Source organism: Oenanthe melanoleuca, unplaced genomic scaffold (assembly GCF_029582105.1).
Source record: "Oenanthe melanoleuca isolate GR-GAL-2019-014 unplaced genomic scaffold, OMel1.0 S033, whole genome shotgun sequence".
Lineage (NCBI taxonomy): Eukaryota > Metazoa > Chordata > Aves > Passeriformes > Muscicapidae > Oenanthe > Oenanthe melanoleuca.
The window spans coordinates 2,172-73,528 of NW_026612682.1; the positions used below are offsets into that span (position 1 = coordinate 2,172).

At 45.3% G+C, this 71,357-nt stretch overlaps 2 protein-coding genes across 4 annotated transcripts; both read right to left on the reverse strand.

Annotated features, from left to right (window-relative positions):
• Positions 1-4,769: 4,769 nt before the first annotated feature.
• Positions 4,770-14,916, reverse strand: NYX (nyctalopin). Of its 3 annotated transcripts, none has more exons than XM_056515675.1 (4): positions 14,486-14,916; positions 11,006-11,098; positions 10,749-10,824; positions 4,770-7,308 (listed from the first exon to the last, which is right to left on the reverse strand). In XM_056515675.1, the coding sequence occupies exons 3-4, from the start codon at positions 10,768-10,770 to the stop codon at positions 5,915-5,917; spliced, it is 1,416 nt and encodes a 471-aa protein (XP_056371650.1). In that variant the 5' UTR covers positions 10,771-10,824; positions 11,006-11,098; positions 14,486-14,916; the 3' UTR covers positions 4,770-5,914. The 3 variants fall into 3 exon arrangements, with proteins under 3 accessions (XP_056371650.1, XP_056371648.1, XP_056371649.1); XM_056515673.1 differs by lacking the exon at positions 14,486-14,916 and adding an exon at positions 11,242-12,553; XM_056515674.1 differs by lacking the exon at positions 14,486-14,916 and having other exon boundaries at positions 11,006-12,553.
• Positions 14,917-37,442: 22,526 nt separating this feature from the next.
• Positions 37,443-55,036, reverse strand: LOC130266399 (ATP-dependent RNA helicase DDX3X). The gene is made up of 17 exons (XM_056515672.1): positions 54,522-55,036; positions 52,377-52,434; positions 51,341-51,391; positions 46,652-46,775; positions 45,347-45,487; positions 45,159-45,258; positions 44,480-44,615; positions 44,034-44,119; positions 43,291-43,389; positions 43,055-43,215; positions 42,746-42,890; positions 42,473-42,617; positions 41,974-42,155; positions 41,766-41,883; positions 41,207-41,363; positions 40,273-40,400; positions 37,443-39,967 (listed from the first exon to the last, which is right to left on the reverse strand). The coding sequence occupies exons 1-17, from the start codon at positions 54,564-54,566 to the stop codon at positions 39,885-39,887; spliced, it is 1,959 nt and encodes a 652-aa protein (XP_056371647.1). The 5' UTR covers positions 54,567-55,036; the 3' UTR covers positions 37,443-39,884.
• Positions 55,037-71,357: the final 16,321 nt, after the last annotated feature.

Genomic DNA, 71,357 nt, shown 5'->3' on the forward strand with positions numbered 1-71,357 from the left:
GAAACCCAGCCCTACTCTTAGGAAAATAGAAAAACTCTGTGAATCAAAATTAACTTCACATCCACAGGGGATCCTCAGTGAAGGTCATTGTGGCACAGAGCAGAGATGTCTCACCCATCCCTAGAACTTGTGGTCATTTGTGTCCCACATTGCCCATGATCTGTGCAGCACTGGATATCTGGCTTGCTCACAGATGCTGTCAATGGAGACAAAAGGATCTTTGTAGCTCCCACAGGGCTTACCACCATCCAGGTCTCCCCTAAACAAAACCATCTTTTCATTTCTGGTTAATGAGGAATCTTAGTTCCATGACTCATTTATTTCTAGCACCAGCTTCATCACTGATATGCTTTCTGATGTGGCAAGACATAAGCTGGACATTTTCCAGGTCAGGATGTACTGGTAAAAGTGTATTAACCTATTACATTATATACTGGTTTTCCAATTCCAGCCCTTGTTACTTACAGTAATTTTTTTTGTTGTTTATGCCAGTTGATCTGCTGGCTCTTCACAGCAATTCTCAGTTCTTCCTTTCCCTGAAAGACTCAGCTGTGCCTGTGAACAGTTCAGGTTGTGTCTTCCTGTATGTATAACCTTGCATATGCTAACATCTATTTTATCAAACCTCTTGCTCCAAATTACTTGACTTTCAAGTAATTTGGAATACACCAACACCTCCTTTAAGCTTTGCTGGCCTAAAAATCCCTGCATCTGCAGATTGACTGCTACTTTTTGACTACTGAAATAATCAACCATCCGTTTCAGCACAGATATTTACAAGCAGCTTTTTCTGATTGCAAGTTTATCATTTATTTCTGTGCTTTGCCCTCTGGCTCTTTACCAGACTCATGCATCAGGAAAGTGCCTGTCCACTTAGAGTCTGATGTATTTCTTATTGCCACAGCACATTGAGACATAATCATTCAGCATTGTGAGGAATTGCTGCTGCCAGTTCCATTTCAATTTACATGTGCACAGCTGGTTGTCCTTTTGTTACTGATTTATCACATTTGCCCACCCTTCACTGTGCACTCAGCCTTGTTCTCATCATCAAGAGCCCACAAGTAAAACCATGTGTATTTTTACACATATTTTTACACCTGCCTGCATGGCACAGTTTGTTGTGAGTCCAGCACATCCTCATCTCACCAGGGGCTTGGTGCTTCCTTGCTCGTGCCCTGATCTGCCCCCACAAAGCCCAAGAACTCCCTGGTCCTCTTCCCAATATCCTTGTGCCTCTGAGCCCTCAGCCTAAGCAAACTGAGCAGCAACTGAGCACCATCTTTCCTATTTAGCTTGTTCCCCTTTCAGATATAACAACAGCATTTTATTCCAATTATCCCCAGTTCAACCCCCTTGAGGCCCAAGCTGGCTAACACAATATTAGGGGAAATAATAGGGAACCTAAACATCAAAAAAAGAGGGAAGAGTTGAGTGCTGGTTTCAACCACAGCTGGCCCTGCTGGAGCAGAACAGGCACACGCAAGTCCTGGCTTGGAGCAGAAACAAGCAGGTGAGGAGAGGAGGAGTGGAAAGGAGGGTGTGGAATACAGGGGGAGCCAGAACAAGGATGACTTAAACCTCATTGCAAACCTCCAGCCACGTCAAGAAGCTCCTGACACAGGTCAAAACCCACTGAGCAAGCACAAAGTGAAATCAGCTGTTAATCTAAACAGCAAATACATAGAATATGCATGAAGAATAAACCATCAGGTGTGTACAAAAAACTAATTATAGTTATATTTTTAAATACCTTGGTATTTTTGATTGAGAATACAAGATTTATGATGTGCAAGTCAAGAATTAACTCTAAAACAGTCTTTTAAAAGACAGATGAAGAAGAAAGTACAACAAAAATCAAAGGATGTGGTGAAGGTCAAAGTTAAGAAGAGCTGCAGAAGAAATTATCTTCTCCCATTCAAGGCAAAAATTGACCACAGAGTACAAGATCAGACTGGTTCAACTAACCACAGAGTCAACAAAATCAGGCTTTGGGTGAGAGGCATAGATAATGCCCTGTCCAGAAATATCTATTTTCTGTGTTTATTTTTATATTGGAGTTTAAAATACCAGCTTTTCCTCATGAGAAATGGAACTTTGGTGCTGGTCTTGCACATGTTTAGGTTTAAGTATTAGCTGTATGTTTTTCTTTGAAGTAATACTTTTGATACCTTTATATTTTTTTTTCTAATTGTAATTTTTGATCTTTATTCCATGGTTAGCTTTTTTTTTTTTTTTTACGTTCTTTTAAAACTGCTTTGAAGATCCTTCAGACTCCACCAATCTCTATCAGATTTGGGTGGGGGAAGAGGAAGGACCAGTATTTTTAGTGTTTCTGCAACAACCCCATACCTTGACTCTGCAAAAGCAGGCATTTACAAGCGCTGTTTTGTCACCCAAACTAGCCCTGTCTTCTGAATCTCACTGGAGCAGGAGTGACCATAACAGGCTATTTTCTTGCAAGGCTTAATATTCTCCAGTGCAGGCATACCAGTTTTCTGGAATTTAACTCAGTTGATTTGGTTCCTCTTGAATTTGTGACCACAAAAATTATCAATGGAAAACCCAACAAATTAAAATTTAATTTTTTTTTCAAAGCTATCAGCCAGATGTTGTGAAGACAAGAATTAGCCAAAATAGAATATCCTTGAAAACTGGCCATGAAGTTTCTGAGTCTTGTCCTCAGACAGCAGCTGCTGCCTCTCTAGCAAAGGACAGTGATTTCTCATATCCTGCACCTCATATTTCTTTCCAAAGCAGAAAGATATGATAATCCACAAGAGAAGAAAAACAGCCAATAGCTTCGTTTCACAGGGGGTTACTGGCAATAGCAAATTTAAAGAAAATAGAGGGGACATACTGAGTGTGATCCTAGGAGTGCAACATAGCAACAGAATTCTGAGACTCAGAGGTAATATCCAAAATCAAATTGTTTCTTTCCTCTATTTACATTGACAACTTCTCCCCTCTGCTCCAACAGTAACTCTTGTAAAGCATGAAAAGCAGTTGCACCAGTGAAGAGCAGTGCATGTCACCACGTACCACACATTAAAACAAATTGCCTTCTCCCAGATCTCAGGTGCTTTGGTCTGGGAACAGCCCTCTGAATAAACTTCAGTCAGAAGGTGTATCCTGACTCCAGGCAACTCACAACCATCCCTTCCCACTGCTTTGAACAAAATCTCAGCACCTCGTGCTGAGGGTAAGTCTGGGAGCACAACTTTGCTGAAAAATATTTACAGTTACTCCAAACAGACAAAGGTTTGGCATCTTTGGAGGTGTCCCAGTCCAGAGACAGATTTTGAAAACAGCACTGATTTGTGCAGGGACTCTAAGCTGTGTACCTATAACCAAAGGCTGGTTCAGGTTTACCAGCTGAAGCTTTTGCAGTGAGAGTCTGGTCTAAGAAAATAAAGAAAGAAACCAAACTATTCAGTCAAAAAAATGTAATTATGAGTTGACACATGCCCACGTAATCAGAGAAGCAAGCCATTTGCTAAGGTTTTAGAAACAAGAATCCTGGAGGAATGAAGCAGGCAGTTCTGGTGTCTCCTCAAGGAATGAGCAGCAGAGAGTAGAGGAGCACAGCAAGAGCAATCAGGCTCCCAGACCTTTCCCAACCCACTCAGAGTGCCACGTGCCAGCTGCTCTGTGCCACTGGGAACACACAGTGCTGATCTCAGCTCAGAGGGAAGGGCAGGATTTCAGGGCAGGAGAGTCTGTCCCTGTCCCTGTGGGGAAGCTGAAGGGCTGTTACAAACAGAATGTGCTTTCCTGGCAGCCAGGGCTGTGCTGGAGCAGCACAGGAAAAGCTTTCTGGGCCAGGCAGGAATTTGACCACAAGAGACACTTAAACCATCAACACACAGAGTCAGTGTCCCTCTTGTCACACAGCTGAGTACAAAGTACAGCCCTCTTGTCCATCACCTGACAGCACAATCTCTGCTAAAACCAACACTTTAAGACACTTCATGTTCAGATCTGTACCTTGCACATGAAGCAGGAGCATCTTTGAAGCACTGACTGACTTGAAAGCCACTCAACAATTGCACAGTAAGGCAATGTTCAGCTTTAATGTGCCCCGGAAAATGAATGTGGGTTATAAAAACAATTCACTCATGAGGCACCCGTGCTTATAGGAAGTGAAATACAGCCATTTGTGTCCTACCATCTGTGCCAGGCCTATTGACAAACCTCCCCTGACAGGATGAAATAGGGCTCCTGTAAAGACATCCTTAACCTAATATGCCTCTACAGCACTGGGCTGGACTAGGTTTGAAAAACAGCCTCTTATAATACACAGATGAATTTAGCACTTAAGAAGATTAATGGATTCATAAATAGCCTGGAAATCCAAACTCATTGAATTTAGTTCACGGAACAGGTCAAATAGGCATTTATCAAACCATCTGGCATTTTGATTCCCTGGGGAAACTGTGGTCCAGCTGCAGATAACTGAGAAGCCATTGCAGCAGGGAAGGCTTGGTTTTCCCTGTGCTCAGGTTTCCCCTGGAAATCTCTGGCACTAATTAGAAAGCAGTAGATCTTCTTGGACAGAAGTATATTTCTGTATAGTCACTTATATTTTCAAGTGCTGCTGCTTAACACAAACAGCAGTAAAGCCAGGTTTTAAGTGAAAGTACTTATGTTGTAATAAATAGCTTGCCATTTGCTCTAGGCCATGAAAGGACACTCATGTGCACCTATTTGAGTAGCCTACAAAAAAAAAATCACCAGAGTTGTTCAGGGATATAAAAAAAAACAACTAGTCTTGAGGAGTTAATTTATTTTTATGAGTAAAATATCAAATTATTTCATTAATATGCTTTGATACATAAAACATCATTCTTTCTGGTCATATTAGCAGCTTTCATTGAAGATTTCAAAGATAAAACACTTAAGATGCTGTATAAAAGAAAATTATCAGTATGGCATAATATGACACACTACATGGTATATATTAGTGGTGGAAATACAAAATATTTCATAGGGCCTGGTTGCATTTGTCATCACCATGCTCTGCCCCTGCTGCCACGCCATGAAACAATCTACAAATAATAAAAAAAAAAGGTAATCCTTAAAATAATATATTCACTGAAAAATTAAACACATTGAAATTATGGGAATAAGTAGCTTTGCCTCAGAGAAGAATGTTTGGACAAAAGTGGGTCCATCTCGTTGTCCTGCACCAGTACCTGATAACAGGGGGGAAGAAAGGATCAAAATCCTGCCTTGGTCACAGCCAAAATACTGTGCCCATCCCAAATCTGCCTGGGGCAGATGCTCTCCCCAGGTACTTTCCTGCTTTTCATGAGGCCTAGAGCTGAATCCAGCATTCTAGCATCCCTGGATGAGTCCTAGAGCTGAATCCAGCACTCCAGCATCCCTGGATGCTGCCCAGAACTGCCCTGATCCCTCCTGCACCCACTGGGGGAAATCAGGAGGAGTTTCCCGTTGTTCAGCAGTGCCTGCCATGGGTGTGGGTGTCTGTCAGGACATGAAGAGGGGTCTGGTTTTGCAGCCTCATCTTGCTCTCCTGAAGCTCAGTCACCATGGAACATCTTTCTCTCACGAGTTGGCCCGATGGAACAAACGCCACAGACAGACCCCTCTTCCCTCCACTCCCAGCAGGAACAGCACACACCTCTAGGCAAAACTGAATCTTAGTGCTGCTCATCTCCATGTGAGTATCCTGGAGGCTCTGGAACACCCACAGGGCAGGTTTGTCACCCAGAGTGGGACCCAGATCTCACCAGCTCCCAGGGGAATCTGGAGCCAGATCCAATGAACCCAAACTGGAAGAGTCTGGAGCCCTTTACGTATCAGAGGCCCACAGTAAAACTTTCCTCTGATGACTAAGTAGGTGCAGGGTCTAAATGCTTAAGCAGAACCGCTGCTCCATCCAGCCCTTGGACTATTTGCACAGCAGAACAGTCACTGTACAAAGTGCAGGGAGGTACCAGGAGGAGGAGTCAGCCCCGGTTCTGCCTCCTCCAGAAGAAACCCCTTCGGTCTGTCCGGCCGGCTGCGTGCTGTTGCTGTACACTTCGGTGGCGTTTGCCACCTCCTCGGGAAGGCCCATCTGGAGCAGCAGTTTGGAGATAAGGCTGTTGAACTTGCTCTCTGTGGTAGACCAAGGCTCCTGGCTCGGGGTGGGCCCCTCGGACGTGACGTTGAGCTCCAGCGGGTCGAGGCAGAACCCTTCGGGAGACCTCTCGAACAGCACGTCCGTCAGGTCGGTGCCCGCCACGGAGGAGGGGGAGGCACACGGAATGTCCCTGACCAGCCTGTAGTTCTCCATCCACTCCTTGAGCCACTCCAGGCGGCAGTCGCACTCCCAGGGGTTGCGGAAGAGGTACAGGCGGCCCAGGAAGTACACGGGCTCGAACACCGAGAAGGGCAGCGTCGTCAGGTTGTTGCTGTTCAAGTGCAGGGCCACCAGGCTGGTGAGGTTCTCAAAAGCCCCTTCCTCGATGTAGCTGATCCTGTTGCGGTCCAGGTAGAGGAACTCCAGCTCCCCCAAGTCCCGGAACCAGGTGTTGGAAATGTTCCTGAGAAAATTCCCCCCCAGGTTGAGCATCTTCAGGCGCCTCAGGCCGTCAAAGGAGTTGTCAGGCAGCTCGCTGATCAAGTTGTCGTTGAGGTACAGGTACTCCATCCTCTGACAGCCCTGAAAAGCTCGCTCGTGGATGACATTTATCTTGTTGTCCTGCAGATTCAGGTATTTCAGCTTGCTCAGGCCCTGCAGGGAGTTGTAGGCCACCGCTTCGATCCTGTTCCTCTCCAGGTACACGTGGGTCAAGTTCTCCATGCCCCTGATGGCGCCCGGGATCCTTCGGAAGTTGTTCTGGAAGCAGAAGAGCTCCTGCAGAGCGGGCAGCTCGATGAAGATCCTGTCGGGGATGTTGAAGAGGTTGCAGTCGGCCAGGTCCAGCCTGAGGAGGCGGCGCAGCGCGGTGAAGGTGCGCGTGTGCAGGTAGCGGATGTACTCGTTGTGGGCCATGCGCAGCTCCGTCAGGCCCGGCAGCCCCTTGAACGCGCCCGGCGTGATGAAGGAGATGTTGTTGTGGTTCAGCGACAGGGACTTGAGGGAAGGCAGCGTCCCGAAGGCCCTCTCAGACAGGAACTTGATGCTGTTTTTATCCAGGTTGATGGAGGAGGCTTCGCAGGGGAACTGGCTGGGGATCTGGCCCAGCCCGGCGCGGTCGCAGAGCACGGAGCAGCTCCTCTCCGGGGTGCACACGCAGCTGGGCGGGCAGGAGCGCACGCAGGCCCACACCCCGCGCACCTGGGGGACCCAAAGGATCACTGCCACCCACGGAGGATGCAGAGAAGAATGCATCATTAGCAAATCAGTTAGTCACAGCAGTAAAAAGAAATTACACTCTTTTCCTCCCCTCTAGCCAAGCTAACTGCCACCTGCACACCGGTGCTGACTGAGGAACTCTTGTGTGAAATTCCTAAAAATCTTCTGGGGTTTCTATACCTGCTGAGAATGTCTGTCACTAGAGCATAATCTCTAATTAATTCCTCTTCCCAAGAGGGGGCTCACTTAGAATTCAGTATTTCTCAAGTGTCTCTGCTGCCCCATGGGACATGGTTTGGCTTGCTTGGGAGCAAGCAGAAATGCACTGAAGGCCAGCAGCTGTGGGTGTGGAAAGGGGAGGGCAGTGTATGCTGAGTCTGGCAATAGGCAGGGGAGATCAATTAATTAATTGCCCAAAGTGTGTCAAATTCATACTTTTTGCTTCTTTTTTCTTTTATTCTTTCAACCTCATGTTTCTCCACCAGAGTCATGAGCTGGTGCAGCACTGGAAGGGGAACTCAGCTCTCAAGGAGATGCAATGCAGTGTTTGAAAACACATTCCCACTGTGTACTGGTATGACAGTGTGAGTAAAAACAAACTAAGAGATACTGTTCAATTGCTGGCTTCATGATCTCATCATAGATGATGAGTATGGGATGATGATAAACTCTGCATCTTCAGCACACATTTTGCTGCCTTGCCAGTTCTCAAGACAGTCACCATTGTGCCTTATGTTTGATGGGAGCAGCCACTTTGTTCTTTATCAGCCTCACATGGGAGGTGCAAGGCTATTGTTTCCCCCCAGGTTAGCCCCACACAGGTGAGTGAACTACAAGGAAGAGAAGACAGCTCTTAGGAGAAATTAGAGAAGAACAAAAAGGAACTGGGGCACATCAGCCTCCAAAGACAGGCTTTTTTTTTTTTTTTTTTTTTTCCGGAAAAAACATCCAGTCAAAAAAAATCTGAAAAGTGTTTTTTTTTCTTAATGCAAAATGATATTTCCCTCTGAAAGAGAGGGAGTTTAGATCAGATATATGGAAGAAATTCTTTACTGTGAGGGTGGTGAGGCACTGGCACAGGGTACCCAGAGAAGCTGTGGATGCCTCAATGCTGTCAGTGCTCAAGGCCAGGTTGGATGAAGTTCTGACAAACCTGGTCTAGTGGAAGGTGCCCCAGCTCATGGCAGGGGGATGAGATGATCTTCTAGGTCCCTTCCAGCAAAACCCTTTCTCTGATTCCATGAAAATAAACTCATTAGAGAGGAGGAACTGAAGACAGTTTTTTCAATTGCTCTCTCAGATACATCCTACCTTGTCCTCAACAAAATGAGCAGCCACACCAGTAATCTCCATGTAATCACAAGTATAAAATGGTGCTGTTGCTGCTGACTGGTTTTCTGCTGCAGTTTATCAGCTCCCATGCAAACATAATCCCTTTCTTGTTTTTTCTCAGTGAAACATGAGATACCAACAGCTTTACCAACAGCCACCTCTATTACTACACTGCTGGGATCAGAGGGGTTTCCTCCATACTCCTGCTGAGTGTCCAGAGGGGGAAGCTCCCAGCAGCTGTGGTTTGCAGCACAGTGGTTGCCCACTACAGCTGTATTCCCATGGGTATTTTCAATAAGACAGACTTGTGAGGTGATATGCCCAGAAGCATCAGCTTCAGCAAGCATCAAGTTTTACTTTTTCAGTCCTTAAGGCTTTAATGTACAGGACAAACAACAGTTTAGGCTACAATCGCTCTGACTTTCTAAAGACAATATGCATGGGACTGTATTTAGGAGTTTACACTGCCTGTGTAAAAGAGACTTGCAAAACCAGTTGTTGGGAAAATCCCCCTGAAGGGCATCAACCCTGGATCTGCCCTGGAGCCTGGGTCTGTTCATTCTGGTTATTGCATGTAGGAAAGGTATTTAGATACACAGAGTGAGAATCACAAAAGGATGAGCTGTGGACTCTTCATCAAAATTCAGGTCTCATCATGCCTGGGCACACTATTGTGACTGGAGAATTAGCAAAACATCATCACTTCAAGGATAACTGATAGTGAAGGACTCTGGGAGGTGGAAAGGATTCTATGCAGGTTGTCATTTTGTTTGTCCGCTCATCCCTTTTTTCCCATGCCCTTATCTAACAGCCACAGCTAAAGGAAAATCTCCTTCAGTCCCCCTGACAACATCTGGAGTTTAAGGACAAAAAGGGGAACAACATTCTGGTCTCAGATTGCTCTTTCTTTGTGCAGCCTGCCCAGGGACTGCCTTGTTTGCTCCCCTCTGTCCCAATCCACCCTCTGTGTGCCAACAGGGGCATATGTTGTTTTTGTTAGGCAGTTACATAAACTGAGGGCCAGACAGATTAAGGATTTGCCTGTTCCCAAATGTCTGCCTGGAGGTAGTTGTCTGGAAAATGATGGATGCAAGTGTTGCCGCTGGTAGGGAGCCTTGTGTGGGTTCAGGATGACATCCAGAGGGGTATTTGTGCACAGGCTGTCCTATAGCTGAGGCTGTCCTGAGCAAGCTCCATGTTTAGCCCCAGCTGCCCCTGCTCAGTCACATCCCAGCCTTCAGAGCAGACCTCCACCCACAGCTGTGCACATGTGGGAATGAGTCTGCTGATAACCAAATCCCCTCCTTTCCCCCCCACCCCCAGCTTCTTCTCTAATCACTCAGTAAAGGAAATGTCTGCCCCCAAGCCATACCCAGCCTGTTTTCCTTACACACAAGTGTCAAATCTGGGTCTTCTGCTAGTGGCATTTCATAGCAGACTTCTAAGATCTCTATTTACAAGTGCATCTTTGCAGTGTGCCGGACATGGAAAGCATGAGGACCATCCAAAGAGGAAAATATGCCCCCAGCAATAGGAGCTCAGAGAAACCCTCAGCAATGCAGCCTTTGTAGGCAATTTCCCCTCTTTCTCCTGGAAAGGAAGTTGGAAAAAATCCTCCACCTGAATCCTACCAACCCTTTGGGAGAGCTGTTGCTCAGAGCAAAAGAGATCAGATCTTCTCTGATGGTGAGATCTCCTCTGATCAACATAGCCTGAAACATTCCCATCTTTCCCACCTTACTCTTCTCCTTCCCTAAAAAAGGATGTTCACAGACAGGGCAGCAGCTGGAAGCTTTCAGCGACTCAGTGGAACATCAAATGAGAAGTGAGTTTGAGCAAAAGAGTGAAATAGACCAATAAGGTCAAAAATATTTGTGACATTAAAGAATAAAAAATTTCCTCCCATGGATTATATCTTTTGCTCTTTAAAATACTACAGTAACTCAGTATTTGGAAGAAAGACCAAAGGAAAAGAAACAAAAAACAAAGGTTGCAGAGTATTAAGAAGGGTAAAGAGACAATGATTGCAGTAATTGAATATTTAGCCGCCACTTTTCCAAATAATCTGTCTAATCCACTACTGCATAAAGGAGAATAAGAGTATACTCACCATTTAGAATGATGGCAAACATTACCTTGATTATTCTCTAGTGGCATTTCAGGTCTGGCAAGAAAACTTGAGGGATCTAAAAGCACACAGGAAGAACAGAGATGGGTTTCATCCTCTGACATTTCCCTGCACCATTTTTCCACAAAAAGGTCTATGTTTAGAAAGGAAGATGAAGGAAAACACTCTTCTCTCACACACTTTCAATCTGAAGAAGTCCCCAGCACCTTCCTGGTGAGTATCTTTCTTCCACCACTGACCTTCTCAGGGAATCCTGCAGCTTTGTGCCACTGTTTTTCAGGAGCTCATCCGCATCCTTCCCACAAGCCATGCCACTGGCAGATTCCTGTCATCTGAGGTGGGAAAGGATCACCAACAGTAAATGACTGGATCTATCCCCAGGAAATAGGTGCTGGTACAGAGGAGTTTAACCAGCTCAGTATCAAAGAGTGGAAAACAAAATTCCCAACAGAAATCATCTGGATGTGCTGCTTACCTGGCCAGGCAGTGGCTGTGTCCTCCCTCCTGCTCGTGAGGCTGCCCTTAGCCATACGAGTCAGTCTCTGAAAAGTTGGCATTTTTTTCTCACAAGCTATCATTTAATGGCAGGAAAATCCTCTGTATCAGAGGAGGATTAGCAGAGATGGAAGAATGTGTCTGTCCTCTAAAGCTCCCAGAGCGGAACAGGGATTGCAACGAACCAAACGGATGCTTTCTGCCCTCTGCCAACCTGCTCTCCCCCCACCATTAAAAAAATAAAAATTCAGTCCAGAATTGGACTGCTGCCACTCAAACAGCATTGCTGAAAGTCATTACTCCCCATTATGTAATGGCAGAAGAAGGGAGAGTGCTGCCTAAATGGAATTAAATTTGGGGGCAATCACAGGCTTATGGCTTGCCTGCACTAAGCTCTCCAAACAGACACAGCTTGAGACTCTCAACCCCCATGCACATTTTCCCAGCCCCAGTGTGGCTCACACACTACTAAGAGGGTGCCAGTGTGCTTTGCTTCACTAGGAATTGCTCCTGAAGGACAAGGAGACACCAACAACATCAGGAAAAGGGCCAGCAAACACAAGGAGCTTGTGCTGTGTATATGGCCTTGACAACAATAAATTCTGGCCTCTCTATGAGTGTGTTTTCCTTGTGATGCAGCAACTGGTGCATGGAAATCATAAGGACAGCTTCTGTATGTGGTGATGTTTTAGCATTCAGGATGTGAATTGAAGTTTAAAGCCTTTTCTGACAGAATGATGATGGTTTCTTTGGAGAGTGGGGGCTGAATAAGTGAGTTATCTCAGCCTCCCATGCCTTAGGTAATTACATTCACCATGTCAGAGGGAAAAATAGCTCCACTCTTTATTTCCAAGTGAATTATTCTGCTTTATTTTTTTTTTTCCCAGAAAATGGAATACCTGATGAATTTATGCTTGATACAGCAAGAAAGATTCAGCTGGGAACCAGCCTGCTGCTTCACGGCTCTTCCTGCAAATTAAAGCACCCAGCTACATCAGTTTTCTTTTGGTTTGGCTTTCCCTCTTAAGACATCTGGATGGTACCTCAGGAAATTTTTCTGTCCCAATAGTGTGTAAGCAGGCTGTGCTGGGGGTAGGCTGGAGGGCAAGGGGTGACCCATAGAGCACAGATTTTAGCTGAATTTTAGATCTTAAGCTTTTCCCCACCACTTGCTCTAATAAACCCTCCAGCTTTGCACTTTAGTGCAGTGTTTTGCAGATGAGGAAAGAGATTTGCAAAGCCACAGAAAGGCACATTGCAGCCTCCATCACAGAGCTGAAGCTGCTGGAGACCTTTTGGTGACAGAACCAGCACCAGCTGGGTCCTCAGCATGGCTGGGGCAGCTGATGTTTGCTCTGGAAAGCCCTGGCTCCCATGGGAACACAAGCAAACCACAACTTACTGTCCACAGAAAGCAGATCAGAGAGCTTTCAGCCATGTAGAAACTGAGAGAGAAGGAGGAAGTGCAATTCCCACTTCTTTTTCCCCAGTATCTGCAAAAGCCTTATCAGGGGTACCAGGTACCAGCTGGGGGAAGACTGGCAGGGAACACCTCTGGGAGAGCTGCTGCAGCCTCACCAGAGACAGCAGAGACATCAGCATCCATCCCACACACAGTGACTGCAGCCAGCCCAGCCCCACAGGGATTTCCTCCTGTGGCTGGAGGTGAAAGAGCTGGAAGAGCCCGTGTCCTGCCCATGCTGAGCTCTCCCAGCCCAGCCCCACAGGGATTTCCTCCTGTGGCTGGAGGTAAAACAGCTGGAAGAGCCCGTGTCCTGCCCATGCTGAGCTCTCCCAGCCTGGCCCCACAGGGATTTCCTCCTGTGGCTGGAGATAAAACAGCTGGAAGAGCCCGTGTCCTGCCCATGCTGAGCTCTCCCAGCCTGGCCCCACAGGGATTTCCTCCTGTGGCTGGAGATAAAACAGCTGGAAGAGCCCGTGTCCTGCCCATGCTGAGCTCTCCCAGCCTGGCCCCACAGGGATTTCCTCCTGTGGCTGGAGGTAAAACAGCTGGAAGAGCCCGTGTCCTGCCCATGCTGAGCTCTCCCAGCCCAGCCCCACCAGCCACACTGTGCTGGCACACCCAGAGCTCCTGCCTGCCCAGCAGCACCTCCACAGCTCACAGCACTGAATTTCCCTGCACCACCCATGGGCAGAGCCCTGCACACCTCCACCCCCGGCACAGAGAAGACATTAACATCTGGGAAGAGGCTGGGGAGCTGGGACTGGAATGCAACTGAAGTCCTAATTTCTAGGAAAGTCAGGGAGCATCGCCCTGAGAGTGGCTTCAGCACAGCACTGCAGGTGCACCAAGCAGGGCACCTACTGCCCTCGTGAACTTCTGGTGACTCCTGACTCATTTCCTGATAACCCTCGGCCGAAAGGGCATCACAATGTGAGAAGGAGGCGTGAAAAGGAGAAGTTTCTGTTCATCTAAGGTAGGAAAACTTACATACCAGAGTGTAAATAAAGGAGATCAGCATGTATTCTCTAAAGAAACAAACTTGGGCTCTAAACCACATCTCAGCATTATTTAGAGCATGACTCATGGCTGGTTAATGCTGAGGGTTGAGCACACTAGAGATGCTCAGTGCTGGGAAGCTGCTGTGGTTCCAGGCTGGAGGTAGACTCAGAAGCTACAGACTCTTCTACTGCAGCTCTGTGCTGTTAATTATTTTTTTGCCACCAAGAGTTCCTCTTCATGATCTATCCTTCTCTTTTTAACATCTGGGAACTTGGAGGAGCCAGCAGTCAAGAGAGCAGTGGAGACAAAACTAGAAAGTTGCAGAGATATGCTGCCACTGAAAAAAAAATCAATAGAGATTTATATCTGATCTTCCACCAAAAGAATTTGGAGAATTGAGTCCTGATTGAAGGAGCCTACTCCAGAGGTGTGGGTACATAAAGCTTGGCACAGCTTCACCAGCTGGCAGTGAGGACCAGTCTGCCTTGCAGGGCAATCCTGTCCAGACTCAGTGAAAAGATTGCTTCTAAAAGTCCATTTCTTCATGGCCAGGGGCATTTCATGTGATGGTGACTTAGGGATCTGTAGGTAGCTCCTATCTTTAATATACATTAATGTGATTTTAAATTATCACTGAGGACTGCTTCTTGCAAATTAAAATCTTCCCCTTATTTTCCAAGTTTGTCCAAGAACAGCTGATGAGACTCATTTTACCAAACAGGAGGTGAGAGGTCTCATCTCACCCACTTCAGCCACCTACTTGTGGGTACCACTCAGCAAGGCTCACTTCCTCTGACAGAGGATGGCAAGACAGCCAAGGACATGCAGCTTTGATGACACCAGGGCTGGACTAGCTGGAACCCAAGCATTGCACATCCAGATGCTTCCAGCCAAGTGCTGGTGGCTGAACATCTTCACTCCCCTGGTTTTTCTCTCTGTCAGCTGCTTGCATTGATGGGGCCAGTGCTGGGGGTGATGCCCTCATGCCACAGAGCACCCGAGCCCCTCCGCCTGCCCCAGGCTTTGGTTTCCTGAGCTCCTGTAACAGCAGCCACAGCTCGGTGCACACTTCCCCCTTCTCACAGCCACAGCTGTCTCTCACATCTGAACCTTTGCTGTGCTCATGATCACCAGGGTGACCTTTGAAGGAGCTGCCTCAGCGTTTCTCGGCAGAGCTCCTGCTGTCAGCGCTGCCTGCTGCACACAGGATGGTCACACACAGCCCTGGTGGGTGAGTTTGGGGCAGGGAGGAGGGGTCCTGAGCAGACAGGATACCAGTGTGGCAATGCTGGGGTTTGCAGCTGCAGCACAGCCTGTGCTGCCACCAGAAACAGCACTCGGTACACGCGTGATGTGGCTGCTCACAGGAGATGCAGAGTCAGCTGAGGAGCCAGCCAGGACTTGGAGAGCAAGGAAGTTGAAGAGCTTTGCCTTGGTCAGAAGAGAGGACAGATTTCTGTCTGCAGGCGAGGGTTTCATTTTGGTGTAGACTGAGGCCACCAAACTCTGCTCAGGCATGAAGTTCCAGTGCCTGCTCACAGCAGCCCCAGCCCCCTCAGGCTGCTGTGCCATGTCCTTGTCACTCTGCCTTCTCCTGGCCCCACCTCTGCACATCACCAACACCACTGCAAGACAGCCTTGGACAGAAGAGCTGCTGTGGCTCCCAACGTGGTCCTCCCTGTGTGTCCTCAGCAAGGATGGCCTCAAGCTCACACCAGCCACCCTCCCACCCGAGCCGTGTCCCTACTGCACACACACACCTGGGCTGCCATCAGGGGTGTGAGTGGGGACAGGTTCCTGATGCACACCTGACTGTGGACTCAGAGCATGTCACCATGCCCAAACCCAGCCCAAGGGCACAGCAGCTGGCAGCTGCCTCACAGCAGGAGTGATCCTGCAGGAGGATTCTTCACCACCTGGTCTGTGATGAGACAAGGCAGCCAGCAGCAGCACTTTGCAAGAAATAGCTGCCAAAAAGCCACTTACCCACGTGGAAAGTGATGAATTAAAGCCAATAAAACAGCAGGAAGAGGAGAGGGTCAGGCTGGGAGCAGATCTCAGCCCCAGCCCAGTGCTGCAGCAGCGAGCCCAGGAGCTGCAGCTGCAGCAGGAGCATTTTCTGAAAGGGAACAGCACACTCTAGGGTAGGCAGCCTGAAGCAGATGCAGTGCACAGCAAACCACGGGTGAATGTGCTCATCTGCCAGGCCAAACCTCTGCCAGCAGCCCCTAAGACATCACACAGACCCCATACAAAGAGGACCAGGAGCCCAGGGGGTGGCCTGCAGCTCCATCAAGGTGAAATCCTCCCACTGCTCAGCAAGGGTGGGACAGAGATCCTCTCCAGGTCTGTCCAGGCCACTGGATTTCACATCAACCATGAGATCTCTCCCAGCCCATCCTGCAGATGTGGTTTTATGTCTCTCTCATGCCAATCAAACAGAAACATTTCCAGCAAGAAAGGAGCAGCAAGGGCTGCTCTGCAGTGAGGGGCTGGGCATTTGCCATGGAAGCAAACACCTTGCTTCCCACTGCAGTACAGGTGTATGGATGCAGTGCTGAAAAACAACTTCATTTGGGCTGCTGGGTAACTCTCCACAATACTCAGAACAGTCTTGGGAAAGGGAGGGAAGCTGGGATCAGACCTATATTAATAAAAACTGAAGGGGGGCTTGAATCCATGTTTCCCACATCCACTCTGTGACTCTTGGCCTTGATTAAAACTGGCCAGCCATGCTCAGGATTCTCTGATCAGGGAAAAACCACTGCTGTTGAAGCCTGAGCAGGGTTGCATCATCTTCCTGTGCAGGGTGAGGGGAGCCCTGCCCTCCCTCCTGCCTTTAGCAGCCCTCATGTGCTGCAGGGCATCACCAGAGCCCACAGGGCATCCAAGGAGCAGCTGCTGCTCCCATGTCACACAGCAGATGGGGACAGTCAAGGCTGGCAGCACCTGGACCTTCCAGCCTGCCCTCCCTGCTGAAGGTGCACCCTCAGTGATGTGGGCATGCACTGCAGGGAGCCCTGGGAGACAGTGGGCTCCTTTTCCATTTTCCAGCAGCTGGGGAGCTGCTCTGCTCTGATCCATCTGTGGGGGCATTTCTATCCTGTGTAATTGTGGCAGGATGCTTCTCCCAACACTCCCTCATGCTTTGACCTGGAATGTGGTCAAGCAACCCAGTGGACAATGTCTTATTTGCAAATCTATCAGAGTGGATTGAGAGGGGAGCCATGTGTTGTTTTGGTGTTGCATTATGCTAAAAATCAGTCTGGCGCACCAACCCTGAATCAACATCCTGATCAAGGCAAAGCTTTGACAGATAAGCTGCTAAACTGGCCTGGAGGCATTGAACTGACAGTCAACCCCTTTACACTCTGAAATTCCAGTCCACTTTCCATACAGTAGGTTCTTTTGAGATACACCTTCTTGGAGTGTCTGGAGATTCTCCCTCGAGTGGGGATGCTGTTCAAGGTTGCTCCTCCTGGTTAAGAGAAAGAGATGTGCCCACTCTGAGTATTGGTGTGGTGAGTTACATCAATGTCTACTTAGTAACTGTTTCTTTTTGCTAGTTTTAATATAATTTTAATATAATTAATATAATTGCTTTAATTCAGTGCACTATATTATGCTATACACTACTAGCAGTTTTAGCTTTTATACTGTGCAGTAAAAAATTCTGATTAAGATATTTTGTCTAATCATTTGTCATAATAAGTAATTTATTTTATATAAACATATGTGATTTGTCATTTTTAAATCCTGCAGGTCAAAGTTATTTGAATTGTTGACAGTCTGAGGCTAAGATTGGATCCAGCCTCCCCCAGGGTCTTTTCTCTGAGGAGTTAAGAAAACAAGGGGTTCCTCTCTGCACCTTGTGACTCTGTGGAAGGGTTTCTTTAGTAAATTATGTCTGAAGCTCCCACTTAGGACAGTAACAGGCAGCTGCTTGTGTCCTGCTGAAATCCTCGTGCCTTCCACAGGCTGCTGCCCAAGGCAGACTCCTGCAGTTCCTCGGGATTGAATGGGAAGCCAGTGCACACAGAAAGGCAAGGACGTGGCAGCGAGTTCTGCCTGAATTCCCTCTTAGAGCTCCTGGGTCCATTCATCCTGATAAAGCTCCTCCACAGCCACAAACAGGCAATGCACAAGGAACTTGCACACAGCTCTGCAAACACTTTTTGAAACAGCCTGTCTGCACTAAAGGCACAACAGGCCATACCTTATCCAAGCCAACAGCCCTCCCAGGACTCACCAGACACTTTATTTACCTCCTGGTAATTAATCTCTCCTACCTCCAGGATCAATATTTGGGGCAGGTTTACCACTTCACCTGTCTCTGCTTAACTCAGGCATTTGTCAGGATCCTGCTTTGTAGCCAGGTCAAATACTTGGGAGGATGAACCAGAAGCCCTGGCACTCTTGGAGGAAGGGACCTGGGGGGCTACAGCTGGGCTGCAATGTGATTTTTACTCCACCTGTCGTGGCACTTTCCCCTGCCTGACTAACACTTCTGAATGCAAAGTAAGAAGGAGCACTGCAACACGCCAAGCAAACATAATTACCTGGTATAGATCTAAAACAGAATTCTGTTGTCTGTCAAAGATGCTGGCAGGAAGGAAAGGAGGAAAGCATCAGATCAGGAATAAACTTCAGTACCACAATAACCAGCACATTAAAGTGGAGGTTAGAGCACTATACATTCACAGATGATCTGGAAGATTTGTTAAATGAACTTATCATGCCTTACTGAATATGAAGCTGTGCATTCTGTGAATATATCAAGCCCAGATGTGAAACATATCATGGCTCCAGGGCACACCAGAGGGGATGGAGCAGTCACTGGAGTCAGGAGCTGTGGCCATTGGGAGCTGTCTGCCACCTCCACAAAGTCCATGTGCAAGGGGTTTAGATCCCCCAGCTCAGTAAAGCAGCTGCTCAAATATCCTGCAACTGACATGTAGAGTTTTTGCTCGGGTCCAAGATGATTAAAGCTAGCAGAGCTTGGGGGTGGGAGGAGAACAGCCACTGCAGGAGATAAGCTCACATCTCCTGCTTCCCACTCGTTCCCTGCCTGTGCTTTTATGGACTGCTAACACCTCCTCCTCCACACCAATCCTGGGCATGGCCAAAAAAAGCCCCACAGCCATGACACAGCAAAGACAGCAGCTCCCCCATAAATAAGGAGTATTTATGGATCACAGAAGTACTGCACTTCTGCTCATGCAAAAGACTTTTTCCTGCCAGCTGCAGAAGGCATTGTTACCTGAGGAACAAGGAGTTCAGCACCTTTTTCTGAGATGTGGAACTGATGGTGGCAGAGGATGCAGCTCCTCTGCAGCAGGGTAAGTACCACACTCCTGGATAGGATTTGTGCTGAGTCCCAAACCCAGCAACTGGCTCTGGGAGGAGAAAGCTCCACTCCTGTGAGCTTGACAGCAGCAGCACAGCAGCCTGCTCATCCCTAAACCATTTCTGGGCTGCATCCAGGGGTGCAGGATGTGTTGGATCACAGGAGTCTGCAGGCAGGTGGGGAAAACCCTCTGTGCTCCTGTCAGAGAAGCTGTGCCACAACAGCTGGGCTTTAGCCACGAGTGTGATACAAGCTGTTGGAGCTACTGTGCCCAATTTGACTTGTAATAGAGAGTAGAGAGTATCTGCCCTCCTTGTATGGTGGGAAACAAATAAATGAGGGGGAAAATGACACGTGTGGGAAATGCGGTGGAGGGCCAGACATTCAGCATTAAAAATAAATCACACCAGGGCTCTGCAACATACAGCAGCCCCCAAAAAACCTGTGTTGCACCCAGAATTTCTCACTATGATTATCATTTCTCTTTGATTTCAGCAGCACTTTCACACTTCTCTGGGCTTTACTGGGCTGTACAGAGGAGACACATTTGGTACACGAGGGTGTGGGAGGGGGAAGGGGCTGCTGGGTCACATAGGGCAGCACCTCTGGGGCACCCAAAACATCCTCCTTGGCACTCTGAGCTTTCAGGTGCACTTGGTGACAGCCTCTACAGTCTCCCTCTCACCAGAGCAATGGACTCACTGGTGTCACAGAAATGCTTCCCTTGGATAGGGAAACCTCACTGCTGGGGGCTGCAATTCGTCCAGTTTAAAATTTGCAAAATAAAGAGCAGACTGGAAGCAATGAATGAAAACACCAAGCTGGGATGCTCTCAGAATATTATTTGGGGTAGATGCTCAGTGGGTGCCTTGACAGAGCATCCCATCGAGTCTGGGGGATCCTACCAGTGCCTCAAGCTGCCTGTGTGTTGCTTGAGAGTCTCCAGCTGAAGGGCTACAGCACCAGGCCACTGCTCAGGGTGTGGAGAAGAAAAGCACACACAGGGCCCTCACAACTCAATGGGCAGCAGCATCCCCTGGGAACAGGGTGAGCATCCAGGGCAATGACACAGTACAGAGAAGTTGGCTTGTGCTAGCAAAACCCAGATCTGGACTCGCCTGAGATCCACCCCTGCAGCTCTGTGGCTGTGCCAGGCAGCAGCACCTGTGTTTAGGTGGCTCTATTAACTCTTGAGAGACATAAAAAGGATGAAGTGTATGCCAGGGAATGTCAGCAGCACGGATGCTGAAACACCCTCGAGGTTCTGAGCCTGAATGTTTGATCAGGAGTGTTTTGTGAGACCTGGGCAGCACCTGAAGGAGGTCTACACATTTTATTTATTCAAGGCTGGAACATGCCTATCACTTTTCCATGACGAAGTCTGCAGGGTGTTCACCTTTCATCCATGGTGCCTGTGCATGACCAAGCAGCCCAGCCAAACAGCTTGTCAGGTGTCACTGGGACACTGCTCACAGCCCTGCAGCCTCCCCATGAGTGCTGAGCTCTGTCCCACACAGCCTGAGCTGTGTCACTGGGACACTGCTCACAGCCCTGCAGCCTCCCCATGAGTGCTGAGCTCTGTCCCACACAGCCTGAGCTGAGCCTTCCAGCCCTGCCCTGGGAGCGTGCAGGGACAGACTGGGCAGCACAGCAAACCCTTAACATCAGCGACATCAGCCACTGACTGGACAACCAGCAGTTTTCCAGTGCTTTTTCAGCAGCCCCAAAAGCAGTAGCTCCGAGGTTCAGGAGAGCCAAGCCCATCCCACCACCTGCCATGGGCAGAAGCCATGGGCCAGCACAGATCCAAAGGGGACTATCCCCCCCTCCTGTTGAAACCATGACTCTGTGCAGCAGAATGAATAAATAATGCCAGCAGCCTCTGGCAGAAACACCCAGTGGAAGAGGAGATGGGATTTACAAACTCTTCCTGGGGGGATGGGGGAGGAAAGCATCTCCTTCTGTCTCCTGGGCAGCTTCTGCATTGTGCACTGAACAAATCTATAGATAAAACACAGAAGCAGACTCAGGAGCAGGGAACTGAGCCCAGGAAAGTTCCCCCATCCACTAGGAAAGCCCTCACATGCAGCCCTCACCCTGCAACCCTTCTGCACTGCCCCTGGCCCCATGCCCAGCAGGCAGATAAAAATTCAATGCTTGGAGACTTTGGGCACCAGCAGAGCAGAAGCTGCAAAGGTCACAGTCTTGCACTGTAATTATTTTTGGAGTGGGTTTTTTGTCTTTTGTCTCTCCCAGGCCCATGCCAAGTCCCCAGCAGGAGTGGAGGGAGCCATCCCTGCAGGAGCCCCGTGGGCAGTGCCAGACCCCTGCCTTAGCCTGTGCTCCACACACTAAAGGGGAAATGTTAACATCAACACAAACACAAATCAAAAGGCTCAGGTGTCTTCTTTTGATCAAATCTGACATAAGGCAAGAAAGCTTAACTAGGGCCTAGAAGAACACTAATTATCAAATGGAAAATGAACAAGTAATTTGTCTCTAATGTGAGCTAATAATTTCTAGGGAAGGAATTAATTAAATGGGGGAATTAAATCACCAAGAATTTGCAGAGTGACCACTTCTGATGGGATTCAGTTAATGAGCTATCTGATAATCATGTCAGGCTTAATTTTCTTCTCCTCTGGACACAAGGGGAGAGACAGAGAACAGGAAATTACTGCCATGCTCCCTCTCCCAGGCTGCAGAGATGCTTGCACCTTGCTGAGCCTCATCCTTTTGTCCTGAGAAAACATGAGCAACCAAAAAACCAAAAGCCAAAAGCAGACCACAAGCAAAACACTATTTAAAAAAATAAATTAGAAGACAAATTAGTAGGTGAGAGAAGGAAGTTTGCTTTACAGGCCCACGATGCACCCTCGGGCCTGAACTTGGAGCCAAAGCAGCAGCACAGTGAACTGGAGTCAAAGTCCAGTGTCCCGCCCTCGGGAACAAGAAAACAAACTCATTTTGCTTTGGATTTCAGCCCTGCCCGAGCTGTTCTGTGTCCTGAGCAATGGATGGGGGGTGAGGCTCCTCCACAGCTGCCAAGATGCCCCAGGCTGGGTGTGGGCACACAACCTCACTGTCTAATTAGCCAGAGCAGTGCTTATGTCAGTGTCATGCTTTTAATGACAGCTCCGTGCCAGCTGCAGGAAGAGAAACGATCTCCAGCTCGCAGAAAGGCAGAGCCGCATGGGCAGACACCACCTGATCTCTCACAAAGCCTGCCAGCACAAAAATAACTTCTCAGAAACACTCAAACACGTCTGAACAAGCAGAATGAGCCCGTATCAGATCAGCACTTTGTATCACAGGGCTGCAGCTCTTGTGATCCAGCCTCCAGAGCCCTAAATTTGGATTTGCTGCATTCTTCAGACCAGTGTCTGAGCTCACCTACTTTCAGTTCTGCCAACTCCTTGCAGCATTATGTGCCAAATTCTCTAACCACCCTCCTGGATGGAAAAACACAGGCATTTACACTTCAGGCAGTGACTAATTTGTGGCACCTAGAATGGGTGAGGCTCTGCAAGTGAAATAATATGGTGAGATCTGGGTGGAACTGAGCAGGGAAGCTGCATATCCATGTCATAGACAGGCTGTGTTTCTCCACATGTGAACTGAGGTCAAAGGAGGCAAACTGAAAGCAAATGGAATTCACTGCTGCTGATCTGTAAAATGATTCTCCAAGTATTAGGATTTTCTCTGATGCTGCACATACTTGCTGCAGTAACACAAACTGATAGCTCTGAGACATCTTGCAGTTTATGACTGAATGACAATGATGATAAGAATAATAATAAAGCAAAACATGAGACCTGTCAGTGCCTGCTAGCCAGTTCACATTACAGAACAAAATATTCTCTCCTGGAACATGCTGGGTCTTATGCAGATTCAACTTTTCTGGGTGATGCAAATGCTGTAAAAACAACTCTGAGTCATAGAATAAAATCACATAATTCCCCAAAGCCAAATAAGGACAGAATTCAGCCCACACAGCTATGACTTCCCATTTTCCTGGTAGTAGCAATTTTGTTTATCTTCCCTTGTAAACGATACCATTTCCTTGCTCTCACAGAAAATCTTGCATTTCTTTTCACTAAAGCCCACAGTTGGTGTGAATACTGGTATTGTAAAAAATAAAGTAACATCCCAGTATCTGCAAGGCCCAGTGTATAAAAAGCCTGTTATGTGCTCTCTGGGACTGGCTTTGCTAATTGGTATTAAGTCTTTATGAGGAACCTGGAAGGCATTCCCCCTTCTGCCTGTAGTTTTATTTTGATATATTTTTCACCAAGAGTTCATTTACAGCCCATTAGAGCCAGGCTCGAGTATTTTATGAATGTAATACAGCAGCACACAAAGAGCACTTAATGCCTTAAGTCTTTAGAAGGCTTTTTAATTTTGTAACACAACTGAATTGTTTCACTACCAGATTTCTCATGCACCAAAGTGGGTAAGGCCTTGTGCAAACAGCTTTGCAGCATGTAAATAAAGCTTTCAGACTTGATCTGTGCGTGGTATAAAGCACCACCACTCTGCTCTTGTTGTTTTGCATCAGCAGCTGCTGAGTTTTCCACTTTGAAACCTTAGGGAGGTTTTATTAATAGGGTGGCAGGAGTTGTATGCAATAAACAGGATGTGATGTATTTTCAGTACATGCAAGCATATTGCTTTATTTATTTTCCTTCTGCCTGGCTTGACAGCACCTGAGCTAAGCTGTGGTGGAAGTACAGGGTGCAATGTTCACATGGCAATGCACCACAAGCCTGACCTAAGTGCACACAGCAATGAGAGCCTCTTGTGTCCTTCCAGCTGCTGACTGCTCTCCTCAGGGTCCTGTTTGGAAGGCAGACATAGCCCTGGCTCTGCATTTTGCAAAGCAGAAGCCCTTTGGAGCAGGTGGGAATGCAGCAGTGTGTGCAGAGCTGCTGCCCCATGATTGACACTCCTGATACACCGATCCCTGATAAGATATGCACACACTCAAAACCATTAACACAGCAAAGCCAGGACATGCTCCAAGTGTGGGACTTGTAAATCAGAAAGAACAAACTGTGCTGTGACCTACCAGAGCCTTAATGCTGCAGCTCCAGCCAACCCAGCCATGCTTGCACAGCTGCACCCCTTGTCAGCTTTCTGTTCAGTGATCCCTCCTTCTCTTCCCTGCTAAGTGCCTTCCAAGTTACCACTAGTAACTGAATATATTTACTGAATATAACCAAGGTCTCCAAGAGCCCCATGCACATTTGACATTTTTGTGCTGAACAGTAACATTTATGTAATTGAGGCATGTTTTTCCATTGCTGTGTTTTAAACACAGTAAATTCAGTCTGGTTTTAATGCTGGTTTTTTTTCCTGAAAGGTCTACCAGGTCTCTAACAGAAGCTTTATCACCAGCATGTCACTTGAGGAAAAGCAAAAGTAGTGATTTATACAGCCCCTTTAAAACTCCTGTATCATTAAATCCAATGTAGCTCAAATGTTTGAGAAGCATTGAGAGGAAAATATGTCTCTATTAAGGCTCCAAGACTCTTGTCTTTATGATTAGGTAAAAACAATTTAGTACTTCTGAGACCTCCCACACCATATTCTTCTGAGAAGAAAGGCAGGAAACAGTCTATCTGACATTCCCTGTTTGGGGAAAAATAGAAATACTTCAGAGTTCCTTTATCTATCATAAGCTAGCTAAGGAGAAATGATTGGGATTTTTTTGCTTTCTTGCCAGCTTTAATCCACTGATAAGCCAGTGCTTTCACCTGGGACTGACTTGCAAGGACAAATGAAAGTTGCAGATAATCATCCCTAGATAAGAGAAGGGGCATCATTAGCACCCAGCCATCCTGGCACAGTATCTGTGGAGCTGTGTATGAGGTAAAGAGGGACACAGCAGTGACTCCACTTGGACAAATGGCACATGTAATTCAGCACTGGCTATTGTAGCCACTAAGCAGCTTACAGAAATTTCCTCCAAATACTGTTATTCATCTGCCTATCTTGTGCTGTCATAAACACACGATACAGGGGGTTGTTGTAAGAGCTGGCTTTTCTTTTCCATCAAAGGGAAAGTTATATATTGAGATTTAATCAAATGGCCTGCACAGCAGATTGGCAGCAAGCCTTTTGGCCCCAACATTTGATTCTATACCTGTGAATAGACACCAGGATCCAATCTGAGGTTTACAGTCCAGGAAGGTCACTGCAGGACTCTGCCCCTATGAAGGTAGACATAGACATGTCCTATTTAACCTTGCACATAGAAGACTGCAATGCAAACACTGCAAGGCATTTCCAGGCTGCTGATGGATTCTATTTCCCTTTGTACTTTATCTCCTGGACAAAGCTGCACCTCCATCTCTCAGCTGTGACAGATGGGGGGTGATGTGTTCATGAATGGCCCGGGCTGGAGCTGTGAGCCCTGACACCAGCACTGGCTGTGACTCTGCAGAGCCACTGGTGGCTCCTCCAGTCACTCACCACACCATGGATCTGCAGGTTCACAGCTGGCTGGATGAATATTTCAAACAACTGGGGTTTTGCCAAGTCAGGACACATTCACAAACCGAGGGATCATCTCAGGACACAACCTGCCCCGGAAAAAGCCTGTTTCTAATTTGGCACTGCAGCTTGGAGCAAGAGGGTTCAGATCCCAGGACTGCCACAGCTGGAGTCTGTTTATGGAGGAGGTTTAAAACACAGCCTTAGCTAATCCCTGAATTTCCTACAGCAAAGCATAAAACACTGCTTGTTTATTCCCCCAGACAGGAATTTCACCAGCTCAGGATTGTAAGATCTGGTTACAGTTTGCCAGCCACACTCTCACAGCTCACAGGTGAGACAAGAAGAGAAGACCTAAGAGACCACCATGAAATGACCTCTCTAAGAAGCTCTCATTAGTCTCACTGTCTGAATTACAGAGTTAAACCTCCCTGCTCCCATGACTAATCCCATGGATTTGCACAGCAATTCAGATAAGATGCTACTTTCCTAGATGCTGTACAAACATGGAGCAAAAGGCTGCAGGGCATCACAGATGTCCTGGGACTGTGTTCCCACTTTCCTACGAGTCTCCCCAGGTACCCCACGGGGCCATTGCAAGGAGGGGCTGGCATGCACACTGTCACCCTCCAGAGGGATGATCCCAGAAAGGTTTGCCCAGAGAGATGCACTTCCTATCCTCAAAGTGCTCAAGGCCAGGCTGGATGGGGCTCTGAGCAACTTGGTCTAGTGGAAAGTTTCAGTCCCATGGCAGGGAGGTTGGAACTGAGTGATCTTTAGGGTCCCACCCAACCCTATCCTTTCTATGATCCCATCTGGGCAAAGGAGGTAAGTAATGCAAAGGAGACATATTCCACAGCTGACAATTGGGATGGGTATAAAAAGATGGTCCAAGAATGAGTTTATGCAGGAGTTCTGTGGTAAAACCAAAGCACTTGGCAACAAAGTAAGCAAGAAACAACAGGTGGAAGAAGTCTGGAGCCTGGGACTGGGCAGTTCTCTGCCTTACACTCCTGTGTGTTCTGGGACCTCAGATTTCCCCTGAAATCACTTCAGTCCATTAGAACACAGGGGAGCACATAAGCAGCTGTAACACACGTGACACATGACTGTACACCAAAACAGGAAAGCTGGAAGGGAAGAGTGAAAGATGCAAAATCCTTGTCCAGTTCAAACTGAAGTATCCTCAGAAAAAAAGGAAGGACTCTTGCACTGTAAAAGCCCAGCTCCAAAACTAATAGAACATCCAGTTTCCAATCCACAAGTTGTCAATTTTGGACAGACTGAGCAATCTGAGCTCACAGGTCTGCTTCCCTGGGTAACCATCTGCTGTGTGTGACTGTGGAGTGTGAGTGCCTAGAGCCTTGAAGAACAGCACCTTTAATCAAAACAGCAGAGTCAGGAGATGCTGAGCTCTCAGCTAGATGAAGAGGCACTGGGCTAAATTAAAGATTAATGTTAGAAATTGAAGCATAAATTAAGGTCTTTATTGGCTATATGGTGTTGAATTTGAAATTTAATTAATTTCTCATCACATGAAAGGGTCTTGAGCACTATCTCTGGGATTTTTAGTGTCTCCCACTAAAGGACAGTAGTTTTACATTATTTAAGTCAGCTAGGAGAAGCCTGGCTCCTCTCTAGTCTGGTTTACTGGCACTTCACAATGCAAATATTCATCCTGCACCAGCTGGGCCATGGAAACTTGAGGTGATATGGGAAGGAATGTTCTGACACTAATGCACTTCATTCCTGCCCATCAGCAATCACCCAGCCAAGCCTGACATCCTTCTCTACTGTACTGAAATCACTATTTCCTCACTCCCTAGCTGCTTCTTTTCCAATTTGATCTGCAAGAACCTGAACATATTTCTTTCCTGCCTGCTCCTTTATTAGTCATGTTATCCTACAGGTAAGCTTCCAGCATACTTGAAAATCTGCTCTGAAAGTCACTGGTGACACAATGTACAAGAACAACAGAAATCAAACCCATTAACACATTCATTTTTGCTGCTGCTTTGCTTACTGTCCCATGCCCAGCACTATTCCAGGCCAGAACTCCAAGGACCCCTTAGTGATTCCAGCAAAACCATTAGTGAGAACTTTCTCCTGGGAGAAAGGGAGATGTACAAACCACTCCAGACTAATTCTGAGGGCAGCACCACAGGTTAAATCAAGCTGGGTGGGAGGTGTCAGACCCACAAGCTTTTCCTTACCTCCCAGCCCAAGGAAACACAAATTTGAGCTTCAAGGGGGATAATGGGAATAAAGGGTAACACCAGCCACTCACAAGTGAAATGGCTAAATAATCCCCCCTATGAGAAGGAAACATAATTTCTGTATTGAGAGGATCAATTCAGTGATGCTCAAAAGAAAAATGTGGTGGATACCTCGTGAGCAGGGGGGACTGTGGAATGCTCTGCATGGAAAGCCAGGGAAAGACTCACTTGCACCACTTCAGTCTCAGAATTCTCTCACTCCGTCTCTTGCCAGCACAAACTGATCCAGGACATTTTCTCTACCCACAGAGCTGATCAAGCACATCCCTGTGCCAGCCTGCAAGCGTCAGCAGCCAGCTTGCAGCAGTGCCAGCACACACAGCTGCCATCCCTCCTCCCTCCCCCAGTGCTCCCAGCCAGCCCCCGGCACACGGAGCAGGCACAGGCTGGGATCTGTCCCGTGACTCTGAGCAGGAACATCCAGAGCTTTGATCTCATTCCCACTCTGCTCCTGACGTCGGAGGGCAAAGCCCATGCTGCAATTTCTGCAGCAAGGCTGAGCTGCCTGTCCCCAGCAGGTGTCAGACCCACTGCAAACCTCACTCAGAGCAGCCAGGACCAGCCCCATGACTGAGACCTGCTGCTCCAAGGCATGAGAAAGTCCCTCCTTCAGACAAACACTTGACAAAGATCATCTTCAGCTGCCCACCAGGAGCTCCCCATCAGGAGTGGTGAGAGCTGCTGAAATTTCTCCCCACTCAGCCTCAGCAGGAAACTTTCCTTTCAAGAAAATGGTGGTGAAGGAGCAGCAAGAGCAAAGATGAATCCAGGACTCAGGGATTGCCCCAAGCCAGGTGCAGGACCTGGCACTTGGCCTTGCTGAACCTCATGAGGTTCTCATGGTCCTGTTGTCACCTTGTCACCTGCACAGCTCCCTTGGGAGGCACAGCAGAACCAGCAGCCCAGGAGGCTCAGTGATTCCCCTCTGTGATCCATGGCACACACTGCAATGGTCTGGAATTCCAGTTTCCAGCAAGGAAAAGATGTTCCTGCCCTCTAAGGCAGAGCTCTGAAACCCAAGCACAGCAAGATCTTACAATGACATTTCACAACCAGCCTCCATAACATCCTCAAGGGCTGTTTTAGCACATGGACTGGGAAAATGATGTGGTGAGGCTCTTTGGCTGGAGCTGCCACAGCTACAGATGGACACCAGGAAAGAAACAGAGCAGGCAAAGAAAGGCAGAAGAGAAAGGAGGACACAAAGAGCACTGAGCTGAGAAGGTGGCACTCTGAAAACCAAAGTGGAACCTATGAAAAGGAATGGGACAGAAATAAGGAATTCTGAACCCTTTATTTACTATCCAAATACAATTTCCTGCCTTGATCACAAACCTCCTGATAACAATAGCCATCCAGCATGGTTTTCAGAAGGTACTTGGTTCTGGATGGATGTTGGGGGCTGCAGACACAACAAAACACAGAATTATGTTTTTCCTCATTCTGGTTATTCTCCTCAGGAGAGGAAGCAGCAGGAAGAAAAGGGCAGCTTGTGTTCACCCTTCAGAGGGAAGCTGGGGTGGGGGAAAAGGTCTTGTGATTTGTGTAGCTGTTCCTCAGTGATGTGAAGGCTGATCCCAGACCCCCAGGGGTCACATTAAGGGCAGCCTTCACCCCTCAGGATTGAGGGGCAGCGTGACAATTTTATTCAGGGCTTTGTAATTCTGCCACAAGCCAGGTGAGTAGACATCAGTCTCCTGCACACAAAGATTCTGTGATTTTTTTGTGGGGGGGAGAAAAAGCCAGGCCCATTGGTAGCCAAAGCCCAGTGCCCACAGGTGACATTATAGCAGGGTTCTTTATAGCATGAAATGATGTTCAGGGCTGTTCATGTAACTCTGCAGCTGTTGCTTGGTGTGCAAACAGCATCACTCAGTAATACTGAGGGAAGGGAAAACCTTTAGTTGTATGAAAAACCAACAAAACCTCCGAGTTTGACCCTGATGCCTTTGCCTGGCTGCTGAATGCCTCTCCTGCCCCAGTCCCCCTAAGGAAAATCCCCTTTTTACCCAACCTTGCAGCTTTTCTCATCCTGTTCTGCCCATGCTGGGTTGTGGGGCAGGGTGTCAGCAGAGTTGTGCTGCTGAGATTTCTTCCCACTCAGCATCTGCAGGAAACTCCTGTCAAGAAAACAGTGGTGAAGGCATAGCAAGAGCCAGGATGCTTTAGAAATACTGCCTCAACTGCCTCTTCTGAGCTTGGAAAAGTGCTTTGCAAGAGCATTAATTGAGGTGATGTAACACTAGTGTTGGCCTCAGCAGAATCAGCCTGCACAGTGCACAGGAGACAAATTAACCCAGTGCTTAAAGGACCACTTTTGCTCTTGAAAATCCTATAGTTTCTCTATATTTCTGACACCAGGATGAGGCTATCAATCAGATATATTCTACAATCCACATAGTGAACACATAGGCTGCTGAGGCTGTACTTTTGTAAATTGGTGCTTTGTAAAATGAAAATATGAAACAGTACAGTGAATAGCAAGGCAAAACAGGGTCCCTGCTGCTCACTGGAGCTAAAATAAGGTTTTTCTTGTCAGGTGTCACCCACACAGAAGCCCTGAGTCTACAGCACCCAAGACTGAACTGGTGACAGGCACTACAGGTGTTGAGTCAAGTGTGACAAAGAAAATGGTGTCACACACTGATATGAAGTGACCACAGAGCTGGACAGCAGCTGTTCAAGAAAACTGTTCTGTGCCTGTTAGAAAATGCTGATACTTCAAAAAACACTTATAAGGTGGGGCCATTGTGAAAACGGGTTCAGAATAGTCAAAATGTCAATTCTTTAAAAGGGAATGTTTTGAGAATTGGATTTAGAAACTTAAACCATTTTACTGCAATTTTTAATAAATGAAGCAGTAGAACAAAGCCCAAAGCTATCAAACAATCTAGACTTTGCTCATCAAAGACATGCTATTTTGATCTGTATTGGCAAGGAGGAAAAATTTCAATTTTAAAATTGAAAGATTCCATGGAAAAGGAAAAACATTTCATCCAGGTCTAATTTTAATAACACAGCATGCACTAGTAAACAGAATCAAATATAAAATGTAAACTAAAAACCAGCCTCTTCCTCATTTTGTAGATTTATCAGTCACAGCTTTCTTGTTATTTTTATGCTATTGGTAAAATAATAGTAAAAAAACCTAAGCATCTATATCTTCTCCTGAACTGATGAGAATTCAAATACCAAGTAGTTCATAAAGCAGTTTTTGAGGACTACATACAACTTTGACAGCCATATCCATTTACAGTTCTGTCAGCTGCTGCTCTGGGCTGAAAGAATTCAATGACCCAGCAGAGCTATGTTTAAATAACCTACAATAACAATTCTGCTGAGAAAAGCCTTGCACAGCCATATTCCTGCAGCTATTACTTACAGATGCTGCCTGAGCAGCCCTGCAAACTGTTCCTCTAGAAATAGGCCTGTGGGAGCCTGAAAAACATTGAGGGAAACAACAGTATGGAAAATTTCTGACTTCTGAGAAGGCAGGTGGATCTCTGAAATTACACAAACCAAGCAGAGGTTTCAGATGGTGAACAGAGTTTGGGAAAAAAGGAAAGGTTACCTGGTTCAGTAGGATGAGGGCAGGTCTTTGAGACTCAGAGGGAAGTGTAAGCTCCTGGGCTTAATAGAAAGAGTGAGGGAAGATAGAAGGAAAACAAAATGGTTTCAAGGCAGTGGGACAAAAGGCACAAACACACAGCAGTGAATGACTGGTGGTCCCCAGCTCCATGGCTGGCAATTTAACACCCTACCTACACACTGATGGATACAAATCCAAGCACAGCAGCAATCTCTAATCACAGAGAATATGGTGACTGCAAACAGAAAACTACTCCAAGAGCCAAGGTTGACTGCACCACAAAAAATAATCTGGGTTTCTAATTGAACCATCCATGTGGAAACACATTCCTTGTTCCTAAAACCTAATTTATAATTAATTCACATAATTCTTGATAAGTCTTAACCTAAACTGCTTTCAGATGTTTCCATGGCTGCAAGTTCCATCTCCAATCCAATGCCTTCAGCACAAGAACTGAAACTAAGGTAGGGATGAACCTGTATGTGGTGCTTACAGCCTGTCCATGTGGGCTGCAGTTAAGAAAGATGATCAGACTTCTAAACCAAAAGCTGTGCCCAAAGTATTAAAAGTACTGGTCAGAGCAGTATGATCCTTTCATACATGGGAGGGAGACTCCAGTATCTAAACTGAAAAGCATGATTTGACCTCTGGTGCTTCCCAGAGTTAACTGAGTTAACAAGGCCCTAGAGAAGTGACTGCTGTTATCAGATAGACATTCTTTGAGCATGCATCAATAACCAGAGATGCCTTGATGCTTCCAGCAGAGCACTGCAAGGTTCTAATGCCTTGGGTTTTAGCTTTCATATTTTTCAGAATCTCTGCTGCTTACTGTGTAACTCTGAAACTTCATATTAGGTGTTAGGAAGTTCTCTTCACAGGGTGGTTAGACAAAACAATTCCTTTCTAACTAGAGAATCAAGGATAACTGGTACCCAAAAAGCAAAAACAATGGTGAGGGAAAGGGGGTAAGCCAGGGGGCTGATACTTCAAAACCTGGGGATATGGTTGGACAATTGACCCCAATATGTAAATGAACCAAAACTCATAAAAGTGTAACATCTCATGACTGGGATCCATCTTGGATTTGATTTGGGTGTAGCCCCAGCTAGGCTCTTGCAATGCCCAGGATGTATCCTTTCAATAAATACCTATTTTATTCCTTTTGCTCTGTCTAGTCTCTGTTCCAGCTCAGCCTTTCCAGGCAACAGTTCAACTCTTTTTGCTAGGAGTTTTGGGGATGTCATGGACTGCAGCAATGAAAGCTGCCACCAGTCTTTGCAGGGTCCTGTCAAGTGCATTTCAAAGTCACAATTGTTAATTGTGTTAATCCTTTAAAAACGTCAGAGTTAAGACCTCAGAGTTTTATAGCAAGTGAAGCAAAAGTAAATCACTCTGGTGCTAGACCAAAGACCAGCAACAAGAAAACCTCCTAAAACCCTGGTGACCACCCCAAGGTTCATCCTGCATGGGGAACTCTGATTCCAATGGAGTTATTACTGAAGGGTAACAAGTCCCAGGGCACAGCAGTGGCTGCAGCTGAGTGAAGTTCCCAAGCTCTGACCAGGAGCCTGGGCTGCTCCCAGATCCCCAGGTCATCATGAGAGGAAGCTGATGGTTTGTGCTGCCAGAGCAACACAGGGTCACTCACTCAGAGGACAGCTGGGTTTCCCCTCCAGCTCGGCTGCTCTATCTCCCCATTTCCTGGCAAGGCTGACCTCCTTCTTAAAACTTGGCTGAGATTTACTCCTGAGAAGTTCTACAGAAGCACCAGTGGTTGCAATGAGCCTATCATTTTAATTTATCCACATAAAATAAGCACATACTTGAGTCCCTGTAGGAATTTTCATAAAGCACACTGATTTAACAGTAGCCTAATTACCAGATTCCTCAGCTTTTAAGGAGCTGTGAGAAGAGAATGCATCCTTCCTTGGACCAGCTGATGCAGTCAGAAAATTCAGGCAAGCTTTCAAGTACATGATCCTGCTATGTTTGTAGACTCACACAACTCAAATAACATACTTAAATACAGTTTTTTCACCCAGAGTGTCCTGGACACATCTTCATGCATAAATAGAGAGAGCTGGAAAAGATCAGCAATGTGGTACTCTGTTTCCATAAGCCAGTTCTCAGCTCTCAAACGTTTTTATCTTTCTTCAGAGAACACTTCCCCCCTTAACCCGCATCTAATCTCTGACTAAGCTCAGCACACAAGTGGTATTTAACAAACAGCTTCCATTAAGATACCCAGTCCACTTAATTTCTGGCTATTCCTTCTTTGTAAATAACCCTGAGCAATTGTTTCCCTTGCTGAACTGCACAAGAAATGTTTTCAATCACATGAGCCTCTGAGATCTCAAGTGCCATCAGAAGCAATGTTTGTTTTGACTGCAAGAAGAAACAAGTATGTACAAAAAAAAAAAAAAAATAAAAGAAAACTAAACAACGGAAGCTGGGTTAGGAAGAACAAGGGTAAATATTTGAGAAATGCTATCAGAAATCTGATTTCTCTCTCTTGTTAGAGCAGAATAATCAAGGAATATGCCAGGCTGTCCCATGCTCTTACTGGGCTGTCATTTTTTAAGCTGAATCTATCTGCAAATTACTGGTTTCAAGCAGAACCTAGAAGTCCCAGGTGAGATGACAGATGAGAATGGATATTGGCACTGCAATTGCTGATTGAAAAAGCTGATGTCTTTACACTGACAGGATGAACAAGAGACAAAGAGAACAGTTGCAGCATGATGATGTGATTGACCCCAGGTAACCCAGAGCAGCAGCACAGCTGGGAGCAGATACTTTGTGTCTTTGCCAAACCTTTTATTCTGCTTCCTTTTCAAATTTATCACTATTCCTTCTTTCCCCATGAGTCATCAACTGAAAGAGATTAGACAAATTCTTTAGCCACTGAAAAAAACCCTGGTAATCAGGTCCCTCCTTGAAGCAACAGTTTCATTTTCTGCACTGAATATCTAAGCATGTAATGCCAACACTTGCTCCAGGCTGTACTTCAGCCTTCCCTGCAAAGCCTGTTGTCCCTGTAATCCTCGATGACAACTCTAGTTTGCATGAAAGTCCAGTAGGAGCAAAGCTTTCATCACACCAAATACATAATTTGATGCTGTCACTGAATTGAAAGCTGCACAGATCATTAATCAGGCTCAGCACGGTGTAATCTGTGCTCTGAACACACTGAATGCTTATTTGAACCATGCAATTCCTCTAGCAGCAGTATTTTTTGATAACAAATCAGATGATGATGAATTTCCTCTGAAGTGGCAGGGCAAAGAACAAACCCTAGCCTTGCTAAGATGCAGTTTAGAGCAGGATTTTGATTGTTTACAAAAGCTGAGGAGATGCAGTGCCCTTAATGATTAAATATGCAGCAGAATTTGCTTATCCTAAATGGACAGGCCAGACTTGTAGATCCATAGCACTGACAGCCTTTCCAGACCTTCCCTAAGTAATGCCAGGAAAGAGCTAAGGACAGCAGTAGAGGAACTCCTCATGGTACATCAGCAAAGGCCCTCCCACCACTTACACTTTTCCCAGTCTTGGCTCTGCTCCAGGCCTGCCTCATTAACCACCAGCAGGTGACTCCAGCTTGTTAAGTGTCATCTTTCTGTGAGCACAGGATAATTACACAAGCCACTTCCCACTTCCTGGGACTACTTACATGACTGCTACCCATATGGAATGTTATGCACAAGGCCACTGATTCCATGAAGCAACCAGCCAAGGTTGCCAAGGGGCTGACAGAACCAGACAGGATCTCTACTGCTGTTTTCGGACACAAAGTGGTAACCAAGACAGAAAATGCAGCATGAAACAGTCACCTCAACAGCCTTGCAATCTGCCCCTCAAAAACGACCCTTACAAGCTGTGAGGTTGGTTTGAGTGCTAGTGCAACAGCTCCAGCCAGGTTCAGTGGCAGAGCTCACAGCACAGCAGGAGTGAAACTCCAGACCTGTCCTTTGCCCCCCTCCACCTAAGAATGAACACTAAGACTTGGGATTTGTAAATCAGTGAGGCCTGTCGTAACTGACTGCAGGCTATTTTCATGAAAACATTGATCAATATGAGCAACAGTGAACACTGCACTGGATGAGGATTCACAAACTTGGAAGGCTACAGACACACAGCTTTAACAAGGTCCATAGGGCAACTTTTGGCTGCCACAGCCTCAGCAGCATCCTGTTTGTACAAGCTGTCCTTCCTGTACTCAGTCCTCACACCAAACAGTGACCAAGTCTCTCTGGTAACCCCATTGCTCTCTCCACTTCTATGAACTCCACACTAGGACATCAATCCAAGTCCCTCCCAACCCTGCCACCACAGTCAAGTAGTTTCAAGACCTCTTCACATCTGTACAGGTCACAGTGACCTCACTGGCAAACCAAGACCAGAATTGACTACAGCCTTCCTGCTGTACATGCACATTTATTGCCCAAAGACTGAACTTCACTGCACGTTTTGAAGGCCTCACACAACAAAGTTTCACAAAGACAAATCAATGATCATTTTTCACCATTTAACTTCACAGCCTTTTTCTTGACAATTTAGGATGCCTTGCCCACCTCTTCCCAAGTCTTTTCTCTTTACTGTGGGAAAAATGTTGCTGCCCAATATGCCAAGAACTACTGAAATACAAACTTCCACCTCTGTGGGAACACACTCTCTTCTCTCGGTGCTTTTTACCCCAGTAGCTTTGGTGTCCCAAGGCTCATCTCTGCCCTTTCCCCAGCCTAACTTCCATCTCCAGAGTTAAATGGTTTAACTCCAGAGGTAAATGGTTTCCTCCAACCTGTAGAACGATCTTCCTGAGGACTTTCTCCTTTGGTTTTCACTCACTTTGTGCCCACTAGTAGCCCTTCCATCACTTTTGCAAGCCCCAGTGCAGAGCATTGCGCACAGCCCTGTGCTCCTGTGGATGTTGCTGCCAAATGACTCCTCTGCCACTCCTGCACTCTTCCAGGGCCAAGCCCCAGCTAAAGCACAAGTGCAAACCTTTACACTCAAAGCTGGAGTTCCAGATCCCACTGGCCACCTGCACAGCACACATTTCCCCTGCCACATCCCTCTCCTAACTGTGGTTCCAGTATTTCTACAGACAGACAGGGGAGGGAAAAGTGCCTGTGGGAGATATTTAAGTGCATGTTGCACAGCCAGGGACATCGCATGACAACACAAAGCCCTGCATGATGAGGCTGGTAATTAATGCAAGTCTAAAGCAGGTAAATTTAGTGTGGTCCACAGTCAGTGTGCTCAAGGCAGATGCTCCAGCAAGCTATCCTGAGAATCAGTCATCTCCATCCTTTCCATTATTCTCCAAGGCCCATACACAGTACTGGGCTGGTGGTGTAGATCTCATTTCCCATATGGATCTGGGATTGCAGGGGCACATCACACCTTACCAGTCCTTATCCCACGCCATTCACCTGCATCACACTTTCATGGATCAGAAGTACCAGGCATTATTTTCCTCCCACCCCCTTCCTTGCTCACCAGGAAATTACAAGTTTCTACAGCCATTTCAGCACCAAACTTGGAACCCAGGCTCTTTCTAAATCACCCTCTCTCAAATGAAGCAAATTTATCTCACTTCAAAGAAACTGGAAACACCTGAATCTATTCCTTCCACTCAATTCCCTTGGATATTTCAGTATTTCACCTCATTTTGGCTTTTCAATACCTAGGAACAATGAACAGGTATGACATCAAAACTTAAAAGCTCTCTACAAGGCTCTCCTCAGATAGGGACATTCCCCTCCTGAACAAACCAAGGTGGTTTTCTCCTCGCCTGTCCCACCTCTGACACTGACAGTAGCCCTGCACTGTGGGGCACAGGCCATTTTAGGTTCTTTCAGCTACAGCCCTGAGCCTGGCTGCCATCTGTCACCACACTGACACGTGCCACACTAGAGTCACCTGCTTCCAGAGCTGCATGAGAATGAGACTGCTGGGGCTACAGAGCTCATAAACCAGGAGTGACGCTTCACAAATGAATAGACTGTGCAGTTCAACTTTTTTATTTTAATAAAATCAAGAATATGCACAGCACATGCAGTGCTAGCATCTAAACTAATACAATAAGCAATTCTAAACCTACAGTGACTTGAAGTTCAATTTTCACATTCAGCAAGTTTAAATCCATTCTTGCATATTGGTTTGAATCCTTGTATCTGAACCGAAAATATTGCTGGCTGATAAAACTTGCTAAAATGCACAAGTCACTGATTATGCCAATACAACAAAGATAACCACATGTTTGAGGATTGCAATGTGCCAGACATTCACTGAAAAAAAAAAAAAACACACAACTAAACAAAACTCACGCAACAAACATCTGAGAATCTGGACACTTCACATCAGTGTTTAGAAGTGTTTCATAAATATCTTAAGACAAGTGTATCAAAACCTTGGCATGTTTAATTTTAAGTTGCCAATTTTTGTTTTACTATCAGAAAGTTATGGCTATATTGCCAATGCCGGGTCTGCTTAATTTGACTTAAGAGTTTAATATGACTTAAACATTAAAAGCTCACACTACCCCGAAATATATAATTTCACGCATACGGTGACATTCAACATTCAAGTGCCAGTGTTTTTGTACTGTCTTTTGGTCAAGTTTCTTTAAACTTTCAAAGAATCACTTTTAGGCTTACAAAAATAAATATTTGTCAAAAATGTTCAATAAATATTACACAAAACTAGCAGCAAAAAGTATCTAGAAATCTGTCGTGTGCAAATAGTTTTCTTCCCAGCTATCATTCCCATGGTCCCAAATAAGTTTTAGAATCTATTTCCTTCTCCTTAAACAAGCTGCGTTCAATCTCCAAGAGACAAAATAAGATTGGAAGTTAAGGACACGCACACAAGACATATATAAAATTCTCTGAATGTGCAATAAAAGAAGTATTTTGTAAAAAGTTATGGGCAAAATGTACAAGGGCCTAAACCTAGACTTGAAATAGCACCATAACAAATGACCTCAATACTGTCAAGTGCACCTACTTAATAAAAGTTTTAGAACAAGGCACAATACACTTGAAAAAATCTATTGCACTTTAGGAGATTTTTGCCATTTTCCTATGCCACTGTAGATTAGTTGTTAAATGCTCTGGCCGCAAAGTTAGCACAGAAATTCCAAGTGGCAGAGGCATTTTTCTGGTGGACAATACTTATCTTTGGCCAGATTTAGCATAACAGACTATAAATACAATGGAAACCTATGCAACTAAAACTGACTAAAACTGCACTTTAATAGCAGAATTGAAACCTTGTGCAGTTTATGTACATTTCCAACCTCTGTGATCTCAGGTTTGTTTGTTACTCTTCTGGAGCCATTTTACAAAGTCTACAGTAAGCCAGTTTAACATCTCCACGCAGCTTGAACAGAGTAATGTGAATCTGCATTAAAATAAAGCCTGCTGCATAATTCTTCCTGTTCATACCCTCTTGACCAAAAAACATCAACACTAGCATGCGTTATTAGACCAAAAATTCAGTCAGGCCCTTAGGGAGGACCAATCACTGCCATGGTCAGCCATTCTACCATTTCAATTTCATATGGCAGGCATTTTTAAGAAGTCTAAATAGATGAATTCTCCTAAAAACTATTTCAAGTTATCAGACCTTTAAACGTTCCCTGTAATGTTCTGCCCACATTTGGCTAGCTCACATTAATGATCTGCCTAAATATTGAAAAAGGAATTGCTGTATTTACTTGCATTAACTTCAAAAACAGTGCTTTTAATGTATGCATGTATCCATACATCATCTCATCATGACTGGAATGGCTTATTAAAGGCTATCAGGTTCTAAGTACCTATCCAGGATAGAGTGAGCAAATCAGAACTTTAACTTAGTACAGTTTTGCCACATTAGAAACTAATTGCATTGATATGCTTCAAGATGTTTTATTTTTCAAATCTGCAGATACCAAAAGCCCTAATGCAGGCTACCGCATAAGTTTTTCTTTGTAATATTATGGATGAATCAGTGATTCCTGTTTAAGTTGTATCACACCTGTGTGCCAAGGTTTGATTTTAGCCCAAGTTCAGTAATTTTTATTTTGTCAAAACAATTGATATCTTGAGCATTACTGAGCCAACAGGACATCAAAATAAAAGTTGTCTAAAGTTAAAGGCACAGTACATTAACAAACAAATGATCCTCAGTCACAAAATTATAAATGCAGTTTCTGGGTGGGGATGGGTGGGAGGGGAGTTAATCCTGACTACAGCAATAAGAGTCTTCAAAACCACCTTCGAGATAGGGCTACTTGTTCCTTTATTTCCATCTTGTGACCTTGAGCTCCCTTAAAAAAAATTTCAGTGGAGAATCACAGCTGGTAATGTACTGCGAGTTCTTGAAGCTACACAAGGTATAGTCTGGCTAAGTTACATGTGGTTTCCATATTAGCTTGTGTGGTGGGGTATCTGCTGCAAGCAGATCAGTTGCCCCACCAGTCCACCCCCTGGGAGTTATAGTTTCCTCCATATCCATCACTGTTGTAGAAGCCTCCATAACCACCACCTATGAAAGGCAAGAGAAAGTGATGCTTAATTAGCTCTAAGGATTTGCACCTTTACAACAAGAAAACAACCCAGGTATCTGTTGTCTACCAAAGAACCCCACCCAGCAGTACTGCCAAATGCACAACATTAAACTAATGCTGGAAAGGCAGGCAGCATCAAACCATCAGTCAGGTAACCTGCACTGGCCTAGATCCAAGCAGGATGCTGAGACTGCATGACAAGCACCAGATGATCTCTTATTCAAACACTACATCCAGTTTTACCCCAGCAAGCATTTCAGGAGCACCTGCCAGCCCCTCTCACCTCCAAAGCCTCTGCTGCCGCTCCCGCCGCTGCGGCTGCTGGTTGACCGGCTGCTGCTGGAGCTGCTGCTGCCGAAGCCGCTGCTCGTCCGGTAGTCCCTGGCTCCGAAGCCTCCGCTGAACCGACTGCTGCAGAGGGCAAGAGGCAAACAACAGAGTCAAACGGGAGCATTTTCAGCACTGCATACATTGAGATTCACATACTCTGAGTACCAACTACAGCTGGCCACCAGCCACTGCTGAGGTGAGCACACTTTACATAAGCATCCCAAGGCTACCTGGAAAGATCTGATTTGGTGAAATCCCTCTCCACAAAGCTTCCAACCCTATCTTAGTGTTTAAGCAATGCATTTATGACTTTCTCTCATGATGTACAAGATGACTACTTTATAAGCATACTGCTAGGAAAACAAAAAACTCACACTAAACCCAATGTGGTTGGAGCATGTTAACTACATTAAGTGTTCCCTCATCCTACCCTTGTAAGCCAGCAAACAAAGGTTTGTATTACAAGTGTTTTAGGTTTCCGAAACTATTTTACAACCAGCCTCACACCTGCATTCTCTTTGTTTTGTCAGGAGGCATTGCATTATCTTGTTTGAAACATCAAAACAGCTGCTTAAGGTACATCCCTGGCACAGGGAGTTATGCATTTCTGTGTTTTATAGCTGCTTTTACAGTTCTAAAATGGCTTTTGATAACATCATTCTATCTTGGCAGTATCTGGCTGCTTTCCTGAGAGGAAAGAGATCTTATGTGTTAACTGCCTTATGAACAGATAGAACAAAATCAGACAGACACGGTCACCTCTGCACACACCAAGCTCAGCTCATACTGCACTTATCCTCTAACTGTATTTTCAGACTGAGAACAAGTCACAGAACTGTCTCTTAACAGACTCAATATACATTTCCAGCCAAAGCTGTGCCTCTTACCTCTTAGATCGACCACGGCTGCCTCCTCCTTTGTGATGCTGTTCATAGGCCATGTTCTCCAGCCAAGATGGTACTTCTTGCTTAGCCTCCACAAGGAGATCAAGCAAGTCCTTTGTAATGTTTATGTTTCTCTCATTGAAGAATGAAGTAGCAAGACCTGAAAAAAATATTCAGTTTTGGCTACACACAATCCAAGTACACCACAGCACTCAAACCCTTTCTACATTTCAGCACCTTACAGCCAAGCCTGAGAATACTAGAATTATTTAAGAGAAAGCCACTTGAGACCATTACTTCACCACAGCCAGTCATAAAAACATGTTTTACTGACAGACAAGGCTTACATGTAGTAAGAGCCTTTTGATGGCACTAAGAACATTACCCAAAGGAACTGGTAAACTTTCCACAGCAGCCAGATAGCAGTGACCAACTTTTGATCACAGAGAGTAGCTCACACGCTTCTCTCAAGTACTTATTTGAAATTTATTACTCAGCCAATACAACCGCATCTGTCAATTCAGGAATGAAGTGCCGTCTGTGAAAACTGGGTTCTACTTACCAAGGTTTCCCACACGGCCTGTACGACCAATACGATGTACATACTCCTCAATGTCACTTGGCAAGTCGAAGTTTATGACATGCTTTACATTTGAGATATCCAGTCCTCTTGCTGCTACCTAGTGGTTAAAGGATTCAATCAAATCTTAGTAAAACTCCACAGGCCAAGAAATCAGCTCACATGCTCAAGTTTTACGTATCTCACTTACTGCTGTGGCAACAAGAATGGGGCTCTTGCCAGAGCGGAACTGGTGCAGCGCTTCCTCTCTGTCCCTCTGGGAGCGATCTCCGTGGATACTTGTGCAGGCATAGCCTTCGTGGTACAGGAAGTCCTCAAGAGCATCTGCCCCCTTTTTAGTTTCCACAAACACCAGAGTCAAGGAATCTTTACCTAATAAAAATTAAAGCCCAGGTTAGCAGAAAAAAAGCTGAACAGACAAATACACGCTCCATGACATGGTAATAGGTAGCTTCAATTCTCTGCCTGTTTATTCCAAAGTAAGAGCACTGGGGACCTCCCTCCCATTTTTTAATAACATACATGCTTACATCAGCTTGATACTGGCACTTAGCCAGTGCAATACATTCCCTGCATGTCAACAAAACATTTTTTCATTCACCTAATCAATAGAAATTATTATTGCTTGAGTCATTACATTTCTCTCTTCTGAAATTTGCCTTATTTGCTTATCTGCAGCTGTTCTTTACCTGTGGCATTTAGCAGGTCAAGCAGGAACGATCGTTTGTCTGGCTCTTCCACCCATACTACTTTCTGTGTGATGTTCTCAGATGTAGAACCTACTCTGCCAACAGCCAGAAAGATGTATTCATCAAGGAAGTCACGAGCAAGCATCTAAAAAGGGGAGAGAAAAAAAAAAAAAAAAAAAAAATCACAATCAAAACATACTTTTCCCCTCCTTTCAATGACAAAATTTCTTTGGCCTTGTGAGGTTTACAAGTATTTACATTCCTGTTAATTACCTGGATTTCCTTGGGGAAAGTAGCACTGAACATCATGGTGTGACGAACTCCCTTTGGCGGCATTGTATCTTGTTCAACAATTCGACGAATTTGAGGTTCAAACCCCATATCAAGCATTCTGTCAGCTTCATCAAGGACTAAGTACCTAAATAGCAGTAAAAAATCAGAACACTTTTCTGTGCTCTGCTGTCTGAATTGGGTTACAAGCTCTCAACTGGATGTTTAGACAGTCCAAAAGCTACAATCTGACATCCTGAACTATATCCCACTTTATGTCATTTGTACATTGAGAAGCAACGCTTCACTTACTTGCAGAAATCCAGTCCAATCTTTCCCCTCTCCATCATATCAACCAGTCGTCCTGGAGTTGCTACAAGCAAGTGACATCCACGCTCTAAGTCACGGATCTGCTGGCCAATGTCTGCACCACCATAAACAACACAGGGGCGAACTCTGGAGCGGTATGCGAACTGTAAACCAAAGTAAGTTAGCTCCAAGAAAAATTCTACTTGAGCTATGTTATAATAATAAACTGTTGGATATACCTTTCTGGCTTCCTCATAGATCTGCACAGCCAATTCTCTGGTGGGAGCCAAGACCAGTGAGATTGGATATTGCTTACGGCGCCCGTACCTCCCATTCTCCTGAGAATGAAGAAAAAAAAATAAAAAAAAAAAATCTTGGCATGAGCATCCAAAACACAAAGGTAAAGAAAAAAGCTACTACAGGCAATATTTAAGACAGGTCACCAAGTTTAAGAAAGACAAAGCAAGGCTGAGAGCCAGTGCAAGCACTGCCCCTGAAGACAGCCCTATTACAGTGCCCAAGGTTCAGCTGTGGGTCAGTATGGAAACAGCTGCACAATCCTGCTCTCTACAAGCACTGTAATCCCTAACTTCAGCAGCAGACAAGTAACAGCTATAGAACCAGTTACTTCCTACTCTGAAACTAGTACAACACAGATGTGTGACAGAGTAGCTTTTTGTAGCAAGGGAAGTGTCTTTTAAGTTTATGCAATAACAAAGCCTCTCATTTAAAAAAAATTCGGATAGCTATGCATACAACTCTTCAGTAGGAAAAAAAGTTATCCACAGCCCGGATTTTTTAAGGGAAATACCTGAAGTCTTCTAGAATTTGAGATGCTTGCCTATCATACCAAAAATGATAACAGCATTTAAGACCAGCTGTTGTATTCAGTAGCACAGATCAGCTCATGTGGGGAGGGAAAAAACCCCAAACCTGTGACATTGGTCATCACTCTCCCAGAACTGGGTACTTGAATACTTGCCTTCATTGCTCTCAAGGCATCACCAGGGCCATCTGCATATATCTGGCTCAGTATTGGTAGAAGAAATGCAGCTGTTTTTCCAGACCCTAGTAGAATACAAGCCGGTATTACTAGGAGTTACTGTCAACTACTGCACTAATGCTCTATCAGTAGCACATTCCCACTAACATCTGCATTGGAATATGGCTGCTACTTGTGGCACTGGAGCACCCTCAGCACCCCAAAACCTTGAAGTAAATGTGATTGAATGAACATGTCTCAGGACAAACACAATAAATCTAGTCAAGTCACACCTAAAACAGACCCAAGACTAAAGCTAATTAGCTTCCAACACACAACTATTTCAGTACACTCTGCACAGGAGGTTCTACCTCTTATCTGCAGTAACACAAGACCCCACGTCCCCTGAAACTAAGCAGTTAACTACTAACTAAGAGTTAACTTACCTGTCTGAGCACAAGCCATTAAGTCTCTCTTTTCTTTAATAATAGGTATTGCATGTTTCTGGACTGGAGTAGGACGGGTATAGCGTGTGAGTTCAATGTTTCCCATTATAATTTCTCCCATGTCAACATCACTGAACTGTAAGGTATTTAAAAGGAGTAAGATCAGAATCCCTCCCTTCAACCACCACGTAACACAACATTCAGTTTAACAAGTCATTTTTAAGCTTTGGTTTCAGACCTTCATATAGATCTTGCCTACAAAGTTTACAGAGTCACAGAGATACTTAGTCCAGTTTTCTAAGCAATTCTTAAAAAGCCAGCCAAGCCTGAAGTGCAGACTGCACTAGCACAAACACTCTGCTTGGCACAGTACTGCCTATGCCTTATCAGTTGCTCCCCAACCAGCACCTTCAAAACACTTCCACTTCTTCACACAACTGTTTAAAGACAACTTACAGTTAAAAAGCAAGCTATGAGTGTTAACTGAAAAAGCTTACATAATTTCTTCCCTGTCTTAGTTCATCATATGCAACCCTCTCATGCAAAACAGCTTAGCTGTAAGGAAGGGAAGCCAGTATTTCCTTTCCTCCCTAAACTCTAGACATCAAGACATCCAGCCACCCATGCAAAACAGTCACTATTCAATGTATTTGCAAAACAGACTTTTAAAAAAACTTACACTTTCAATGTGTGGAGGGCAGTTGCTGCCAGTTGCTTCAACAGGAATATCATCGTATTTCTCAAAGTTAATGCCAGTATTGCTTCCTGAAAAGAGTTCCCTAAAAAAAAAGAAGAGGAAAAGTATATTTACTTGCTGGAATTATCAAATGATCCTCCACCATGATTGGGTACTATCCCATGACTTACTGTTCCAGGCGTTCACTTGGGGGGAGAGGCTTTGACCAGTCATCCTCATCTGATTTGTCACACCAGCGGCTGTTCCCACCCCGCTCAAACCTGCCGAAGCCGCTCCGGTCATAGTCCCCACCTCTGCCACGCTCTTCATATCTAAATACAGAATGAGAATCAGGCCTCCCTTCCCAGGCAACAGAGGCTACTGACATGCACAACCAAAGCCATAACGATGCAACAGTGTATGCTCTGTGTATTACATACACAACTGTGGAACAATTCAAAATCATCAGGTTATCTACACTTGCTTCTTGACCTAAGAACAGAAATCAGTCCTGGCCATCAGACCAGGTCACAGATATAAGAGTTTGTCATGATTTCAGAGCTCAGTTCACCTTAACACTGTGAACTTTGTAACACTAGTTTTATTTGATTAAGCAAAACAAATGTAAACAGCCACCTGCCAGTGGAGCACCAATCCAAGTTACTCAGTCTTTGCCATCTCTTTGTAGGGAGCTCTGTTTAAACCTCCTAAGCAGCATTATTTTGTATTACCCCCACCCTTTCCTCTGCCTCATTCTACACAGCTCTCCCATGTCCAGACAAAACCCTTCAGCAATGCTGCAATTTGTGCCTGAATTCCCCCACCAAACTGTGTGACCAAATACCTCCATTATGTCATATAATTATTTCATAAAGAGGGAGCTCACCTGTATTACTGACATGGAAAGAAGGTGGAAGAAGTCCTTACCTCAACTGCTTAGTTTTTGGCCTGGTAAATCATGTTTGAGAAAAGTCTGGATACAGGACTAGGTCAGCTTTACTAAGTAGTCGGTAAAGGTCACTCTCACCACACTTGTGCATACAACGCATGATGTGTGTAAGACTGATCAAGTAAGGCAGAAAACCTGCAAGAGTCTCACCCAGTTTTATTAACTACACTTTTTAAACAAGAAAATAAAATTGAAATAAAGAAAAAAAAAAATTCCATAGTGATGTATTGTGTGTGCTCCCAACAGCTCTTCACAGTTCTCCTGCAAGGAGCCACCCACCTAGAACTTCTTCAGTGAATGCTGAAGTCAGCCAGTCGCTACAGCTGCACTGAATGGCTGGAGGCACACTACAGGGCACATTTTTCAACACATGCAAGTTGCCCATCCTTTAAATCAAGCAGCTTTAAAAGTAAGGTTCTCTCCCTTTCTCCTCCCCTCCCAGGTTCCTCCTGCCTCCTGTTGTTCACACCTGGAACTCTAATTTTACCATCAAGATTACAGGTGCAGTGCTAGAGCTGAGGCAGATTTCAGACAAACAAGGACTTGCCTCCCTCCTCGGGATCCAGTCCCGCGGTCGAAGAAGCTGGATTTGGCATCACGGTCAGAGCGCGCACCAAAGCTGCTGTAGGCATCCTTGTCTCGTCTGGAGCTCCAGCCACCACTGTCAAAACCTAGCAGAGAAAGGGATTTCAGCCATGCATTGCACAAGCCAGGTTTTTATTAGGAAAAAACACTTCTGCCCTGGAAGTCTTCACTGAGAGGTCTATGGGACTGAATTCCTTCATGAATGGAAGACACATGAATGTTTTAAGATTTGCTCAACAAGGGACTGAGCACTTCCCACCACCCATCAGAACTGAAATTTCTCTCTGCATGTACAAGCATGTTGGGTTGCTTTATAAAAACATGCACTTGCCTCAGTACAATTATTTCAGTAGCCTACGCAGAAAGATGGGTAACAGAAGAAACTTTAAGATGCTATGTCTTGCCAAGCCTCTTCCATGTTCTCTCAAACAAATCCTTGACTACACATTAAATTTTTGGACGTTAACAAGGCCTCTCAAAGATCAATAAATGGTATCAGAAGCCCAAACACAGGTTAGAATGTTTTATTATACTGCAAGTACAAAAAGCAATGGGTTCTGCACACACTAAAACTAACAGCACCATACACAAAGAAGGTATATGGAGCTGTTCACCGCAAATTAACCACACTGAATTCTTCCACAGCACTTTTATCTTTGGCTACCATAGGTGCCTACTTCCGTATGTTACCTCAAAAGAGTACAAATACAAAGTACCTCAGCTCACCAATACCTGAGTAAAAAAATCTCACTTTTATTCTGCTACCAAGGCCTGTGAGGCTGCAGAAACATGAAGCTTTGAACACCACTCCAGTACTGGACTAAGAAATTATAAATTCTTTCAGAAGTCCAACCTCCCCAAGTTTGTGTAACATTTTCAATCTCAGCTGTGGGATTCCAGCACACAGTAAGTTAAATAACGGAACAGATAAACAAATAATGTCACTCTTCTGAGCATGCTTTGCAGCTCCACAACACAAAACCAGTCCAGATCTATTCATGAGAGAATAAAAGCAACCGCAGAATAAATTCATTCCAAAGAAAGAGGCTGTTCTAGGCCCAGTCTCTCTAGAAAGGCTTTGCTACCAGAATTACCCTACCTTTTTGTATGCTCTCTAATGAGTGTCATTCACCTTGCCTGATTTTTTTATTTAAGAAATTCTAGTACCCAAAATCCAGAAATGTACTGATCACAAGGGAACTTTAAAAACTACTGTGATAACTGTAACTCTTTCATCTGGATAACTAAAACAGACAGCAAAAATAATCCATCCACAAAGTTTTTTAGCAGGCAAGATCACGGAATGCGCTTCAAACCTCCAAAGTGCTTTACAAAGCAACATTAGTCCTTAAAGATATTAGCTTCAATAAAGTTACTTTGGCTTCTTTAAAAAATAGCTCAATACAGATTTTATTGTGAGTAACTCTCAGGCCACAGTACACTATTGGGATACACTGTCCTGCCAAGTGATCTAACAGCAGTGGTACTGACAAAGCCATCTTCAGGAATACAGATGCAGTTTCTTAACAGTGAAAAAACTGAGCTGACACTAGATTGAACGTCTTCTACCAAGCCTGAGAAGCCCAAAGAGTCAAAATTTTATACTTCAAATAGCCTACAAAGTAACCTCATTAACCTAGATCATCACAGCACTGATTTCTGAAGCTGGTACGTTGCCATAATTTTAAGGAAGCACAGCAACTTCTACAGAGACACGTGTACTCCTGCTTCACCAATGCACTGTTTCAGACTGGCATTCATACTATGACTTTTATTTGTGGATCAGTACAGAACATAGATCCAAGCCATACAAAAAAATTCTAATGACAGGAATAAAGTTCAAAGCAGAAATCAACTTCTCTGAAGGGAAGAGAATGATTAAAATGCTGTGCAAAGACTATCATGAAATTCCTTAAAATGACAAGGCTTTTGGGTTTTTTTGTAATTAAAAACCCGTGGAGATTCCATCCAGCACATCTACCTTACTGCAGCGATAAGAATTCACTAAGTTAATCAACTTTCAGAGCAGTTCTGTACTTCTTGCACCTATGAACAGCATTACAGCTGTCAATGCATCTCCCTCAAACAGCATTTTAATTCACATTTTGTAACACTAACACAAATCACTGAAAGCTCACTCGAAAACCTGCTGCATGCAACAGCAATAGTAATTTTTATTTTTTTTTTAAGATGGGGAAAAGCAGAATCATAGATTATTTTATGGTGGATAAGACCTTTAAGGTGAGTTCCTAACTTTTTGATCTATAGATGAGATTACAGTCTAAATATCCAGAAGCTGCTTCCAGGAAGTTTAAGAAACTTACATGACAACAAGCTTCAGTATTACCAAGTTGAGCTCAGGGAAGCAGTACACTTCAGGCCAGGCAGCCCTGCACACTGAGCTCCCACAGCTGAGAAACAGAACTGCCATTAAGTAACCTAAGGACATTATTTTTATGCAGGCTGTTATTTTCTGCAGTTCTGTACTGCCCTACTCCCTGTTTACAAAGCAAACAGATTAGCATTAATAGGAAAGATCTGCAGGTAAACACAAGATTTTTTCTCACCAGGTTACCACACTTGTAAGGCTGCACCAAGAGTTTGTTGTGTGGTTAAATGCCACCATGCAAGGTCGCTTCCTCTTGTCTAAGCTATAAAAAACCTGTCATTAAAAATTCCAAGGAGCAGCCAAAATTCAGAACAGTTTCAATGCAGTCAAAGAAATCACTGACTTATGTAAACAGAAGCAAACATAACTTTAATGGAAGTACAACTGTAGAACTGACTTCTTATCATCCTACAAGATAGCTCAGCTTTACAAATTCAAACTCATGATGCTTCCAGCAGGGTCCTGAACTGGAACCTTTCCATCCAGCAATTATGAACCTTGTCACAGGGAACCAGGAAGCAGGCCAGTGGTACAGCACTCAGCCAGGTTTAAAGGCAATTTTTGAATGTTATGTTTACCAATGAAAGTTGGCAGCCAAAGTTCTATTAACTGAACAAGCCACAAGTCAGATCACGGTCTCATGATCTATTTAGCTTTTTGCAAGGTGAGGTTTAAGTTCTCAGAAAAGCCTCATGTAATCACCTCCACACTGCAATGTCTGAAATCTGGTCTTGCACACAATGAAGTACAATGCCAGTCCTACATAAGTCATGCCAGAGCTCAATGTTTCTGCATCTTTTACCTACACAACTTAGGTACTGAACATCACACAAGATATCTACGAACAGTAAATGTTCACAACCACCTTAAAGCTGTTTCCTGCCTTTGAGAAACCTGCACATTCCTCAGATTTGGCAAGTCAGTTCCTTGCAAGACTGCTCATATTTGAGGTCAGTGTGACTGGGAACAAGAGTACTGAACTGGCTGCCAACCAGTCTCTTTCCTCTGAAAACACGCAGCTCTAGTAGCATGCTGTTCATCGCCTGGTGCTTCAGGCCATACTTCTTTTACATTAACCAAAAAAAAAAAACCAAACCAAAAAAACAAAACAAAAAAACAAACAAACAAACAAAAAAACCAAACAAACAAAAAAACAAACAAACAAAACAAACACCAAAACCCTGAACAGCCAGAAAACCCACTAGCTTGGACACATACGAAGGCAAGACAAAAACAGATTGACCTTTCTTCAAATGGCTTAAGACTACAGTGGAGCATTTTTCATCTAGCCAGATTATAAGTAACCTAGCTCCAGAAACTGTGAGATATATAATCATTTAAGTGTTGCCCTTCCATCCACTCATAACAGAAGCCATTCTCTTGCAGTATTAAAAAGAATCTGTGAAAGTTTACTGCTTTAGAAATAGATGAGATTCAAGTCCTCCTATGCCACAAAAACTCAATTCTTTACACTGTAGCATTGCAGAAAGTATTTTAGCTGCTGCATTCTGGTATATTTCTGTAAAAGTGTTAAGAGAAAATGTTTCTGTCATATCCACCAGTCATCAGACATAACAACATGTGCTGCAGCACCTGGATCTTACAAAGAAAGGTCGTAATTTACTTCACTCAAGTGTTCCAAGAAACTTTTCTTCTGTATTACGTTCTGTTTAGAGATTCAAATGAAGATGGAAGAGCCGTTTCTCAGCATAAACCCCTGTGTAAACACGTGACCAAAATAGGTCATGTACTTCATGTTTGCTTCACCAACGGTCTGCATTTCCTTCTGCAAGTACTCCCAGGGGTGTCCATAAAAACTGCAGGAAGCTGAACATGTACAACATCTCTTTGCGTAAAATAAGCATTTACAAAGTGAAACTGTGCTGTTTGATCATATTAAACAACTGATTGCTGTAAATTCCACAACAGTCACGAGCAGAAAAACTAGTACCCAAAAAATCCATTCCAGACCAACACTCTAGACTACAGGTCAAGTTAAGATGGGAGACTCCATCTTGCTTCAGTCACAGCTAATTGTTACACAGACACAGGTGCTCAGATACTGAATTTGCACTTAGGATATAATTCGGTGAGGGAATCTAGAAGTGCACACTAAAAGCAGAAGATAAAGTTGCCGTGTTTTGCACAGGACAGTCAAGCAGTCTATGTAATTGCCTTCAGCAGTACTGTAGGAGCCTCTGCAGTCTGCTCCAAGAGATGCAAGAGCCAGTTAAGTGTTGTCACTGTGTTTCTGATACATACCCTGTTTTGAAGCTTCCCTGTTCCGCAAGTGAGGAGGAATGTATCGGCCTTCTAAAGGACAAAAGAAAGGAAGTGTTACAGGCCCGTGGTGTCAGCACATCTTGAAATGCTCATCTTGTCAACAACAGCTTCTGCTTAGTAAAAAACAGCTGCTTTTAAGGCCTCATGCAGCATTTTGAACAAGAATCCTTTAATACAGCATCCTTGGAAGCACACTCTCAGTAGAAGTTTAAAGTTCTTGCATTCCCATTAGGGCAGCTGGCATAAGGCACAGATGTCTTGTGTTCCTCTGACCAAATCACACACCCATTTAAGGGTGTTACAGTGTCTACGACAAAAGTATGTCTTCCTAGAACCCATTAAGGCTTAAGCTGCTGCCAGATACTGGAGCAGCTCAAGATATTTCCTGTGACATTCACGTACTAGCACTCACAGTATTACTACCAGTATTTTTCCTTCCCCTTAAATTCACCCATTCCCATCCATTCAGCTCAGACCAAACCAGAAGCCACACCTTAATGCCTCTGAATAGCATTCCTGTTTACAATCCAGAAACATCTGTTGGATAAAGCAACATGAATGAGAACATACCAGCCACAGGCTGGATGTGAATTCCTGGAAGATTCCCCCCTCTTAACATACTTAAGCTTCTATATCAACATCACTTTCTATTCAATGAACAGAGATCAGGAGAGATAACATTGCTACTCTACCTGGATATTTTAAGAGGACAAACCACAACATTAGTACAATCAGTGGCCTCAAGATGAGAGGCAACTAAAAATCTGGGACAGAACTGGAACACTAAGTTTTCCCAAGCTAATTAAGTGCTTCACAAATGTGCACACATACTATACCACTACAAAATTAAGTGGCTCTATCTAAAACATACTTGTTTTCAAAGCAAGTTTAACTGGCAAACTCCCATTTCCTCATCAGCCTCTGTAAACTTTGGCTTTAGAAATTGCTTTTCGCAGCTGCAAACCCCCAATTTCTAAAACTGTGTTTGTAAGCTTGAGAATTTGCATGTACTTACTGCTTGTAGAGCTTCCTTCACTCTGAGAGTCTGAGGAATTCAAGTCTAGACCAGAAAACTAGAAGAAATAAGACAAGTATTAACATGTTTTACCATGAATTTATGCTAAGGTACAAAAAAGACTTTCCACTTATTAGCAACAAGCTACTGCAAATTTTTTTTTTTATATCGCGCCAAATTAGGTCTCCTATTATTACTCATGTATCATCTTTAATGTTTCTATACCCACCAATAAACACACACCCACACGGGCAGCAAGGCCAGCAGCGTATCTCACACCCAACCAAATCACTACCACAGACTTCTGCTCCACACTTAACACGCAGTATAAAGAGCCATTTTAAATAGACCGAGTACCAATGCACTGCAATGCATTTGGATCATTTACAATTCTTTTTTGCTACAGAAACTTCAGCACAAGTAATGTCAATTCAGCTGGACACCTTACTTGAAGAGACTCGAGATATTTTTAACTGCATTAACACAACTAAGGCAATATAGTCTTCATGTCTGAGGCAACTACTGCTCACAAAACATTAGGGGATGTCTGCCGAAATCGTCAGCAAACACAATTTTTTGGTTTATCTAAAATGTTTATAGCCTTCAGTCTTACGATAAAGTTTTCCAAAAGACGTTCAGCTCACACAGTGCTGGTGTGCCACTCGGAAGTTTTAAGTCAAACACAATATGGACTCCTTTCAGCAGAAGGCAGTGGAAAACCGATAAAGACTAAGAACCAACTTACTACAGTTTTCTGGCCACATGGCAGGGTTATAACCTTGTACCAGAAATATAAGGCGTGTTTAAATACAAATTAATTTTATGTAATGTATTGTACTGAAGTGCTCGCCAACGTGAGTTAAATTAATCCAAAGCAAAGACTCCAACGCACTGTCCTTCCTGGCGCTCAGCTGCGTGAGCTGCCGCCTGAAGACATTCAATTCTTTAACAATTCTCCCACGGCTGACCTCTTAACACGCTCTTTAAAGCTACCACTTAAAACGCCATCTTTCTAGTTGATCGAAGAATCATCGCAGGGCTTAAGAATGGCTCTTATTTATAACAGCAAACAAAAACAAAGGCTCTCTACTAGGTCAAGGCAGCTCTCCACAATCAACTAAAAGCGATGGGTGAATCTTCTCGCACACGGTGGGGGCAACACTCGGCAGGCGCTGCCTCGGGGCTCGGTGGCGCAGCCCCGGCGCCATCTCAGTGCGGCACTGCGGGCTGGATTCCCGGCGCAGCAGGAGCGGCTAATCCGGCTGCCGGCGCCCGTCACGTGTGGCGCGGGGGGGCAGCGGGGGAGAAGGCAGCGGGGAGGGAAGCACCGTCTCCATGACCTACTTCGCGGGAGCGGCCGAGGGCGAGCGCTGCCCGGCCGCGGTCCTGCTGAGGCAGATGGGGCCCTTCCTGCCCCCGCCGCCTTCCCCGAGGGTTAGATAACCATCGATCCCGCCCAGCGCGGGGAGGAAGGCGGGGGGATGTAGGAATGAAAAGGAAGAAAATAGTGAAGTGGTGCGGACCAACACGAGTCTAGGCCCAACTGCGTCACCGGGGCCCGGCAGCACCGGAGCTCGAACAAAGGCGGCCGCCAGCGCCGCCTCCCCAAGGAAGGGGCGGCACACAAAGCGCCGTGTCGTGTGTGTCCCCCCATTCCCCCGCCCCGCACAATGGCGGCCATTGACCGCCCCTTCCTCCTCCTCCTCCCCCCCGCTGCAGTTCCCGCCGCGGCCGCCGGGGGCCGCTGCCGCTCCCGGCGCTCCCACACAAAGCGGGTCCGAGCGCGGCGCGGGGGCCACGGGGCCCGAGCGGCACCGGGGCCGGGACAGGAGGCACTGGCGGCCCCGCGCCCCCGCAACGCCGCCCGGGCCGCGGGGACAACGCACCCCCGCGGGGGGGGCCCGGCGCAGCGCGGGGCCGCCGCACGGCGTTAACTGCGCAACGACCGAGTGCGCCACAACAGGCCGCGTTGGGGGGGAGACGGGGGTTACCGCGGGGGGAACTGCGACACGGCCGCCGCGAAGCGAGAAACGAAGTCCCCACGCGAAGATTCCCGACCATCCCTGCCGCCCGCCCTGCCCCAAGAGCCTCCGCCGCGCGCCTCCCCCGGGTAACGGGGCGGCCTTTCCGCTTCTCGTCCCTCACCTGCTGGTCTAGACTGAGGGCATTTTCCACCGCCACATGACTCATAACGAGAGATCGGTCTCGGGCTCGTCCCGCTCTGCCTCGAGAAATGGGAATTCGCTGGGCCGGGAGGTCGCTGCCGTGGGTGTCACTGGTTCCGCCACGAATCGCTGCCCTGACTGAGCCCCCCCCGCCGCGGGCCCGGCCTTTATATAGGCCCCGCCCCCCGCGCGCCCAGCCGCGCGCGCTGACCTCAGCGCGCACGCGACCGCCCCCCCTCCCTCTCTTCCCGGCGCTATCGCGAGAACTCCGCGCAGCTCAGTGGCCGTGAGGGAAGCGCTCCCGCAGGTGTCGCGAGACTTCGGGGCGCCAGGCCCGCGCGGATTCTCCGGCGGTACCGCGAGGTTTCCCCTCCCCCCCGCTCCCGCCCGGCTCTGCTCGGGAGGAGAGCGGCGGCGAATTCTCGCGAGATCACGGCCCCCCACCAACACACAGCCTGCGCCGCGCTGTCCTTTTGTTCGCCGCCCTCGCGAGAGCGCCCCGCGCGCGCGGCCGAGACGCCTCGAGAAGGAGGCGGGCCCTGGGTCACGTGGGTGGGCGCCGCCGCCATCTTGTCGCTCCCCCCTCAGCGGGCAATGGCGCAGCGCGTAATGGCGGCGAGGCGGGGAGGAGGGATTGCTGCGCCCAGAACATACCGGCCTCCCTCCCCCGCCGCCCCTAGCGCAGGCCCGGACACGCCAGCCTGCGGCTCTGCAGGGCTCAGGCCGTCCCCTGTGCTTGCTGCCCAGCGGGAAATGGTTGTGAGCCGCTCACGCCAGCACTCTGCTGGTGGGTTCCACTAGTCATTGCTCATATTCATCAGCTCTTTCTTCAAGACATTTAGCCATCAAATATACTGACGTGCCAGAGGACTGCCCTTATTTCCCCTCTAGTGTCAGTTTTGCCATCTATCTCTACATCCGTAAATAGCCCCACCTTGGATTCATCAGGACTTCTAGCCTGTAAGCATCAGTCAAGTAGTAAGCATTGAACTGTCTGTCATTAGGAAAAAAATATACAAATAACCTCATTCCCTGCTCTCCCAGCCTGCTGACACAGAGAATAGTAAAGCAGCTTCCTTGAATTTGGGTCAGTAAAAGTAGTGACGAACACGCTTAGGGGATCAGGACACGGCCTGGGCTGTGCAGTCACAGGGAAGGGACACGGGGCTTGGCTGTCCTTGATCCACACACAGCAATTAGTGCTGCATTTCCCTCCTCCTCAGGCTCCTGCCTCTTCCAAGAAGAAAACCACAAAGAAGATCCATTCTCCAGAAGGATGATTCACCATGGGATTTAAAAACAAGACAGAACTTTTCCTCAGTACTCGTGCATTAAACAGCCCATCTCTGCCTAGGTTTTTCCTGCTCTTAAAATTGGAGCTCTAGAACCAAAGTCTTCCCATAACAGAAATTAGACCCTACAAGATTTAAACATCCACAAACAAGTCCTTGAATGAGCAACACACACTCCTCACAGACAAACTACTCAATTCTGTGATTCTCTGGTCTTAAAACATTTACCAGTCCTCTGCTTTCACCTTCCATAATACTCCTGCAGCCAGCTACAGCTCCAGAGTTAAAGACTTGTGCTTGTATTTCTCCCCCAGGTGCAGCTATTTATGTAATTTAAAAGCTCCCAGGTTTCTTAATTGAGGCTGCCTGACAGTTAAAAGGAAAAAGTTTCTGGGTTTTTTTTTTTAAGATGCTATTACTGGATGTAGGCCCAAATTTTGGGTTTTTTGAAAGCAAATTTCTTCTTACAACTTTGTAGGTAATTCTAAATTCTTAACAATTCTCCAGTTCCCTTTACATCCTTGCAAGGTCTGCAGTGTTTTACAAACAAGGGCATTGTTTGTGATAATTCATATGCACTAGAAAATGACATTAATTAATCCTTGGCTGTGCAGGTTTTAGAAGTATCATAGTGATTTAAACGCTGATCCTGCAGTCAGGGAAGTCAGTTCTTGGGAAAGGCAGTTTTCCCTCTGAGTTGCCATCTGCACTAGGCAGGACTATTCTCAGTTTCACTTTTAATTCTCCCACAGCTGACTCAGATACAATTCCCTGGAGGAAGCTGAGCAGCTCATGAGCACTTGAGTCAACACCAGAGTCCTCACAAGCCCTGCTCACTTTAAACTCAGCAAGTTTTTGCCAATGGCCTCAACCAAAACTCCTCAAAACCTGACATTGCTGGGTGCTTGGACAATCAATTCTTAAATCTCAGCAAATTCCCAAATCTGGCATTCCTTCACCTGCAGAGCCCCTCGTGGCAGGCGTTCTGAAAGGCTACTCTGATAGCCCCAAAACAGCCAGAAATGTTTTCTGAGTCTTGAGGAGTTTGCCTTAGGAGGCCAGTATGACCCACTGCCACCAAGTCATGTATCTGTGTGTGAAGTCAGTGTGTTTATGAAGTTATATCTGACTTTTACATTGTTTTTACCCAGTGCTGACGAACACTGACCTTGTGTACGTGAGTTTCCTTATCTGTTTGGAAACTATCAACAGGTGCTATGCTACTGGCCATCTTAACAAGCAGGTTTCTCACTGTACACAACTGTGGACTCATTTCTAAGGAAAGGAGGTTTTTTACTAATGGTAAAGCAACTCAGACATCCAGAGTGTGATAAAAAATTAATCCTACCATGGACAGAATTCTCAGGTTGCAGTAGTGAAGAACTGTTTCTTGTTCAACACAGCTGCCTATGAGGCTAAGACCCCATATCATATTTTTGTGAGTCTTTCATGCTGTAAGATGGCAGGGCAATCAAAACACAAATTTAATATTGTCCAGACACAAATTAGCAAAGGGATTTGGAAACAGTTTTAATTAGCAGTGAATATCTCTCTTTAATATCAGAAATCCGTCTTTAGCAGCATGATTTCCATGTGCTCCATCTGATCAGTTCCCAAATTTCTGTGGACATTTTTAGGCATCAAAAGGCAGAATCTTACTCAATGTGCAGGGCAAAGCCACTGCACTGAAGCCAAGGGTTCCTCTCACTGGCATTGCCAGTGATTACTAAACTGCCTGGACAGCATTTGACAGAATATTTGCAAAATACTTCCCTATGCTGCAACATTTTGTTCTATCATTCAGCCTTTGCTGAGTACACCTCTATCCTCAGTCTTAGCACATAATGCCTTTAGCTCACGTGAAGAATTAAAAGGCAATCTGATTAAGAGCTGCTCTGTCCTTAGGCCACTCTGCTGCCACCCAAGCCTTGCTGGCTCCCTGTCCCTGGTCTCTTCATGTTCCCAGACTGGTAGGTAGAATGCACACAACTGCTTGGAGGGGGTTTAGTGAAGAGCAGATTCATGATGATTCTCTGAAGAGATGCATGGAGTTTGTTTTCAAGCTTCAAAGAAATTCTCATCTTGTCCTGAAAAACCACAAAAGACTGTTTACAGAAAGCAGGGACTCTTAGCTGAGAGGCAGAATCAGGAAGTTTTATAAGCTATGACTCTAGAGCAAGGATACACACAAAAGATTTAGTCACTTCTAAATACACTAGTCCTTATCTGAGGCAGCACTCAAGGCTTCTCTCTCTCTCTTTTTCTTTCTGTAATGAAGTCCTGTTTTTATGTTCTGTAATGGTTTAGTGGCAAGATCAAGTAGTCACAGGCTTCTGTGGGAACTGAGGAAGTACAAGCATAGTTTTGTTCTCATTCTTGTTATGTGAAGATCAGACACAGGGGAAAATGAGGCCCTGAATGTGGCCTCAGACTTTTAGGGGATGGACAAGAGAATGTTTTTTGACTAAAAGGACAAGGGTTGTTGTCCTGAGTGGAAGAATGAATGGAGAGAACATGGCAATTCTCTGAACATTGAAAATTTCTGAGTTGGGCTCTATTTTTTCATGTCCCTAGATTTCTTGCTAGCTTGGATTTTAAAAACCTTAATAATTTTTATTTCTCTGCATTCAAGTTTCTCCATCATCCCTACTGGACTCCAAATTATGTTGCTTTCCTCTTTCATTCTCCAAGTTTATGCACTGCTCTGTCTTCCCAAATGCTGTTTTCCGTGTTCCAATTAGATTAAGGGCTTGCCTGCACAGGAAAGTTACACTACTATTAATTTGCAGTTTGCTTTAAAGAAATTACGTTAAACCTGGGCAGAAGGCCATGTGGACTCCCTGGTATTCCTCTGCAGGAATACAAATGGCTTATTTCAGGTTAGATGAGGTCAATTAGGAACAGGAAGAACTTGCAAAACAGTAAGTTTTCCTACATCAGAATGAACATAGTCCAGCAGCTCCTTCTGCAGATTGTAACCTCCAAGAGGGAAGAAAGGCTGGAAGCATGGTTTTGACATCTGCAGGAGCCACAGTCTGCTGAACAGAGTTAGTACAACACCAGGTGACTGCTGCTGTCACTGCAGCCTTTTTCCTGCCAGGACAGCCCAATCCACAGCACTCACAGGGCAGAAGCAGGGACTGCTGCCTCTGTGCAAGGCATTTCCTTCTACTCTGTTCATGTAGGTATTCAAAACTGAGTCCTTTGCAAAAAAAAAAAAAAAAAAAAAAAAAAAAAAAAAATTACAGTATGATGTTGTTCAATACAGCAAATTCATGAGTATCCATCTAATGCCTCTCTTTGAATGAATGCCTGGAGTTAACTATTGGTTTACAAGTAGATTGTAATTTTATGAGTGTGCCTTTTTCTTGTAGGCAAGCCCAAAGAAGAGAAGATGAAGACAAAGGAAGAGAGACTTATAGCAGCAAGAAGAAAGGAAAGCAGCACATCAGTAAATCTTGGATTCACATTCTCATTGCAAACTGGTTTGAACTAGTAGGCTCTTAATTGCCTAAATCAAAATAGGCACCTAGTCAAGATGGCTCCTACATTAATCAGCATCAGTTATACTTTGAAGGAGGCACTAAAGTTTCTCATTTCAGTTTCTCTAAGCCTATTCTAATTACCATTTCTAAATACCAAGTGTAACTTTTATGTTGTGTAACATAAATGTAACATTAGAGTCTTCTTTGAAAGCCCTTCAGAGCGTCACTGACCAAGTACCACTTGCCAGTGCTCTCCCCTCTGCTGCGCAGGGGTTTGACTTCAGCTGCCAGCTGTGAGCACCTGGCAAGGTCTGACCTTTGCAGATGGTGGTTGTGCAATGTGGTGCAGCTGCCAGGAGTGCTTGGGTTAAGAGAGTGGCCTCAGCCATATGAGGAATGCCCAGTGTTGCCCTCATTAAGTGAGGGTAACTCTGACAGCTCAGAAATGCCTGTGGGATTGTCAGGGTCCTGGGGACACCCCCAGCTCCCCACAGCCCTGCCTGGAACTGAAAGGACAGACCATGAAGCCCATGAAGCAAACCCAACACTGGTCTTCAGGAGAAAGGGGGAAGAAGGTCCCTCTTCCTATTTTCCTTGCTGTTTGCTGCAGTGTTGGTTCTGTCACTTGTCAGGGGAAGGATCACCAGCAAGGAAATGGGAGTGGTGTAGGGACTTGTAATACAAAGCTTGGTGACCTGAGTTAATGTCACTAGGTTAGCAGGTCATCAAGACCACAGGGCATCAACCTGCTATCTCTCAGAGACATATTTTTCCAGATTCGGATCTGGAAAAAACCGTGATTAGTCCTGATGACTGCCAGAGCTGAGCAGGTGGAGATACTGATAGTTCCAAAGAGCTACAAAATGATATCCATACCCTGTGTATAGTCACTAATCCAAGAATAATCCAGGACTTCAGAGCTGGTATCCCTTGTGTTCTCTATGGCATCACACAGATCCTGGACACATTACCTGGGCAGAAACTTCATGTTGCCTGGATTTTTGGTGAAATGACTTAAACATGCTGGCCTGGTGCCTGCTGCTGCTCTTGTGAGTGTGAGAATATGAATATGGCTGAGTGAAACCTATTTTGTTTCTGTTTTTATTTTAAATTAAATCACTTTCTTCCCCTTCCCCCTTCATCCCCACCTCTCCTAATGTTTTCTACCTTGTTTGTACCATGTAGTATTTCCTGTAGATGAACAAGGAGTAGTAAAGAGGAGCACCTAGAAGCATAATCTCTCAGATGGCAGCAGAGAAAGAACCTGCCATCTGAAAGGCAGGTTTTATTGAAAAATTTATTGTCAGGAGAAAAGTCTCTCTTTTCCTTCAAAGGGTCTTCAAAGGCCACCCTGTCCCTCTTGCTGGTTTTGGTCAGCATTGCAGGTCACACAGCTGGAGCTCTGGCCCACTCCCCTGTAAGAGGCTTAGCTCAGGCTTCGGTGTGCATATTGCAACATTTCCACTTAAATAATTAAAGATAAAGGGTTTTGGAGACATCTAGTCCATCAGAATGCCTTAAGACTAAGTATATCCATCCACTCTGGGTGGATGCTCATCAGAGTGGATCTCCAGAATACCAACCACATCCCCAAAACAATACCAGGACACCAACTCCGTTCTCCCTGGGGCAGGGCTCCCAACCCTGACTGACTTCTCCTAAGGGACAGGGCCCCAGGATGCTGTCACAGCACCACAGCCACTGCTCCTCAGCTGTGAGGAAGGAACCCCTGCTTCATGCTGAGGCTGAAAAGATGCTCAGTAAGCCATGGGCTCCTGGCTCCTTTCAGACACCCACGGACACAGTGGAGCTGTAACCCTCCCACCCCTCGCCAAGGCAGGCAGCTCAGCGCCTGCAGTGAGGTAGGAGCTGCTGCTGCTGCCTCTCTGTGAGACAGCAGCTCCTGGTGGCTTCCCCATTGCCTAAAAGATGGAAAAATGCTGCTCTTCAGCTGTGAGAAGTGGCTGCACAGCTTGTTGTATGTCACCTCACCATAGAGTAATTTAAGTGTCCATAGTAAACAGGAAGAATAGTTTATTTCCTTCCTCTTTGCAGTTGCTTTTTATGTATTTGTATGCTGCTATTTTACCCCACTTCAGATTTTGCTTCTTGAGACTGAATTGTTTCTCATTGTGCTTTCCAGTTTATGTCTTCTGAACATTTTGTAGAGCAGCAGTTTAGCATTTAAATGAATGTAGTGTTCATGAAATGAGCTGGACTGACAGGCATGGAAATGGAGACTTATGTCTTAACAGATTAGATGCCACAGTGGTAGGAGGAGTGAGAGCTCCATGCCTACCTTGTGATCTGGAACATCTCTAGAGGCAAGAATAGGATGTAATGATGAAATCCATCAAAGTGGTTCAGGTTTCCTCTTTAATCAGTAGCCTCCAGGCTGTTTCAGCCTGCTAGCATTCATTTGTGCCAGATGTGGTGGTGGCTTTGTGATATGCAAAAACCATTGCAATAGCAAGGAACTGTGTTAACCAACTCATTCCACATAAACTACTGGCCTTGTGGGGGCAGAGCATTCAGTCAGGGTTCATCTCTGGCCACATGGAAGGCTCTTCAGCCAAGCCAGTCACCTCAGGCCCCTGATATAGCCACAGCAAGAAAAAGACACTGAGGTCATGCATCTTCTCATCCTAAGGTAGATATTTAAAATAGATCAGATAAGACATACCTTTAAATTGCCTACAGCGCAGCAGACTCAGATGTATTGATAGACATTGTAGACATCTAAAATTAGGTTAGCTGAGTCTCTCTCGCCTGTAGAGTCAAACCAGTGACACACAGGTCAAAAGCCCCACTTCCCATGCTGAACCTTCAGAGCACATCTTCTTCCAAACAGCCAGCTGAGAGAATGATGAGGGTCTTCCACCAAATGGCTAAATATCTTCACTGATTTTCAGAAATAAAATTTATTACACTCCTCTTTTTTAGTTTAGAGTCTAAATAATAATTTCCTAGAACAGGAATAGTTGCTTTTTTACTTCTGCTCATGAAGAGCAAATGCTTGGATTAGGAAGCACAGATATTCATCATGGCTATAGTAATGATATTCTGCAGAGGGGAATTTTTATCTTGATTCTTCTGATACAGTTGAACTGTAAAGATTTATCTTACAGATTCTTTGGCAAATAGGAACTTCAAAACAATGTTTTCTTTACTCCCACAGCATTTTGTCCTCCTTCTCTCATTCTTGTTCCTTAGCTAATAGTTCATTAATAAGGAAAAAGGTTCTTTTGGTACTATAGCATCTGCTGACCCATCTCAGTGCAAGTGCATATATAACCACTTGTTTGTTTGCACTTCTGCAGGTGTTGCTGCTGTGCAGATATGGGCTGTGGTTAAATTTCATAATGGAAAATCTGACAGGCAGTTAACTAATCCATGAGTCATATTTCGTAATAGCCTAAAGGTCTCTGATGTTCGACCTTCATTTGATACCCTTGCCATCAGGCAGTTTATACGTAACCCATCTGAAGAACATTCTTTATATAGATGACTGCATGCTGTCCTTTTATACCTGCAAGGATGGGCCCTGCACCCAGTGAGCCAGGGGAATCTGCTGGCTCTCTGTGAATGGGACTGGAGAGCTGCACTGCACGAGACTCACCTGGGGAATGGCAACAGTGGGAACCTCTCTGCTCAGTTTTAGCCTTCTGCTGAAAGAGGGGTGGGCAGCTGGTTTTGGACTCCACTCACCCTAATTGAACTTCTAATTGGAACAACTCCAGTAATGAAAGTAGCAGTGGAAGTTCAGCACTAACAACGCTGCTGATTTCACCTGTGCATGGCTCACTTCTGCTTGAGGAGAGACAGAGAATGAGACGTCCTTTTGTCAGACCATCCCAAAAGGGGATGCCTCCATTTCTGACAGCAGCAGAGTCCAGCCAGCATTACCAATTCCAGGGTCCTGAAAGGATCACCTAAAGTGCAGAAGGCTCACTTGGAGAATCATCCCCTTTATTTTCTAGCCAAAGCGTGAAAAAGCAACACAGTGCTTACAAGGGGACCATAACATTGTTGGCTTTCAGGACTTTTCAAGTCTCAAAGGCAGCAAAAGATGTTGGCATTGCTGCTGTTTTTGAAGCTAAAATAAGGCAGACACATGACTTCAGTAACTGCATGTGAGGTTTACATACTGTGACTCATCGTAATAAAGAAACCTAAACAAAACCCCAGTGTGTCGTTGGAGCTGGAATATGTTTTCCATACTAAATTCTTTTAGGTTTGCTTTGGCTTCTTTTTACAGATGTAGAACAGTAGAATATCTCAAGGATATTAACTCTTTGCTGTTGGAGGATAAAAAGTTCTGGTCTTCATTAATGGACCTATATAAAACACAGGAGAAGGTTGCATTATTTTTTTAAACCCTCTGGCATTACAACTTTTACAGCAGTGCCAAATGCTGGACAAGAACAGCTGAGAAGATAAATGGAAAGAAGAAAGCAAAGGAGAAAGAAGGGGTTTATCCCAAGATTTAGCAGGCTGTCTCTTTAAGAAGCTCTGCCATTTCCGTATAACTATTTTATAATAGTCTGTAAGATAGCAGCAGGCACCAGGAGTGGTGTGTATGTAGCATGTGAGTTGCCTGCTGTATATGGAAAACTGCCTAGGGAGGGATAGGCACAGTGGGAGGGGGAGCATGGCCAGGCTGGCTGTAGGCACCAGTGAGGAGGTTTGTCATCCTGCTGAGTCAGCAGGAGACACAGCACCTCCAACGGGGCTTTTGCCTGCTGGGTGTTCAACGTTAGGCAGCTGAAGTTACATGGTAGGAGCCTATAATGACAGCTCATATGCATGCTCATTTATGCATGGAATTCATTTTGCATGGATGATCTGGATTACCAGCTCCAGAGCTCTTCATCTGGAGGAAAGCTGGCACTGAACTGGCCAAGGCTCACTGTGGCTATTTGTCAGGGCTCTCCTTTCATCCCTTCTCAAGCCAATGTAGAAGGTAAGAAAACCCAAAAGTTTCAGTTGGATTCAGGTTCATTTCAGAGGGGCAACAGCGCTTGGAATCTGACAAGGGAGCTGCTAAAAAGAGGTGAGGAAAAGGAAGAGGATTACACTGCAGATTATCCACCCCACTGTCTGCAGTTGTACCTCTTCACCGTCTCTGCCTTCCACTCTCTTAGGAACAGATTCTTGGCTGGTATTTTAATGGTGTGAATTCCTATTTATCAGCACATGATAATAGTTGATACTTCTTATTGCACAGGTCCAGTTGAACAAGTTTCTGTCTAGTCAGTCACAAAATTTCTGGCATCTAGTCTATTCCAATGAGCAGGAAGAGTGAGGGTTTTTCCATCTTTGCAAATAACTTCCCAAGAAGTCATCACCAAAAGTTGCATAAACACACCATTGTCCTTGTCACACTCCAGGCCAAATGATAGAATAGCTAGAATCAGAAAGTCAAGGGAGTTTTTTTCCTGAGTGGTACTAATTATATGGGTAGTACTGAGATAAACCTGGCAGAAGCAGTGTGGTTTAAACTCTAGACCTTTAGCCTTAGAGAACTTCCCTTCCTGTTCAACTGCTCCCTTGTTCCACCAGCTCAGGCTCCAGCCTTGCAGTGCCAGCCTTAGGGAAAGATTCTTGTTGCTGTCATTCAGGGTCTCAGCAAGAGGAAGGGCCCAGCTATACAAATCCCACTGGCAGGACAGAGCTGCTGACACAAATGTAACATTATAAAATGCATTAAAGAGTTGTATAACTCTTGTCTGATGATCTGAGGGACTCCTCTCCTCGTTTGCCCATCAGTACCCACTGAACTATCACCTCTATCATGACACTGGATCATTATATATATAATAAACTTCTGGTTTAAAGTTCCAGGATAGAGGAACTCTATTGTATGGCTGTTCTACAACATGCTGAACTCTTGCTTTGGCTGAATTTTTTCTTTCAAGAAATATTCTTTTTCAAAGTCATTTTAATATCAGAAGAGAATTTTAATTTTGTCCATCTTTCCACTTTTTAATTGCAGTATTTGCTGTAATTAAACTTTAAAATACAGGGATGTAACTGTCTGATATTTTTGTCTCTTTTCCAAACAATATCTGGAACTGAAAATTAATAAAAGGAGATACATCTTTTCAGTTCTTTGTTTAGCTCCTCTGGCTTGTTTTCAGCTTTTTACAGTGCTTTCCAGGCTCTCAGTTTCACCTCCCTATTTTTTGGTTCCCTGAGCTTATGTGGTGTCTTTGATGCTGCAAAAGGGCAAGGTAAAGCACCAGAGAGAAAAAAAATTCTGTGATAAAAGGACAGGCATCACCCCAGGGATTCATGTACTGAAACAACTTTTAAATTAGTCTTAGAAACAGGCTATTTGGAAGCTGACGGTGTCCTTTTAAGGACAGTTTATGTTAAGAAATCCTGCTTAGTCTTATGAGCAAGTTTTGGCTGAGCACAAGTGCTAATGACTTTTTGAAATGAAAAGCATTTCAAAAGACAAAAATAGCTAGTACTGAAATCTCTCATAGTCATTTCTTACAATTTCTTGTGTGATTCCTTGTTCAGATTTATAATGATTGCTTTCCATGCCAGCAGAACTTACAGCTTTGTGGATTTGTCTTTAATGTTTTAATTTTCATGGATGATTTTCATGGGCCCCAAATAATTTGTAATTCTTGAGAGAGCTCTGTCTTTTAAGTGGCCTTACATAAGATGTAATCTTCACTGAACTAAGCATGCATACATCATTTTCTTAATACTCATTGATGTTTTTATCAAGGAATTGTATACCTTTGGGGTTATTTCAACCTGATGTGTTTAAGATCACTTTTCCCAGCCTTTCTCAAAAATTTATAATGCATTTAAGTTATCTTGAAGTAAAATAAATACTCCTTTGTTTTCTGAGGGGTGCCTCCAAGTAGCTTGTCTCCTTTAGTCCTTTCATGAGAGTTAAAGACATGTCCTTTAACAGTCCTTTCTTTCCTCCAGAGCAACATTTTCCATTTTACTGCCCACCTACTGGTGACACATGCTGGGGACCCTGCAGTGACTCCCCAGCTGTGCAGCCTGACGACCCAAACCTTCTCATTCTCCCTAATTAGGGGATCATTATGCAGTGTAAGCTCCAAAATCCGATCTCCTACTAGTTCTCTGTATTTGTTGGAGGGGTGGATGTTCCTTGTCATACAAAGGAAAGGCCAGACTGGCATCAACAGGGCAGGACTGTGTTACAGCAATAGTCAGTGAGGGGGAGTTATGTGGGATGGGTGGAGAGCTGGGTCCTCAAATGTGAGTTTCTTCTTATTGGAACACACAGCTATTTTGAAGCCTGAGATTTCATTAACAGGATTCCTCTACGGATACCTTGTCCTTTTAGCTTGTCCTTAAAGCTCTTGTCCTGGGAACACCTCATGTAAGGTGTTTTGAGCCTTGAACCAGCTTGTGCCTGGTAGTATTAATAACCCAGGGCAGGGAATGTTTATGTAGCACTGAGCACCATGGCAGCACTTAGTAAATAATGAAATAAATCGAAGGCTTTGTTTCTGTTTAAATACTGTGCTTGCCTTCTGTGGATGCAGACCTGGATCCTGCTCAACAACCTCATTCGGGTGAAACTGGATATTGCACCACTGTTATTCCAGCTCCTTTAATGTGTGGCAACTGTACAGACAATGCACTGCCTAATGAAGAACTCAGAGTCCCCCATCTAAATGCTTTTTTAAAAAGCCAAAGTCCATGGAACCTGCACTAAAAATATCCAGCAGGATTCTTAATTTTGATACAAATACACAACTGAAGGAGAAAAGGCAAGAAGCAATTATGTCCAAATCAACAACTGCAGCATACAAGGACTATTAGGGTCCAAATTCACTGCTCCATGCCAGAATTCCAGACATGCACTGAAAATGCCAAGGCTAAGAAGTTACTCTGGCTGCTGGGGAGGGGCCCAAGCATATGAGAAGCAACATAGAATTAAAAATGTGAAGAAAACCCCCACTATTTAACTGCTTTAAAGCACTGAGCAGAGAAAAATTGGGAAGACCAGAGCCATTGCATTCTGTGATCTTGGCCTTCCAGACCACACAGGTGCAGAGGCCAAGGGGGATGTGTGCTGTAGAGAGGAGCTGTGTGTTTTCCTTAGAACAGCCTGGAAGCTGCTCAGGAATCCCAGCACTTAGGACATGTCTCAGGGAAGTCATTCAGCGGTCGGCTGTGCCTCGCTCTCATATGTTTTTAATAGAAGCATTTAAAATAATTTCAAGATTGAGGCATGTGCAAGTTAAACTTCGAGTAGAAGCTGAAGAACAAATAGAGCTGTGCTAAATTGGTTTCTGGTACAGCCTGACAATGTATTCAAGATGCTACCTAATCCCAAGTGATCCCATAAAAAGTAATCTCCTACCACCAAGTCAGTCTTAAATTTGTAGGTGAGGTTACTACAGTCTCAGCCTGATTGAATCTCTTTTCCATCAGGAATTGGCAAAGCAAAGAAATTCTTTATGGCTACATTAATCATATTTTATGTGTGCTATTTGTAATTCTCTATTTTTATATAAAATATAAGTAAATATAATCCTTATAAATGTGTGATCATGCTTTTTTTGTGGAATAATAACACATTAATTGAAAGATTAATAGTATTTGTCCATTACTTCATTAATGCAAGGTATTAATGAAGATGGGCCAAAAGATAAGAAAAGACAAAATACAATTCCAACAACCAGTGAACAATGAGTTAAGGTTCTAGAAACTGAAGCCTCTGCAAATCTGGAGTCAAAAGCCCCTGCCAATTCTGGAATGGAAATTAAAGGCTGCTTCTACCAGCAGGAAGTGACAGCAGCCAGGGGAAAATGGGAAGGGATAAAGGAACAGTGAGCTGGGAGACAAAGGCTAAAGGACCATCAGGGTGAAAGGCGAATTCACCATCTCCAGATGAAGGCTGAGTGCCCTGTGAGTCCTGGTAGTCCATTAGGGGGGGTGAGGTCAGCAGAGCCATTGGTCACAGTCGAGCAGGAGGCCAAGCTGAACAGTCTGGGCAGTTTGGGATGTGCAGCTGGAGCTCTGTGTGCTGCCTGCTTCATGCCACAGCTGTGGCAGAGCCCAGGGCAGCTGTGCCACTGAGGGGCTGCAGAGCAGAGCCCTGGGCCAGTCAGGGGCTGCAGAGCAGAGCCCTGGGCCAGCCAGGGGCTGCAGAGCAGAGCTCTGGGGCAGTGAGGGGCTGCAGAGCAGAGCCCTGGGGCAGTGAGGGGCTGCAGAGCCAAGCCCTGGGGCAGCCAGGAATTCTGCACCTTGTGCTCCCAGGGAGCATCACCAGTGTGTCTGCTCCCCAGAGCCCAGCAGCCAGGCAGCCTTTGTGGGGTGTTTGTGGGGCAGCAGTGAGGAGCTGGGGGTGATGTCTGAGCAGAAATCTCTGGAAGGGGGAAAGGCAGATGCCGCTTTGCATGTCTGGGCTGGTGTGAATTCATCAGGCTCTGGGTTTGAACGGGAGCCAGGTACTGCACACAAGTAACTCCTGTTTGCTGTGCCTGACCTAAATCCAAGTGTTGCTTTGTCAGGTTTTAGCCAACACGTGTTCTGTTTGCCTCCTGTGTGGTAAGGCTGCTGGAGCCTGGGTGTTAGCGCTGGGAGCCTGATGATTCAATCACCAAGTATGAGGGCTGTCCTGCAGCAGCAGGGAGGAAGTGGGGACATGGAGCCTCACTCTGTGTTTTGTCATGGTCAAAGGTTTCAGTTCACATCAAGAGAATTCTTATCTGGAAAGTTTCAAAGTGCTAAATATAGACCAACCTCACATGCTAGATGTCAGTGAGTCTCTGCAAGCAGCTCACTTCCCTGCTAACAGTGCTCGTGGGGATATCATGCCTTGTTTGTTTGTTTATTAAATAGTCGTTTTTCAGGATCAACATCAATCAGAGCCCAGCCCTGCAACTCCACTGTTTCCCATTCCTTGGCAATGGGCCCCCCAGCGAGGATGCACAGCCAGCACAAGTGCTGGAGCTGCCCCTGGATCCTTCATCCTCACTCTCTCTGGCCCAGGGGAAGACAGGAGTATTACACAAGAGCTCTTGGGGTGGTAAGATAAACATCTGCTATTTGAGACTCTGCCTTCAACCACCACATTGCCATGAATGACATGTTTTCAGCAGCAGGGAGACAGGAATTACTCAATAGGAAGACTGAAGACTGCCAGCAGTTCTGAGATTCCTGCCTCTGGCTGGGGCATCAGGGAAGTCCTCCTGGTAGGATCTCTGTGTGAACACCAGATCCCACTCACTGCAGACCCATGTCCAGGCTGAGCAGAGCAAATGCACTCTACCCACAGGTGATCCCGAGGTCCTTTCCTCAGTGGAAGCACAGCCTTAGTGTTGAAGGCAGAGAGGGTGAAGGTGTCATCAGTGAGAGATGAGAAGACTACAGCCATGTGAGATTGTTGCTGTGTAAATCCACTCGGGCCCCAACCATTGGATATGAGATTTTTCCAGGCAGTGAAGACAATTTCAAAGATCCATATTTGAACTCTAGCCAAACAAGCAATTAAGTAAAAATTAGCAGTAATGAAAAAGAAAATCTGCTTACAGATTTCAAGAGGATGTGACAAAAGTGAATTTATAAGAGAACAGACTAGTCTACACCTATAAGCAGTTTTCAGCTTTAGTTAGGACAGCAGTGCTGCCCTGCTGGGGGGTTTCCAGAGCCCTGAGTGCATAATAGCCCTTAGGAGCCCAATCTGGGACCCCCATCCCAGCACCTTCTGGGCTGGGACCAGCACACCTGACTCTGGAGCATGGCAGGGACAGCACTGCCCATCTGCTGTGCAAAACACCCTGCTCCCACTGCTTCCTGACATGTAGCTAAAAGAATTAAAACAGAGGCATCTCAAAAGCAGAGACACTATGAATGCTGTTGTACTTGCAAAGCAAAATTAAAATAAGTGCTGCTGCAGAATGACAGACAGGTAATAATATGCCAAAAACTAATTCTTCAAAGAAAGGAAATAAGTGCCTCCAGTACCTGAACCAATGGCACACAATGGCAGAGGCTGTACAAAATCTTTGGCTATTTAACCACTTGTGCATGTTCCTGTGGGAAGGGAAATGACAGATTCGCTTTCCTGTGGAGGATTCATTAGTATGCTGTGATTGGTGAGTCAGTATTTTTAGCTTAGTGAGCTCAAGATGTATTGTGGTTTAGGCCTCAGAAGTTACTAACTATGGGTAACAAATTAAAGAGGAGAAAAAAAAAAGAAAAAAAAAAAGAGTGTGTTAGGAACAGAAGAGTGATTTTCCAAGCTCTTTTATGAACCATCCTCCTCACTTGTTTAGCATTAAGTGCCTATTAACTCCATTTCAGGAAGGTGGTGATTAAACTGGGTCAAATGGAAGTGATTAGCTTGGATTATCCCTGTCATGGAAAAATTCACTGGAAGATCTAAGAGGGAGGAAATTGCCACACAGATCCCAGCAAGTTCTGTTGGAAGGTGGATGGATTTGCCTTTCTGCGTGCAAAAGAACTTTGGCCCACACAGGATCCCTCTAGATGCCTCAGACTTGCTTTGAATTGGATTTTTTTAATCTTGGAAAGTTCCTCAGGACTGGTAGGGAAAGCAGTTATCCCAGCATTGCTCCCACTTGTGTGTGTCACCCCAGGTTCACCTGTGCTGAATTTTAGAAGCAGCCTTGGAGACACTGCAGCTACCTTTCCTCAGGGGTCTTTAAGGAAAAAAACCCTTTCACTTCTGGTGCTAAAAATGCCTAAGGAAATGTTCAGATGGACAAAGAATAATAATAATAACGATAATAATTAGTACCACCATGCCTGCTGAGAGGGCAAACTCTGCAAGGACAGCAACAGCACCCAAAATGGAGAAAATAAACCCTGTACTTGAGACTGGGTTGAGAATTGGGAAGACACCCTGGCAAGCCTCTGTCAGCACAGCCTCCTCCATTATCTGATCCTGCCACAGAGAAAGAAATATTTTGTGGCTGCCACGATTACTAAGAAATAAACAGTATTTTATTGCAGGGATTGATAGCAGAGTTTCCTGCTGGCCAAGGGGTTGCTTCTTCCTGGTGACAT

Excerpts from the sequence above, each read along its gene's own strand:
- NYX (XM_056515675.1), bottom strand. The coding sequence starts at position 10,770 with ATGTTTGCCATCATTCTAAATG. Across the intron at positions 7,309-10,748 it reads GTTTGCCATCATTCTAAATG|TGATCCTTTGGGTCCCCCAG; the intron begins GTGAGTATACTC and ends CGTGGGTGGCAG.
- LOC130266399 (XM_056515672.1), bottom strand. The coding sequence starts at position 54,566 with ATGAGTCATGTGGCGGTGGAAAATGCCCTCAGTCTAGACCAGCAG. Across the intron at positions 43,216-43,290 it reads TCTATGAGGAAGCCAGAAAG|TTCGCATACCGCTCCAGAGT; the intron begins GTATATCCAACA and ends TTTGGTTTACAG. Across the intron at positions 42,891-43,054 it reads ATTGGACTGGATTTCTGCAA|GTACTTAGTCCTTGATGAAG; the intron begins GTAAGTGAAGCG and ends ACTGCTATTTAG.